This window comes from Coffea arabica, chromosome 7e (assembly GCF_036785885.1).
Source record: "Coffea arabica cultivar ET-39 chromosome 7e, Coffea Arabica ET-39 HiFi, whole genome shotgun sequence".
NCBI classification, from domain to species: Eukaryota; Viridiplantae; Streptophyta; class Magnoliopsida; order Gentianales; family Rubiaceae; genus Coffea; species Coffea arabica.
In genome coordinates this window covers 46,301,785-46,368,216 of record NC_092323.1, presented here as the reverse complement: position 1 = coordinate 46,368,216, position 66,432 = coordinate 46,301,785, and the positions used below count along the sequence as shown (strand labels likewise).

The 66,432-nt window shown below is 36.4% G+C and overlaps 3 protein-coding genes and 1 non-coding gene across 4 annotated transcripts; all 4 read right to left on the bottom strand.

Annotated features, from left to right (window-relative positions):
* Window positions 1–21,442: 21,442 nt before the first annotated feature.
* LOC140011405 (uncharacterized) lies at window positions 21,443–22,102 on the bottom strand. The gene has a single exon (XM_072060201.1). The coding sequence runs from the start codon at window positions 22,100–22,102 to the stop codon at window positions 21,443–21,445; it is 660 nt and encodes a 219-aa protein (XP_071916302.1).
* Window positions 22,103–26,685: 4,583 nt separating this feature from the next.
* Window positions 26,686–26,792, bottom strand: LOC113702582 (small nucleolar RNA R71). Its single transcript, XR_003451219.1, has one exon. It is a non-coding gene; the product is annotated as a small nucleolar RNA R71 (small nucleolar RNA).
* An 18,248-nt stretch (window positions 26,793–45,040) lies between these two features.
* Window positions 45,041–48,473, bottom strand: LOC113700916 (uncharacterized). The gene is made up of 5 exons (XM_027221344.2): window positions 46,375–48,473; window positions 45,966–46,232; window positions 45,783–45,882; window positions 45,308–45,682; window positions 45,041–45,259 (listed from the first exon to the last, which is right to left on the bottom strand). Exons 1-5 carry the CDS (start codon window positions 48,471–48,473, stop codon window positions 45,041–45,043), a joined length of 3,060 nt encoding a protein of 1,019 aa, XP_027077145.2.
* Window positions 48,474–52,400: 3,927 nt separating this feature from the next.
* On the bottom strand, window positions 52,401–57,933 carry LOC140010967 (putative late blight resistance protein homolog R1A-3). Its single transcript, XM_072058693.1, has 2 exons — window positions 53,910–57,933; window positions 52,401–52,896 (listed from the first exon to the last, which is right to left on the bottom strand). Exon 1 carries the CDS (start codon window positions 57,731–57,733, stop codon window positions 53,963–53,965), a length of 3,771 nt encoding a protein of 1,256 aa, XP_071914794.1. The 5' UTR covers window positions 57,734–57,933; the 3' UTR covers window positions 52,401–52,896; window positions 53,910–53,962.
* Between the last annotated feature and the right edge of the window lie 8,499 nt (window positions 57,934–66,432).

Genomic DNA, 66,432 nt, shown 5'->3' with positions numbered 1-66,432 from the left:
AGAATAAAAATTTTAAAAACCAGCAAATATAGAAAATGGTGTTGACAAATAATATCAATTAGCTGCCACAATGCAGCTCCAACAACTAGAAGTCGAGCACCATATATTTGTCACCAAAAATGCTGCAAAATCAGCCCAAGAAAGTAAAAAGCTGGAGTTGCAGCTCCAAATCTCCCTTCCTCTCTCCATCACCGTATATTAAACTTTAGTATGCCCATTAAAATAGTCATGAAATAAAAAAAAAAAAAACAGAGAAACATAGCAGCTGTCAGAAGTAAAAAATTAAAAGAAAGGAAAAAGTACACTTTCAGACAAACGTCACATAGGTGAATATAGCAATATGACCAGAAAAAATGCCCTGCAAGCTCAAGCTTACTGTATGACTAGTTCAGTGGTTGTCCACATGTACTTCATTCAGTAATTTTATTTTAAGCCCTTTTGTGGTCTAGGGTGACAATGGGCTTTTGCAGACCAATATATAATCTATTTGTAAGCTGCAGCAGTAGTTTCTCCTCAAGTTTAGATCTCTTGGATTCCTTGATTGAAGAAGCTAATAACCTAGTAAATTTCCACCCTATCAGATTTCGCTTGGTTCCTATTATTTTCAGCACCAAAAGCACTGAATATCAGTTACAGTAATCATTCGATCTTGATATATACACCTGGTATTACGTAATTCAAATAATCAGAGATGAGTATACAATTCCAAAACCGCCAGATAAATAGCTAAAAATTCCATGAAAATCCAAGCTTTATCAGATAAAGCAAATTATTGCTCAACATATTAGGTTACAATGAATAAAAAACTACAAGTTTATAAGAATTTCGTATGCCATTGAATAGACTCCAGCTATTGCCAAGCAATCCCCCTATATCAATGAGTTTAATATGACCATCACATTTCACACATAATCAGAACATGGCCTGAGATATGGATGCTGTAAATTCATTAAACATATCAAGAAGCCAAGAACTGAATAAGTCATGTCAACCACTAACTCCTGCGAATTGATACATTGGGTACTCTAACATAACGTAAATTAGGAATTAGTTTTCTGAAACACTAAGCATTGATTTGAGCCAAATATCAATTAGGAGTAGCTTTGCAAGCATATTCAAAACTGGAAACAACAGACATTTGAGTTTCATGCTGACTTACAGTCTGGTGGAGGTAATGCTCTGACAGCAATATGTAACTCCGAAATTGTGGCTTCAATAGCCATTGCACATGCGAACTACAGAGAAAGGAGCATGTCACATAATGAATAATACCAGAAATGGTGACTAGAAACTCAAAACAAAAACAATATGCAAAACCAAGTACCAGCAACAGGATCTGGATCATCAGTGTATACATCTTTATTCAACAGCTGGCCACCTCTTACCTGCACATATGCAATGCCAAGAAAATCAAACAAGGGAATAAGCAGATACAAAGAAGCCGTACTCACAGAATATCAGCCAGGAGGAGAAGGAGACCTCACAGAGCCAGAGGAGTTAGACTTATCCGTTGGATTTCAAAACAATAAATAATAGTAAAATCATTTACTTCACCTTGACTCGTATGGCATTTTATTTTGATACATTCCTTACTTCTTCTAAAGTTAATTTTGTTCTTAAAATTCACAATCTTACTACCATATTTCAGATTTGTTCTTTCTACACAATCTCCTGCAATATCAAGTTGACATGAAACTTACAACTTTCGGTTCCACAACATTTTTCATATAAGTAGCCTAAACCATCTACCTAAGGGCATCTTTTATAATCTTCTCTGTCGAACTTCATTATTATAGTCAGAATGCTGCCAACAAAGTGGTGCAAAGGAGCGCCAACAACCCTATTCAGTGCTTAGGATATTACAACTCACGCTATATAATGTATGCAAATTTCAGTTCAATTAAGAGCTTAGATTAAGTGAAAAGTTCTTGCAACTGAGCCAATTGTATTCAATTACTTATCCTTTTGTTAAATTTCTCAAATCAGCTTTCAGTATCACGAGCATAAAAAGAAGAACAACTTCCACAGATCTTGTGAAGATGCTTGAGTTCCTTATGATGCAAATTCCAGTGACAGAAGAGTGCCATACGCTGCAAAAAATGTGGCATACCTAGTTGAGAATGCCACCAGGATAAGTACCTTATGCCCTAGACTGATGCTGATAGGCGATCAATTTGAAATACCAAAATGTCTGGTAAAGTGGGAAAAAAAATAAACAAGCTATCTAGTTGAAAGAACAGACAAAAGCAACAGATACAGAGCACATTTGACGACTTTCAAACCAAGCAAATGAAATTAATGCTGACAAAGAAGATCACCGGAATTTGTAAGTAAAAGCACAACTCTAAGGTCTAACTGCAATTAAATTCACATGCATTTTACAATATAAACATCAACTGAAACCATTTTTGCTCCAATATGCCAGCTGTTCCTCAAGCTTTCAGTTAAGCAATGTAACTAACAGTCAACTTTGTTTCTTCAAAAGTTGGAACTTCTTAGCCTATCAGAAATTGAGTACCTTGCAATTGTTATCTAGTTGTTCACTTTTTTAACTATACCGAAAGTTTTGGCTGAAAGGAAAACACCTTGTAATTATCTATATATAGTTCCTCAAAAAGTGCCATCCATTCTGGACCATGCATCTCATACTCAGATTTTGAAGCCTTATTGACCCCAAAAGAGATGGAAAATAAGGACTCAAAGAATCACCTGGAGGTTCGTTGCAGAAACATGTTCAGGTGGTATCCACTTGTGTAGAGTAGGAACATCCGAAGAACTTTCAGACATCTTGTCTGCTTGAGATAATTCAAATTCTTCGCATTCATTACATACTGTATAGTTAGCTCTTGCATGCATTCACCAGCTCTATAAAGAACTGTAGACATATCAGGTTTACCTGCCATAAAAACAATGTTCAAGTAAAAAATTTTCATAAACAGAAGATGATAAAATATCTAAACCCAGTGAGAAGATAATGATACTGAAAATAGACATTCTCGACGTAATTAACTATGAACAAGGGTCCACTTAGAAACCAAAAAAGAGTATATTCACCTTAAAAATCTATAAAAGTGCTCTGCCAATACAAGCAAAAAGTAACCTTGGAACAATGTTCCAGAGATATTCTAAATAATGTGCCAGGTCCTGACTACGTTACTGACTGGAGATGAAGAAGCAGGATGCTTAAGCATGCCATGAACCAACTTGATATCACCAGCATATCAGAAACCCAATAACCAATTTAATTTATTTGAAACATGCAGCAAGATTGTCTTCAAGGAACCTATGGATTCCACCCTGTCTGCAGGCAATGGCATGTTAGGAATTATGGACTATGAGGTTCTTCACCTGCCCCTCTCTCCACATGATGCATCCTGTATATTCTCAAGACTTCAAGATACTCCATCCTGCCTAAATCAAGAGTCTTTTGACTTTAACATCCAGTTTTGGGAAGTAAAAACTCCTCCTTATCTTTTTCCCCCATCTGATTTCTGCAGTTTATATATTTTTTTTCCAGAAATGATAGATAATTCATTGATATGTTGTAAACTATAAAAATGTTGAGCAAAAGCCCAAATTGACTTTACAAGTGCATCTTGGAACTAAGAGTGTATCCACTCTTCATGAAAAGAAATGCTTAATGCATGCATATTAACTAAATCAACCCTTTCCTCCGTTAAGTTAGTGGACAAAATGAATGAGCATTCCGTAAACATTGAGCTCAAATTTCTGATTCCTCCAAATGAGAGTGCATTGCCATGTCTTTGGATTTACTGGATTGGATCATTTTCAGCACTGTTCCTGTTTAATCTTGATCTGAATCTTCTCCCATTCCTTCTCTCTTGCCTTACATAACGCTAATTTGACAGCCACTGCTTGGTTCCGGAGTTTTTTACCATCAGTAGCTTCTTTGAGTGCCCATTGGGCGAGAATTTGCTTGTTATCATCCTCTGCTACTATTCCAATCCCCATGTCTGAACCTCCTATCCTCTGCTGTACTGCAATAGTTAGATGGTTAGACAAGTTTTCACATTATAACATCAAAATTTATATTTCTGGACATTGTTTGACTTAAACTTTGTAACTTTTCCACTGACTTTTTAAGACTTAAAAAATTCAGACAGTCTCTACTCCAACAACCCACAAGTTTGAGCAGTGAAACTTCAAAGAGCACATTCTAGAGGAACTGCACTACAAAATTCCGGGCATATGTTTGAAAAGTAAAATTATCATGATGAATGTGATTTCTTGTATGTTGAGTTTATTTTCTTATACTTAAAGCATTCACTGAATGCTTCAAAACCAGGAGCCTTAGTAAAAATTGGGATGATTTCCATTCTTATACTTCCCTCACTTGGCTTATAATCTTCCACAACTATACAATCTGTCAAGGAAAACAAGTAAAATGTCAGAATGTGAACAAACTGGATTTATCATGAATTGCTGTTATGCATACAAGTAAAACTAATGCTGCTGAGGAAGTCAAACTGTGAGAATTGGCTGCTCAGCCAGGCTAAGTGCGCTGAGAATTTCTGAGACAGCTAGGTTAACAACCTGAGTTGTCCAATCCAATTATATATATATATAGAGAGTGAATGGGTGGGTTGATTAGCAGTGAACGTAGCAACTGGCTGTCATATCTGGTTTCGTCTAGACTAAACCATGATGCTGCAGCAACTTACAATTAGAAAACGTCCAGGATACCTTGTCAAAACTATAATATGTGATCGACCGCTACCACAAACAGATATATATCGATCGCATCAAACATGCCTCAAGCAACTTTTCATAGTCTGAAAAGATACATATGTTTTGCTCCTCATTACAGATTGAACAAACTCTTGCAAATTTGTTCATAGTCATTTAGTCTTGGGCCAACTACAAGGATACTCTACTTTTACACACGGCAACTTTTCAAGTACACACCACCTTTGAGGAACCCGTGCATCAGTCACCAAAATGATTATCCTTGCGCTGAGAACTTCATTATTATAGTCAGAATGCTGCCAACAACGTGGTGCAAAGGAGCATCAACAGCCCTATTCAGTGCTTAGGGATATTACAACTCATGATATTACAACAGCCCTATAAGAGCTTAGATTAAGTGAAAATTTCTTGCAACTGAGCCAATTGTATTCAATTACTTATCCTTTTGTTAAATTTCTCAGATCAGCTTTCAGTATCACGAGCATAAAAAGAAGAACTTCCACAGATCTTGTGAAGATGCTTGAGATCCTTATGATGCAAATTCCAGTGACAGAAGAGTGCCATACGCTGCAAAAAATGTGGCATACCTAGTTGAGAATGCCACCAGGTTAAACACTTTATGCCATAGACTGATGCTGATAGGCAATCAATTTGAAATACCAAAATCTCTGTAAAGTGGGAGAAAAGGATAAACAAGCTATCTAGTTGAAAGAACAGACAAAAACAACAGATACAGAGCACATTTGACGACTTTCAAACCAAGCAAATAAAATTAATGCTAACAGAGAAGATCACCAGAATTTGTAAGTAAAAGAACAACTCTAAGGTCTAACTGCAATTAAATTCACATGCATTTTACAATGTAAACGTCAACTGAAACCATTTTTGCTCCAATATGCCTGCTGTTCCTCAAGCTTTCAGTTAAGCAATGTAACTGGCAGTCAACCTTGTTTCTTCAAAAGTTGAACTTCTTAGCCTATCAGAAATTGAGTACCTTGCAATTGCTATCTAGTTGTTCAATTTTTAACCGTACCAAAACTTTTGGCCAAAAGGAAAACACCTTGTAATTATCTTTTTATAGTTCCTCAAACAGTGCCATCCATTCTGGACTACACATCTCATACTCAGAATTTGAGGCCTTATTGACCCCAAAAGAGATGGAACATAAGGACTCAAAGGATCACCTGGGGGTTCATTGCAGAAACATGTTCAGCTGGTATCCGCTTATCTAGAGTAGGAGCATTGGAAGAAGTTTCAGACATCTTATCTGCTTGAGATAATTCATATTCTTTGTATTCATTCCATATTGTGTAGTTATAGCTCTTACAAGCATTCACCAGCTCTATAAAGAACATTAGACATATCAGGTTTACCTGCCATCAAAACAAGGTTCAGCTAAAAATTTTTCACAAACAGAAGATGATAAAAAATCTAAACCCAGTGACGGAGTACTTTATGCAGAGAAGATAATAATACTGAAAATAGAATTTCTCAACGTAATTAACTATGAACAAGGGTCCACTTAGAAACCAAAAGAGAGTACATTCACCTTAAAAATCTATAAAAGTGCTCTGCCAATAGAAGCAAAAAGTAACCTTGGAACAATGTTCCAGAGATATTCTAAATAATAATATGCCAGGTCCTGGCTACGTTACTGACTGGAGATGAAGAAGCAGGATGCTTAAGCATGCCATGAACCAACTTGATATCACCAGCATATCAGAAACCCAATAACCAATTTAATTTATTTGAAACATGCTGCAAGATTGTCTTCAAGGAACCTATGGATTCCACCCTGTCTGCAGGCAATGGCTTCAACTGAACCAATTTATGGACTATGAGATTCTTCACCTGCCCCTCTCTCCACATGCTGCAGCCTATATATTCTTCAGACTTCAAGATACTCCATCCTACCTAAATCAAGTGTCTTTTGACTTTAACATCCAGTTTTGGGAAGTAAAAACTCCTCCTTATCTTTTTTCCCCCTTCTGATTTCTGGAGTTTACAATTAGTCAAGTTTTCACATTATAACATCAAAATTTATATTTCTGGACATTGTTTGACTCAACTTTTGTAACTTTTCCACTGACTTTTTAAGACTTAAAAAATTCAGACAGTCTCTACTCCAACAACCCACAAGTTTGAGCAGTGAAACTTCTAACAGCACATTCTAGAGGAACTGCACTACAAAATTCCGGGCATATGTTTGAAAAGTAAATTTATCATGCTGAATGTGATTTCTTGTATGTTGAGTTTATTTTCTTATACTTAAAGCATTCACTGAATGCTTCAAAACCAGGAGTCTTAGTAAAAAATTGGGATGATTTCCATTCTTATACTTCCCTCACATGGCTTATAATCTTCCAAAACTATACAATCTGTTAGTGAAAACAAGTAAAATGTCAGAATGTGAACAAACTGGATTTATCATGAATTGCTGTTATGCATACAAGTAAAACTAATGCTGCTGAGGAAGTCAAACTGTAAGAATTGGCTACTCAGCCCGGCTAAGTGCACTGAGAATTTCTGAGACAGCTAGGTTAACAACCTGAGTTGTCCAGTCCAATTATAGAGAGAGAGAGAGAGAGAGATGTGCTCACATGACAGGCTATAGCAGCAAAGAGAGAGGTGCTTTGCTGGTGCTTCCTTCAGAGGCTATAGCAGCACAACAAGCCATTTTTACTGACTAAATGATCAAAACAGAACAGGCAAAATCCAAAATTTAGGACATTTAGCCACTGAGCGGCTAGAGTCAAATGTACCCTGGTCTCCATTCCATAGGATACAAAAACAAGAAGGCCAAAATTCTACATATAGGCAAAGCAATGGGTTATGAACATTTCATATAACTAACTCAATAGCTTAAGATCAGCAACCATACATGTTAAAAACTTCCTAAATGGCATTCATAAATCAAAAGTTTCACCAATCAGGGTAAAACATGCATCATGTTCAAGTTGAAAACACATCCAAATACATGATGCACTTCTCTCCAGCATTCTCCTTCAATTCCCCTTCATATGATGAGCCGCATCACGTGTTCTATAAGTCATACAATCATCAAATGGAATGAAAGCATATGAAAGAGAGTAAAACAATAACAATTAAAAAAATGAAACTATGTTGAGATTTATGCACATTAGTAGTTACTTTATTACCATCAATCAACTTCTTAATTCCTGTTGAATGAATTAACAGGACAGCCGACCTTGAGACCTGCCAAAAAAAAAGGAGGGCTAAAAGGTAGTGAGTAACCAATATCTTCAATCCCATCTAGTAGTATATAACATATTACATGTAAACTCAACATCTGAAACTATGCTTGACCACTCAGGAAATTTGAACTCTGTCATCAGTAATAACGACAAAAACAAACCAATAGCTCCACCAACATCAAATCTTGGTCACAGATCAATTGCTTATATGTCTATCATTGGAACTGGACTAAATGAACCTTTGCTCATGAGATGATTTGTCAAGTGTTCCTAATCTTCCAGTAATTAGTTGAGAAAATAATGAAATGAAAGATTATTTCTCTATTCCTTGGTACAGTCTTAGTGTTGATGAAATGGACCCTTATTAAAGTGGCTCTAAGCTGCATTTCCACAAATGAACTAGTGTCATCCTCAACTTTTGAAGCAAGGATTCTCTTCTAGTTTCAGAACTCAACAAAAGGTACTGGGGATCTTCCGGAGGTTGGGGGAGGAGGGGGTGTTGGGGGCCATATAAACAGTCCCTCAAGCAGTTAACAGGGGTTATCATACTCCAAAGTTGTAATTATTAGGCAAAAAGTAGAAGATGTTATAAACAGTTATGAAATGCATGCAAAAACCAAAAATTTGCATATCTCATCTACTTGTACCATAAAACAGAAATCTAGAAATACCCACAAAAATTAATTCATACCCCCACTTAGCAAAATATTCACTCAACTCATCATGTATCAGCATTATTTTCATCAGCACCTTATTACTGGTGGCATCTCATATAATTGACATCCCTCAAGGAGATCAAAAGTTATCAAGTAGATCAAGTAGGCAATGTGAAAATCAGGCACCAGACTGAGTAGGAAACAAGATTAAAGAAACTAGCCGGCATAACTATAGCATCAAGTAAAAGGAAAACAGAGAATCAATGTAGCATTTTTCGAGAAGGCAATGAAACTACGGGGAATTGATAATTTTGGTCAAAATTGTCTATGCATGAAAGGACAACTGTTAAAGATGTCTTTTATTTTCCATTTTAAAGCACAATTAGCTTACATTTTGTAATGTCCATTTCGTAACACAACTTTGCCAGGATTTACTATTCAGACTAAATACCAGATCAGATACGATTGGAGGTTATGCATGAGTTCACATGAGAGATTTTCTGCTGGCACTCTTTAGCCATGTACTCTCTTACTCCTTGGAAATCTTTCTTCAAACATGTTTTTCTTTAAAAACTCTTTTTAATCTTTTTAACAACAAGGAGGCCTGACCTTAATAGGTCAAATTAAAGGCATTGTTCATACTTAATACCACATTAAAATACTGAATTCATTAACTAGGAGAAAAAAAAAGTACAGAATTGAGAGAGAGAGAGAGAGAGAGAGAGAGAGAGAGAGAGAGAGAGAGAGAGAGAGAGAGAGTGAAATACTCAAGCAAAGAAAAACATGAAGAAGAAGAACCAAATTCATAACAAGTTTCATTACCCAAAAAATACAGATCTCCCTCTCAAGAAGATTCAGTAACTACTGCAACTGCTGCTTCCTATGCTGAACAAAGATATGGTTCATAAGATCATGTAGACCTAACTCCAATATAGATGTCTTAACAGTTCAAAAGGACATTAAAATCAGAGATGCCAATTGTAATGAGCAAATAAATTAAAGAACCTTGACAGTTAGCATTTAGGTATAAAATTGTAATGAGCAAAAGGTGTCAGTGACAACCAAGAGGGGAGCAAATATTTTTATGAATCGCAAATTGAAATGTCAAAGTATCCTCTTAAGCTGCAAGATTCCATAATTAGATTTTTTTCTCTTTCCCTTTCTGCACCGCTTTTTTCAATCATGCTAATAGGCATATAATAAGAGTATCGTTTCAAAGATCATAGAACAATATGAAGTAAAGAAATTTTATTAACATTGGACAACTTAATTATTGTGAAGCCTCAAGACTAAAATTTGAAATTACTCCCTAGTACACACAAACACTTTGCCACATTTTCATTAATTAAAAAAACAACCCAGAGAAAAGTAATTTGAAGGTTCAAAAACGAGCAAAAAGTTCGCATCCATTCAATTTTTTTCCAGAGTACAAGCCATCTTCAACGGCCCAAATAAAAAGTTCCCAACTATAAATTGTGGAAACCCAAATTCAAAGTCAAAAGTCAGTTTTCAAAAGTACTTTCCTGTAAAATTAACTGTAACGTAAGCTAATAAAAGGAAACTGGAGGAATGAGGCAATATTCAACAGAGATTAGACATAATAAAACAACTAAGTTTTCCACACAACATGACCATTAAAAACTAGCATCCAATACAATAGTTTCTAGAATTAAAGTACAAAAGTTTGCTAATCATTCTCTGAATCATGCAAAGCTATCTCAGTGAACATGGAGTTCAACCTCGACTTCTTCCTAAGGAGCTTTTCCACCTTAAGATGTAACAGCTTCCATTTCATTTCCGCTTCCTTTCTCTTTGCACTGTCTATGAATCTTATTGCCTCCTCCACCGGAAAAGGAGACTCAAAAGATTCTAATGCCCCGCAGAGATACGGATACTTATCACACACATCTTCTTCCTCTGCGTCTTCATTTGTATCTTCATGACCATCCCCTTCATGGGCAGCATGCACTCCACCATCACCCCAAACTTGTTTGGAAAGCTCAAAAACTTTAGCCTCATGTTCAGAAATTAGTCTTCCATAAGAGCAAAGTATGCCATTGCCTTGAAGAATGTGCTGGAAAGTTAATGCTGAATTACTGTTGCGATTAACAATGGCTGCCTTCAATTTCTTTTTCTCTTTTTTATGAATCTTTACTGTTCTCCATTCTCTAGAGAATTCAAGAGACTCCGTCCATCTTCTACATGTTTTTTTTTTTGCTGCCTTTCTCTTCTTTGCTTCTTGCCTTCTTTCTTCTTGAGTCCAATAGCCGAAATATCAATTACAGGTCAACCATGTGATTGTAATTTGACAAAATATAACCATCAAGTTAAGGGCTAATTACATTTAGCTCCCTTGAGGTTTAGCCAAATTACGAATCAAACCTTAAAATTTGGCCAAATAACAAAACAACCCTTGAAAACCATGAAGTCATAACAAAAGAATCCCTCTCGTTAGTCAACAAACGTTGACTACCTCATTCCAACGCTGTCACCAAAAAATGAGAACCTAAATGCCCGATAAACCCTTTACCTCTAACCTTTCTACCAATCTCCTCCTCCCTTCTCCAAAGCAAAAAACTTGCAACTCCGCTGACTTTATTTTTGCTTCCATGCTCTTTCTTTTCACATGCAACCCCCAATTTATTACAATTCTATAAGAATTTTCTAGGCTCAATTGTATTTTACAACCCATCAATGAATTACTTCCAATTTGCATGGAAGCTCAAAGTCAACTTATAGCCTTAGATTCCAAAAAACAGGGAACAAAATAAAATTCAAATGAGCTAGATCTTGCTACTAACTTTGCTAAATCTAAATTGTGAGCATCAATGTGATTAACCCAGTCATGGCATGTCAAATCTGTAGAATTTCAATAACCAATGTGTGAATATGTGCCCGTTTGTCAATGGGTTTGATAAGGCATGGATTTGTTTCCAATTTCTCTCATGAGTTGGTTGGGCTTGCGACTCCATAGGAAGATTGAGTATTAGTTAAACAAAGAAAAAAAATTAGAGTGTGGATAAAAGATAGTGGATGTGGCGGTGCATCAAGTGGATTTACAAAAGTTGGAAAAAAGGTAAAAATCTAGAAATTGACAAAATATGGGTTTGAGAAATATTACAAAGAATGGAAGGTGGTCATTGCTCTTGGTTGATAGCAGGTGACAATCTGAAGACAGTGGTGCGGCCTCTTCTTGGAACATCTCTTTTTTTTTTTGAGGATATTCATTTTTTTTTAGTGTTCTTATTGTTATTTTCTTTTTGTATGGAACATTTTGGATCTTTTATTTCTGGTTTCTATGCACTTTGACAAAGAAAAATATTTTTATTTATCAATTAGAACCATTTTTATGTTATGCTTAAGCATTTTTGCCTAGAGTCTTGCTTTTATTTTATATTTCTAGTAGATGGTATTTTTGTCATTTTATTCCTTCCATCCACTGAGTTTGGTGATGGGGGCTAGATGTTATTTTACCAAACTTCAAGGTTTGTTTTGTATTTTGGTTAAGCCACAAGGGAAGTAAATGTAATTAACCCTAAAATTAATGGACCAACACTAAGGAGAGTGTTTTTTTTTTTTTTTTTTGTTCAAATTTCAAACGGCAACATATTAAATTTAAAACTTGATCATATAAGAATTCACATAGTAGCCCTCATATATGCCTCATTCAGCCGGGAGGGGAGTTACTACTTAGACTCCCAATTACTTAATATGATGTTATTTACCCTTCTATTATGTTATTTACACTATGAATATCTCATTTTCAATTTGATGAGACCATATTACCTTGCTCTAATTTCTTTTCCTATTCTAATTGGACGATGAAATCTAATAAAGTTAGCTTATAAGCAAGGAGAAGAAATCATGATATGAATAACGGTCTCATCAAAATGAAAATGGATAGTGGGAATACAAATAACATAACAAGGATGTAAATAACATCATCCTTACTAATTTATCTTTTACGAGTTTCACTGCAAAGTTTAATAGTCTATGATGACTATCTACATTTTGCCATTTATGAATGAAAGAAAATGTGCATTATTCAAATAGCCTCTCTCATCTTATCGATGTCCTCAATGAATGTTGCAATTTGCAAGCGTGAACATTTTAAGTGAAGCAAGGCAATATTCCAAAATTTTCCAATTTGAACATTTTTCTTTCTCTTGCCGAGCTATTAAACAAATGATAGTGCTGATATGTTAACCATCATCATCCTACTAACTGACAACCAAATTGATACTATAAAAATACATCTCAATTGTGCATAAACCGTTATACTTATTCATGGATCTAGCCAATGAATTAATCCAAGATTCTGTATCTATCTTGTATCTTTTATATAGGTTAAAATAACCAAATGAAGTTATAGTTTGAAACTTATAGTTTTGAGGTCAAGGAGCTACTCAAGAAAGTAAACTTGGATCAATTTTCAAGTCTCAATAAATGTCCAATTATACTACAGAAACAAATTTCTTGAATCAACATGCTTAACAATGAAAGCAAAATTAGGCGAAGAATAAATGTGGGTGCCGGATTACATAGCGCAAATATTTTTTATCCCTAAGGTGTCTTCTTTGTTTTCTTCAACTTTTCGTTTTCCATGTACATTTGACACTTTTCTCTATTCCATTTTCTCAAGAATTGAGAAGACAATCGGTCCAACTTCTTTCTTATTGGTTTCTTCTTCTTCAGTCCAAAAGTCTAAAGATATATAGAAGCAAAATATGCCATTGCCTTCTCTGTCTCTTTTCCCATATGTCAAACAGAGAGTTTTCTATTTAATTTAAAATTTTTTCCCTTATTCTTTTCCTTTTCTCCGATGCATGGATTTGGTTTTACCTCTTTTCCAGTATTTTTTTGTTTAGATATTCGTAGATGGTATTTTTAAGTTGGCCATTGTTTTCTTGGTTATGGACCACTGAAGTATAGCCGATGTGATCAAATTAGTTTTACAATTTTTCCATCTTTAGTTCTTTTTCTTTGTTAATGAGTTTCAAATCAATCAAAAAACAGCTCCCGGAGGCAAGTAAAACTCGGAGTTCAAGTGTTCGACGGATTACAGATTCATTTCTTTCACTTCATCTTTCAGCAGGTAGAGAATACAAATTCCAGTCTGTACTTATTATTATTTTTCTTGAAAAGGAATCAAGAAATCTCTGTTCTCACTCTTACTTTGTTTCATATATTTGTCCCTCAAAACTACTGTGTTGATGGATCGTCATCGGAAGCAGTTTTTGCACTGAAATTCACGTAAGTATCCCAATCCAGAGGAAATCAGGATTGTTCCAATGGACGGGGAAGACTCATTGTCTCCTCAGATTACATCAAAAAGGCGAAAAGGAACTGATTCTTCCAATTCAACTACTGTGGAGATGAAGGATGAGGGGAAATTATGTCTGACCAGCATAACTCCTCGGTCTAGTTACTCGACTAGGACCGATAGTAATTTGAGCAAGACACAGGGTTCATGGTCTCATTTGGCAAGAAAATGTTCACAGGTCACTGGAGGTGCTCAGAAGTCCAAGATTGCTGCTCTGTGTGAATGGCTACCAGTTTCTGGTACTGGTTCTCAGGTCCACCATTCTGAAATTAAGAAGGATTAATCAATTAGTAATCCTTCCTTTTATATTTTGACAAGTATTAATTGATTTACCTCTCCTGTATTTTCTTTTTTCAATGACAGGCTGTTGCCAACAATGATTGTTTAGCAGATGTTGTTGCATTACAAAACCAGAAACGCCTTCTTAAGGTAGTGCTTAAGTTCACTGTTTATAATATGACAATCAGTTTGAAATTTGAAATGCTAGTGTTTCATTAATCGGTTGGACAGGAGGAAGAGGACTATACAGACGAACAAGAGGAAGAGGACAGTAGTTGCTTTAGTGAAGCATTTGAGCCAGATCATCAGGTTCAGGCTGAAATTGCTAAAAACACCGTGGAACTGGAGGAAGAGCTCTCTCTTTTTCAGCAGGAAGACCAAACTTGTAACCTGAAAGAGATTGAGATCAGAACAACTTTGTCACTTTTGCAAACTCAGATTGAGGAATTGGTAGATAAATCATCTGCTAGCACCCATTATGGAACAACGTTGACAAAATTGCCAGATGAGAAAACAAATGAACTAAGAAGGTTATCTAAAGAAATGGAATTGTTAGTAAACAAGGTTGAGGTTGCTCTACAAGATGGGCAGGAGTCCCTTAAATATGTCTCAGATGGGATAATGAACTCCAAACCTCTAGAGCATTGTGTTGACATTGAAATGAAAGAACATTCATGTGATCAGAATTTATTGGTGTGTCAAAGTATAACGAATGATGGAAACAATACAGTTGCAACCAGTCTTCAGGATCAAGAAACAGAATCTTTACTTGAAAGGTTGAGCCGACTGCAAGCTGAGACGGCCAAATTTTGTATAGAGAAGGATAAGCTGCAGTTGTCAGAGAAAGAGAGCAAAAGGTTTTGTGAGTCAATCATGAGTCAGATGGTTGTTTTGCAGAATGCTATGGATTGTTTTGAAGATGAATTCAAATCCAGAATTGATGCTCTAGAACGGAAGCTACAGGTGTTGGTAGGAACTGTGCAGCACAATGGTACTTCATGGCTTGAGCAGAAAAGGGTATGTCACTCTTATTTTCGTTTTATCATTGTATAATTGGATTGCATAGTGCGCTCAGCTCTGAGATCTTAACTTTTTCCTGAGTAACATGATTTTCTAATGTCAATCTTTTGAAGTGTGAAGGATTCCCTAACCTACCAACAAAACTAAAGCCTCTTATGATGGTAACTCATGAATGGGCCTTGGTAGAAAAAGTTTTTCAACTTCATTGTCTGGCTGGGCATATCTTTACCAATATCCCATTACATCATTTTATTTAAGCTCTTAAAACTCAAAAATATGTTACCCTTTTCACTTGTCATTCTTGAAAGATGATCCCTGCATTTTGCAGTTACTTGAAGCTAAACTTGGCAGTGCTACGGCAATTCTCACTAAGGCTAGTGAGAACCTCGAACCTGATTTTGCTAAAGCTGTTGAACTTGTTCTTGATGAAATGTATGACAAGGTTGAGTCCATAAAGAGATGCTTGAAAGATGTTATTGTTGAAAGGAATGATCTGTGTAGAAAAATGCTTGATTATCAGAGACAGCTTGAGATGGCTCGAACGAATGCTGAAGAAAACAAGCAGTTTTAAACCAGAATATTGTAACAACTGTCATTTCAAGGATTATTGTTGTCTTAATAGCATGGAAGATGGAATAGTTAGCTGATCATTGACTTCTCCTTTGGTCTATCGGCACCATCCTGTCAAATTGATGAACTATCGCGCATGAGTCTTTGATTTCTGTTCCTTTTACCCTTTTGTTGTTAGGGATTCAGTGACTGCAGATGCGCTTAAGATGATAGCTTTCTGCTTTGCTGGTTTGAGCATTTGCATTATGTAAATAATCTTCATCATTTCTTACAACAATACCAATATCAGCTCTCTCATTCACCCATGCTGTCCGAATTGACTTTCAACAAGTCATGTCTTGAGTTCAAACACGAACAAAGAATTAAGATTCTTAATATAGCATTTGAATCAAAGCTCAAAAATTTAAGCTTTCAAAGGATTCGAATTCAAGCACAAGTGCTAACCATCTCTTATTTAGGAACTAGGAAGAAATCAACTAGCACATGTTTATTAAATATTTGGGAGTAGCGAAAGGGGAACAGGATTAAACCTACGTTCGAACAAACTGCACTAAGACACGGTGGTAATTCTATAAAATTTGAGAAAGATGATGAGATCAATTAACGGGAAACGGCGTGATTGGGGTTGGGAGTTTGGTACAATTGTGCGGCTACTGTGCATTTTACATGATTTGGTGTACATTTATATTTCTTTGTTGTACACCTAAACTTTATTCTTGTACACCAATTCAGCAAATTAATATAATCTTTTGAAAATGTATAACAATTCTACCAATTGTATAGCAAGCCCAACCGCATTGACTCCCAACCCCAAATTAACGGTTGTAAGACCTCATTGCCATCTTCATTGTAATAGATTATACATTTTCGATGATTAAGTTTATATATTTAGGCTTTGGAACAGGAAAATAAAATATCAATGTAGCAAGACAATGCATGCGTTTTTTTTTTTTTTTTGGTTGCTTTGGTGCTCAAGGGGCACAACCATAATTTATGGCTTCTATCTAGTACAAAAACCTACCTGCAAGACTCGCGGACATGGCTCCAAGGATCTGCCCATGCAGGAGACTGAATCCATGTAGTTAGCTATTAATTCAGTCATGGAATTTCAGATAATTTTATACATGAGATCTTTCATCCAATAAAAGATTAAATTGGAACAGCATGTTAATGAAAGGAAGACGGCACTTAGCACCAAGCTAATATTTCAATTTTGAGGGTTGGAAGGGTGTGGGAGGGGTGAGAGGGTAAAATAAAAATAAAATATATATAGATATATGTATGTATGTATGTATGTATGTGCATGTGTATATATGTGTGTGTAGAAATCTAACTAAACAATATACTAAAAAAAAGAATACAAACAAATTATATTTTCTACATTTTGGCATGTGGATAGAAATTCAATTATAATAACAAAGGTTTCGGATATTACGTACTCCAGAGGAACAACATGGAGTAGTTGCATTTCTTTCATTTTTCTATCCCTGTTAGGGATAGGGATGTCAACGGGTTGGGTTTAGATCCGAAATTTTCAATTTCGACCCGAACCGGTTTTTATGTAGTGGATCTGGACCTGACCCATATACCCAATGGGTCTTGACCTTAGAGTCCTGGAATCAGATCCGATGAGTCTTGCGTCGGGTCCAGGTTTACTCGAAAAGAAAAGGTCCAAATTTAAACATTCCAAAATTAAATAATCACAAATCCAAATTCCAAACTTAAACAAATCAAGTTACAGAACTAAATCACAAATAACTCGCAATAATCATTTCAAAACTAATCACAAACCAATCTACAAAGTCATGAATAAATTGTTAATTTGATAAAAGAATGTATTTAGAAATATTTATTTTATAATTATTAATATATTGTTCAGATTCGGGTTGGATATGCGTTGAAATCTTATATTCCATATCCGACCCATTTTTTCGTTAGAGTTAACGAATTCGGGTCTAGTTATCAGAATTATTTTTCAACCCAAATCTGGAAAATTTTATCGGATTCGGGTCCAAATCCGACCTGTTGACACCCCTAGTTGGGGATAATCAAAGATGACACCATTTATCCTTATAAAATAAATAAATAAATATTTTCCTTCCCTTAGAAAAAAAGAATATAGAATATGATTTCCTCATGCTAATTCCATGCGATAAATTGGCCACATGCTAAACAAATTCAATTGAAATACTTTAGATGAGAATATGTAAATGACTTGATGAATATTTCAATTGTGCATTCAAGGTCTTCCTCTCATACGAATTTGCTTGAAGCATAATCTCATAATCTTTTTTTTTTTCCGAAACGATATTTGATTATATTACTTTCAAAAAATATACAAGTGCGAGCAAAGGCTCGAATTGACTCTACAGCCAGTGTACTTAACACTGAGGAAACACCAAGTCCTCATCAATTGTGATGCCTAAGGCATACATGCTAATACTAGAGCTTAGATAATTTTTATCACTACGAGCTAGACAAAAGGAGCACATATGAAACAACCTTTTCAACTGTACAATGTCCTCCACCAGCGTGGCTATTCTGCTGTCACTTGCCTTCTGAGTTCGAATATGATTGAGGAGTTGCCTGTTCTTCACTTGGAACTGTACTTTCCTCTGGTGCAAAGTATTTGCTTTGCACATAGCCAGCTTTAATGCTACTGCATCGTCCACTAGCTGTACCCCTGAGCTTCTTTCCCTTAGCGCCCATCCTATCATTGGTTCTTGGTTCCTTTCAGCTGCAGTTATTCCAATGCCTAAGATAGGTTTGTCTGTTTGTCTTGTTGCCGCAACTATCATCTTCACAGTTCCCTCTTCCGGCTCTAAATGCAGGTCTTCATTGTTGTGAGTTGATGTTTCTCCTGTGCTCATCCTAGCTTCCTTCTTTGCAACTTCATCAAATTGTAGCCATTCCTCCTGTGCTTTCTTTATAATCTTCCAGGGCTGATGAACTTTCCCCGTAAATTCCATGTCATTTCTAGCCTTCCAAATGTGCCAAAGAATGTTGACAGTTAAGGCCAAATGTTGCGATCCTGCTACCCTATGCCTTGCCTCAGTGACAGAGATCCACCATCTTTTGAAACAACCATGATGTTCTTGCATCCCATCCCATTGGATTGGGGCAATGTGCCAGATATGTCTTGTTTCTCTGCAATTCAGTAGCAAATGCTCCACCGTCTCTACTTCTTCCCCACACCTTCTGCAGATGCGGTCACCTGCTTTGGTTCTGCCGTTGATTAGCTCCCGTACAGGCAGTGCGTTATTCAAACATTTCCATAGAAAAATCTTCAGCTTGTGTTTGAGCTTGAGTCTCCACATTACTTTCCACATCTTATGAGTTTGTTTCCCCCAGCTTGTAGATACCTCCCTCTGACTCACTTCTTGTGACCTTTCTTTGTTGGATACCAGCATCTTGTACCCAGAACTGACTGAGTATCTTCCATCTTCACCGTGCATCCAGAAGTAACTATCCTCTCTTCCAGCAAGACTGATTGGAATGCTCAGGATTCGTTCTGCGTCCTCTTTATTAAAATTCTGGAACACCAAATTTCTGTTCCATCTCTTCTGAATTATCAGGTCTTCCACCTTATGCAGTCTGCTATCCCTTTGTTTCATAGTTGTCACTCTTCCAGTGGTAGTATCTGGGATCCATCTGTCTTCCCATATTTGTGTACTCCTCCCATTGCCTATTCTCTTTCTAACCCCTTGCTCCACTACTTTCCTTGCTGCCATTAGGCCCCTCCATATCCAAGATGCATTCTTTGGAATTTTGCACTCAAATATGGAGCTCCTAGGGAAATATTTAGCCTTCATAACTTTACTGACCAGGAGGTTTGGATTTGTAAGAATCCTCCACACCTGTTTACCCAGCAAAGCCATGTTGAAAGCTTCCAGCTCCTTGAAACCCAACCCCCCCTTTTCCTTATCCTGAGTTAGTTTTTTCCAGGAGCACCAGTGGACCTTGTTCTTACCATTTGTTTCCCCCCACCAGTAGTTAGACATGAGAGAGCTGATGTCTTTGCATATTCTTTTTGGTATTTTGAAGCACGACATTGTGTACGTGGGCATAGCCATTGATACCGACTTGAGCATTGTCTCTTTTCCAGCTGCACTTAAAAGTCTATTCTTCCACTTGAAGATCCTATGTTGTATGTTTGTTCGCACAAAACCAAAAATCTGTTCCTTTGTTCTAGTCACCACCATTGGTAGTCCCAAGTACTTGCCTTGATTTACCTGTTGCATGTTTCCCATAATATGACAGATCTGATGCTTCTTATGTGGACACATATTTTTGCTGAAGAGTATAGAAGACTTATCCAGGTTTATCAGTTGACCTGAGGCAGCTGCGTACACTTGTAACACTCTCATCAGTTCTATTGCTTGCTGCTCGTTTGCTTTGCAGAAGATTAAGGAATCATCTGCAAAGAACAAATGAGTAAGACTTGGTCCCTGTCTGCAAATTCTCATTCCTGATATCCTCTTGTTCCCTGCTGCCTGTCTGAGAAGGCTTGAGAACCCTTCTGAGCAAAGGAGAAATAGATAGGGGGATAGGGGATCCCCTTGTCTGATGCCTCTTCCTGGGATAACATATTCTTTAACATCCCCATTTATAGAAAAAGAGTAGGTTACTGTCCTTAAACATTCCATAATCCAGTTTCTCCATTTGTTGTGGAATCCCATTTTGGCCATCATTGCATCCAAGAAGCTCCATTCTACTCTGTCATAAGCTTTGGACATGTCCAGCTTCACAGCCATGAACCCATCCTTACCTTGCCTTTTATTTTTTAGATAGTGCAAATATTCATGAGAAAGCATAATGTTGTCCAAAATTTGCCTACCAGGGATGAAGGTAGATTGGTTTTTGCAGATGCAACAATGCAAGACATTTTTAAGCCTATTTGCTAAAATTTTAGCAATGATTTTATACACGGTATTACAAAGACTTATGGGTCTAAACTGATTCAGAGAAGTGGGATTCAGTACTTTAGGTATGAGAGTGATCACCGTATGATTGACACTTTTGAAGAGATGACCATTGTGAAAAAAAGTTTGGACTGCATTTATTACATCCTTTTTGATGATGTCCCAGAATTTTTGGAAAAATATTGGCGACATACCATCAGCCCCAGGGGCCTTTTCAGGACTCATAGAGAAAAGAGCAAATTTAATCTCCTCTTCTTCCACGGGTTTAATGAGGTTTTCATTCATTTCCACTGTTATAGTGTGTGGTATACCCTCAAGTACCTCAGTTAAGTCCCCCTCTCCCCTACTGGTCAAGAGTTTCCTATAATAGTCGGCAACCTCATAGCTGAGCTCGTGCTCACTCTCAGTCCATGATCCATCTTCCCTTTGCAGCTTGTTCATCCTATTTCTCCTCCTCCTTCCTTTCACAGTTGCATGAAAGAATTTTGTGTTCTTGTCACCCTCCCTGAGCCACTGAATTCTTGATTTCTTTGACCAATACACTTCCTCTTCTCTATAAGCTTCCTTTAGCTTCCCCTTGAGCATGGCTATGCTGCCTTTGCTGGCCCTGATATCCCTGTCCTTTAGCTCGCTCATTTGCCTCTTAATCTGATCTATGTTTCTTCTTGAGTTTGCTTGGAAGGAATTTTTCCATTTCAGTAGAGCCACTCTGCAGTTCCTAATTTTTTTTGTCACTTGGAACATTCTTGATCATTCAGTTTGCAGTTCCCATGCAGTCTTAATAACCTCACCAATGTCCTCTCTTTTCAGCCATCTCTTTTCAAAATAGAATCTCTTCTTCCTCTTACTTGGCATTGGACGTGTGTCTATCATGATCATGCTGTGATCTGAAGCATAGGTCTCCATATGTCTACACTTGACTTGATCGAAAGTCTGATACCATGAATAACTGCAAAGCCCCCTATCCAACCTTTGTTTAATTTCACCTTCAGCATCCCAATTGTTACACCATGTCCATGGGTGACCTTCAAATCCAATATCAATCATCTGGTTTCCATTGATGAACTCTTTAAAGTCCCTAAAGCTTCTTTCCTCCCTCCAATTTCCACCCCATTTTTCATCATTTGAGACAATATCATTAAAGTCACCAGCTATTATCCACCTTTCTCCCCATAGTCGTTTTCTGTTCTGAATCACTTTCCATTGCTGACCTCTCACCTGATTATCACAGCTCGCATAAAGACCAATGAACCACCAGTCAATGTTAGCTTCATGGTCCTCCACATGTGCCTCAATGGTAAAGGCAGACATCAGAACCTCTTTTACTGTCACCTCCTCTTTCCATAAAAGAGCCATTCCACCTGCTTTGTTCATGGCTTCAGCTACTGCACACTCATCGAATCTTAACATATTTTTTACTTTTTCCAAATATTTTTTCCTGTTTTTGGTCTCACACAAAAAAATCATGTTTGGAGAGGAGAGGTTATTCACCTCCCTCAGTTGGGGAATTGTCAAGGGGCTCCCCACTCCTTGACAATTCCACACCAACACCTTCATTGTCTCTCTGGGGTCCAATTTGGGTTGGACCCCTCCCCCTCAGCTTCTTCCCTTCGAATACCAGCTCCAATATCATTCTTACTTTTCTTACAGCCCCCAGTTCCTCCCCCAGCAAATTCCATCTCCACCTCCATCTCGTTGATTTTCCTTTTTCCTTGATTTTTCTGATCATCATGTTTATTGTTACTATCCCTTATAGATAATCTTCTGTTCCGTGGTGGCCTCAAGGGATTCAGGATTCTTCTGATTTGTTTCAGCCCTGTCACTTTCTTCCTTTTATCTCTATCAGTATCCACCTGCATTATTTCAGTTTCTATTAGTCCTTCATCATTATGGATATGGTCCCTGTTCTGATGTTCACCATCCATTTGTTTATCCTCTTGCCTTCTTTCATCTGTGATCATTGCCTCTACAGTCTCATCAACCCCAACTTCTAGATTAGTAATGCTACTGACTCCCTCACAAGGTGTAACGTCCTCCTCCTCTGTGTCACTTCGCCTTCCCATGCATGTAGCTTGGCCTAATCCAGGTTGCGTTGTAATAATCTCCCTACCTGTAGGAGAAGGCTGAGCATGTCTCTGTTCCACAATCCCATCTCTGTTTCTTCCTGTGGGTATTCCTGGTTCCCCTCCACCCACTCCATTATTGTCTTTCCTTATCACTGGAGCTTCCTGGTTCTCTTTCTCCACCCAGTCTCCGTTTTTAAAGCTCCAATGCTGTCTTTGGGGATTATAGTTAACACTTGTTTGGTTTTTCTGAGGTGACATTTTTCTATTTCCATGCCCAGCCCGCATCCATGTACCATACTGATTGTCTCTTTTCCCTCCTACAACAAGCATAGGTTTATCACATGTTTTTTCACTGTGGCCTATTCTACCACATTTATAGCAAAAATCTGGACACCTCTCATACTTAAAGCTTGCCCATTTTGTACTCCCTGCTACCTTAACAGTTGTCCCTCTCAGCAGAGGTTGTGCAATGTCCATTAGTACTGATAGTTTGAGATGTCTTCCCTCCTTCCCACCCGTTTGTGGGATTATGACATCTCTCACTTGATGGAACACAGCACCAATCCTTCTCCCAGCTTCTTTAGACATCCAATGTACTGGTAAATTCCAAACTTGTACCCAAATTGGTGCCAGATTAAAAGCTGTTTCGTCATCCTCTATACCTTCATACCATCTATTCATCACTAATACCTGGTTATCCAGTATCCAAGGACCTCCATTCATGACTCGGTCCCTGTCATTCTCTCCTGGGAGTATGAACTGAAAAAGGTTAGGCCCTAATTCTGCTACTTTCAGGTCTCTTGGGTAGCTCCAAGCTGTGCTAACAAAGTTCTTAACTCCTGTGTAATTTGCAATCTTTTCGCCCATAATCTTTCCTAAGAGGCTGCATTGACACTCCTTAATGCCTATGGCCAGCTCCTCCCTGCCCACATCAGTAACCTGAAGTTCCTTACTCGAAAGCTCAAAGCTTTGCAGTATTTCTGCCAGCTCCTCAGCCATGGGACTTGAAAAGAGGTATAACTGGTACACCACACACTATCACAGCAGAAAAAAGAAAACACCAAGAAAGCTACACGGAAAAAACAGACAATATGCTTTTTATCTATGTAAATGCAGATCTGGTAGGCAAGTAGAAAATGTAGAAAAGCCCCTATCACTAATGCATAAAAACAAAGCAAGGTAAGATCAGGTACCAGCCATGAGAAAGCCTTTATGTTTCATCACACCACAGTAAATATCTCTTAATTGTCGCTTTAAATGCTTCCTTCGTGGTAGATCCGGACAAAAGACTTGGTTTAAGGTTGTCTGAGATTGTGGAGACCGCCAGCAATTTGGATCTTGTTGACCTTGAAAGCTTTTTTGTCACTTTCTGGTCTCCCACTACGGAAAGAAAAAGCTCCCTTTCTAAGAGAGAGAGAGAGCCCCTACTGATTTTCAGACAAATTTCTAAGCTGTAGGAATGGGATGGAAAACTTTCACCATTAAAGTATTATTTTTCTATTGAACAATGAAGGTCTTCTTCTAACCTTCTTTTTACTATTCTTTCCTCTTTTACCATATCCATGTTGGTTTCATTTTTGCGTACCCGATTAATAATCACATTTCACACGAACATGCATGTGCTCATAAGGTATGTTTTATCTCTCACTATATTTTTCATACAAGTTTAATGATCAATATTATGTCGTGATTAATATTTAAGTTAATTTAGACTGTATATTTCTAATTTTAATGATCATTACAAAAGAAAAAGAAAAAGTCTTACCTACAATTTAATTTGTGAGGCAATGGTTGAAGCAATGATAGGGTGTTAATTGTTAGTAATTTTATTGTTAATTCTCCTCTTTATCCTTGCCAAATATTGCTTTAATTGTCAATATATATTTATATTTGGTATTTGGATATACTTTCAGAAAGTGGAGCAGAAACCTTCTTGAGAAGATTATTGTGAAACTCTATACAATTGGCCCATATGCATGGTGTAAACCAACGTCCTTTTCTTTCTATGATGAAAAGGAATTGAATTGCATTTGGCTGGCCAACATCTCAATTAGGCGGGGACCGCGAAGACTTGACCATTGTGTAAAGACACATTTTTTGGTTTGCTTTCTTATTTGTGAACGTGTGCACTTGGTCAAAGGAAACCGACAAACCATAGTTGGCTTTGCTTTTGTTTTCGGTGGAGTTGATTAGGTAGGGAAGGAATGTTTTCTTTTGTAAGCGTGGAGTGAAGTTTTGAATTGGCTTGTTTTTATATGGGGGAGAGCCGCACATTTCCAGAGCTCAGTTTTCTTCTTCTCTTCCGTCTGGAAAGAGGAGTTTTTAGTTTTGGGGTGAAGATTTCTTGCGTGTCTAGTTTTCTTCTTCTCTTCCATGAGACTATTTTTATTGTATTAGACTACAGAGAATATAATTCTTATTTTTAATTATTAGTAAGAGATAAATGTCTTTGAGTTCAATTAAATTGCGTGAGAATTTTCTTATGAGGCGTGGCTAATTTTCTCCTCTAGTCAAGGATCAACGCGAAGACACAGTCCCAAATATCTGTGAGATCTAATTAATTTTACGTGTTCCTTAATTTGTTAATATTTGCATGTTTTCTATTTTAATTTCCATAGGATTATTTTGTTAATTGGATATCAAGGGCCCGATGTGCAATTTGACTTATTAATCTCCTATCAAATTAATCAATTAAATCCGTAATTGTTTAGTTGGTTAATATTAGTGACAACTAGTATTTTCACATACTAGGAGAACATGCAATCTGATTTAAATAACCCTCGTAGCGTGTTATTAATTTGGGTTAGGCTTTTCTAGTTTTTAATGCAATTAGGAAATTAATTCCTACGGTCGTACCTAGGAGTATTTCATGGTTAGGAGTAATCAACGGTCGTACCTTGGTTATCAATAAATTAAGGAAAAGCTGGTCGTTAGAGTTTATCGGCGACTATAACTAGCCTATTAATAAAATTAAGTGAACCTTCTTTGCATCAATGATCGGATGAATGGACTGTGTCTGCGTAGTTGTATCCTTGGCTAGAATTTATTTATCATTTATTTAATTGCTATTTATAATTGTATTAATTAATTAATTATTTTTGGTTAAATTATTTAATTATTTTTAGTTTATTTCTGATAAAAATCCCCCGTGTCCCGAACTTGAAAAGAATCGAATTTTTCCCAGTCCCTGTGGATTCGACCCTACTCACTACTATACACAGAAAATTCATTTTTCTCGAGTAGGTATTTATTATTGCACAGGCTCGACACCTGTCAATTTTTGGCGCCGTTGCCGGGGACTGGCGTTAATCATTTGTTTCTTTTTAAGTTCATATTTTTTTTCTGGTATTTTTCTTGTTTATGCCTCGCTCTTCTCGTACAGGCGAATTAATTTTCGACCCTGAAGTAGAGAAGACCGCGCGTAGAACGAGAAAAGAAACCAGGCGGCTTAGGGAGGAGCAATACGATATTGCACCTCAGGAACTTGATCCAAAGGTTGAGCCGACAAATTTGTCTGGTGACAATTCAAGTGATTCAGACCAAGAGGAAGTCACTATGGCAAATGCACGAACACTAAGGGAGTTGGCTGCTCCTGATTTAAATCAGCAGCCCTTGTGCATTACTTTTCCACATTTAAATGATGACACTCCCTTTGAACTAAAATCTGGTCTAATTCATCTCTTGCCATCTTTTCATGGTCTACCAGGTGAGGAGCCCTACAAGCACTTGCAAGAGTTTGACGTCGTTTGCAACAGTATGAAGCCTCCGGGAATTACAGAAGAGCAAATAAAGATGAGGGCTTTCCCCTTCTCTTTGAAGGACTCCGCAAAAGACTGGCTCTACTACCTACCGCCTGGTAGTATCACCACGTGGGACCAACTGAAGAAAAAATTCTTGGACAAGTACTTTCCGGCATCTCGAGCTGCAAGCCTAAGGAAGGAGATATGTGGTATCAAACAACACCCAAGTGAATCTCTCTATGAGTACTGGGAGAGATTTAAGAAACTGTGCACCAAATGCCCTCAGCATCAGATAAGTGAGCAACTGCTCATTCAATATTTCTATGAGGGGTTGCTTTTCAGGGACAGAAGCATAATCGATGCTGCAAGTGGAGGGGCGTTGGTGAACAAAACCCCTCGAGGAGCATGGGAGTTGATTGAAGGGATGGCTGAGAACTCACAGTAGTTTGGTTCAAGAGAGGACATCCCGACGCGTAGGGTGAATGAGGTGGAAACGTCCTCTATCCAATAGCAGATCTCCGAATTAACATCTTTCGTAAGACAATTAGTTGTGGGGAGTGCTTCACAAGTCAAAGTGTGTGGGGTGTGCACTGCCGTAGGTCATCCTACGGAAATGTGTCCACTGGTTCAAGAAGAAACTGCAGAACAGGTGAACATGGCTGGCCACGCGCCTGCGCCAAGAAAGCAGTACGACCCGTACTCAAACACCTACAATCCTGGTTGGAGGGATCACCCCAACCTTAACTATGGAGGAAATAGGCAGTCTAACTTTGTGCCAAATAGACAGCAAGGGCACCAACAGCAGTATCATCCTCGCCTACCACCACCACCACTCCCTTCAAACTCAAGTCCGTCCATGGAAGAGATGATGAAGCAATTACTTGCTAATCAACAAAATACGGATTCAGACCTGCAAAGCATGAGAAATCAACTGGGACAGGTGCAATCATTGCAAAATCAAATGAATCAAATGGCTATAACAATCAACCGTTTGGAGTCCCAAGTTCAAGAAAAGTTGCCATCTCAACCTGAGGCGAATCCAAAGAATGTAAGCGCAATGACCTTAAGGAGTGGCAAGAAAGTTCAAGGACCCGAACCGGTGATTCCTAAAAACAAGGACGAGGAACGGATTGAGAAAGAATTGGAAGAGGAGGGCAGAGACAACAAAAATGCAAAGGTACCCTCGAACCCAATTCTTACAGCTAAAACTAATCCACCTCCCTTTCCTAGCAGGTTAGAGAAACCAAAGAAGCAAGACAAGGAAAAAGAGGTCCTGGAGATCTTTCGCAAGGTGGAGATCAACATACCCCTACTGGATGCGATTAAACAAGTACCCAGGTACGTAAAATTTTTGAGGGACCTGTGTGCCAACCGCAAGCGGTTGAAGGGGGATGAACGAGTTATAGTTGGGGAGAATGTTTCAGCAATTCTACAAAGAAAGCTTCCACCGAAATGCGGAGATCCAGGTATGTTTACTATTCCTTGTAGGATAGGTAATACTTTGATTGGAAAGACCATGTTAGACCTGGGAGCCTCAATTAATGTCATGCCAAAGTCCATTTATGCTTCCTTAAACTTAGGCCCTTTGAAAGAGACTGGGATAATAATTCAATTAGCTGACAGGACCAATGCATACCCTGACGGGTTGATTGAAGATGTTTTGGTAAAAATTAATGAATTGGTTTTTCCAGCTGATTTTTATGTGCTCGACATGGAGGATGAACACTCCCGTGATCCGTCACCTTTGTTGTTAGGTAGACCCTTTTTGAGCACAGCCCGAACCAAAATTGATGTTAATAAGGGTACTTTGTCTATGGAATTTGATGGTGAGATTGTTCACTTTAACATCTTTGAAACCATGAAATATCCATCCGATTCAAATATTGGCTCTGTTTTCTCGATAAATGTTATTGACCCTGCTATACAGGAGGTTTTTGAAATTGAAGGCAGGGATGAACTAGAGGTCGTCCTGACCAGGCACTTTGAGTCCGAAACAACCTCTAGGGTAGAGTTGAGTGAAGAGCTTAAATGCGTGATTGGATCGTTGCAAACGTTACCAACCACGAAGACAAGGTATGATCTTGCACCGATTTTCATACCCGAACCTCATCAAAGGTTACTTCCATCTATGGTGCAGGCACCTGTCTTGGAACTAAAACCACTGCCGAAACACCTAAAGTATGTATACTTAGGTGAAGGGGAGACACTTCCAGTGATCATCTCCGCGGGTTTATCAAAGGTTCAAGAAGAGAAACTACTTCGAGTTCTTAGGGAACACAAGCAGGCGATAGGATGGACCATCGCCGACATCAAGGGAATTAGCCCTGCGGTGTGTATGCACCGAATTCGACTCGAGGAGAATGCTAAACCCGTACGGCAAGCTCAACGGAGATTAAATCCTCTCATGATGGAGGTCGTAAAGAAAGAGATTTTAAAACTGCTGGACGTTGGAATTATATTTGCAATATCAGATAGCCCGTGGGTAAGTCCAGTACAGGTGGTCCTGAAGAAGGCAGGGGTGACAGTGGAATCAAACCAAGAGGGTGAGCTCGTACCAATTCGAAAGCCCACCGGATGGCGACAGTGTATCGATTACCGAAAGCTAAATGCCGTCACGAAAAAAGACCATTTCCCCCTCCCTTTCATTGACCAGATGGTGGAGCGATTAGCATGTCGAGCTTACTATTGTTTCTTGGATGGATTTTCAGGTTATTTTCAAATTGCCATCGCACCCGACGACCAAGAGAAGACTACTTTCACCTGCCCATTTGGAACATTTGCATACCGAAGGATGCCATTTGGATTGTGTAATGCACCTGCTACCTTTCAAAGATGCATGATAAGTATCTTTTCAGAATATGTTGAGAAGATTATTGAGGTTTTCATGGACGATTTTAGTGTATATGGTGAAAGTTTTGAAAACTGTCTAGATAACCTGAAATTGATCTTAGTAAGGTGTATAGAAACTAATCTCGTGCTTAATTGGAAAAAATGTCATTTTATGGTTGAACACGGGATAGTTTTGGGTCATGTTGTTTCATCTACAGGTATTGAGGTTGATAAGGCAAAAATAGATGTTATATCTACTTTACCTTACCCCGCGAGTGTGCGGGAAGTTCGTTCCTTCTTGGGTCACGCAGGTTTCTATAGAAGGTTCATCAAGGACTTCTCAAAAATTGGAGCACCCTTGTTCCAACTTTTGCAAAAAGATGTATCCTTCGAATTTGATGAAACATGTAAGGGGGCATTCAATAAGTTAAAGGAGTTATTGACCACCTCACCTATTATCCAACCCCCTGACTGGAACCTCCCATTCGAGATCATGTGCGACGCCAGTGACTATGCAGTTGGTGCGGTATTGGGTCAAAGAGTAGGAAAAGCAGCTCATGCTATTTACTACGCATCTCGAGCCTTGAATGGAGCTCAATTGAACTATTCAACCACCGAAAAGGAGCTTTTAGCAGTTGTTTTTGCCTTAGAGAAATTTCGGTCTTATTTACTTGGTGCTAAAGTTATTATTTTTTCTGATCATGCAGCTTTGCGGTATCTGCTGACCAAAAAAGAGGCAAAACCGCGATTGATACGGTGGATATTGTTGCTACAGGAGTTCAACCTGGAGATCCGAGATAAGAAAGGGGCGGAGAATCTGGTAGCAGATCACTTGAGTCGAGTACAAGTCATCGAAGATGACATCCCATTGAGAGACGCATTCCCCGAGGAGCATTTATTTTCTATTAACTCATCTTTACCTTGGTATGCAGATATTGTTAATTTTCTAGTCACTGACAAATTTCCTACAGGATGGCCTAAGGCAAAGAGAGACAAGTTGAGGAGCGATGCAAAGTTCTACATTTGGGATGATCCTTACCTCTGGAAGCGGGGTGCTGATCAAATCATCCGTAGATGTGTAAGTGAAGTTGAATTTCAATCTATTCTAGCCTATTGTCACTCTTTTGCATGTGGAGGTCACTTTGGACCGAAGAGAACGGCTCGTAAGGTGCTAGAGAGTGGATTCTATTGGCCAACTCTATTCAAGGATGCCTACTCATTTTGTAAGTCATGTGATAAGTGTCAAAGAGTGGGTAATATCTCTCGTAGGGATCAAATGACTCAAACCCCAATGATTTTTGTTGAAATTTTTGACGTTTGGGGCATTGATTTTATGGGTCCTTTTCCTTCTTCCTTTGGTTTTTTGTATATATTGCTTGCTGTAGATTATGTTTCGAAATGGGTAGAAGCAAAGGCCACCCGCACTAATGATTCCAAAGTGGTTACAGAATTCGTTAAGTCTAATATTTTTGTTCGCTTTGGGATGCCGCGAGCAATTGTAAGTGATCGGGGTACTCATTTCTGCAACAAAAAGATCGCTGCAATTTTTAGGAGATATGGTGTCTTGCACAAAGTCTCTACATCATACCATCCTCAGACAAATGGTCAGGCGGAAGCATCGAACCGAGAGATCAAATCAATTCTAGAAAAGATGGTCCGACCCGATAGGAAGGATTGGAGTGTGAGACTAGATGATGCACTATGGGCATATAGGACGGCATATAAGACACCCATTGGCATGTCCCCTTACCGATTGGTATTTGGAAAGCCATGTCATCTCCCGGTCGAGTTTGAGCATAGAGCATTTTGGGCGGTCAAACAATGCAACATGGATATCGAGGAAGGCGGAATTCAAAGAAAGTTACAATTACTAGAGTTGGAAGAAATTCGAAATGAAGCATACGAGAATGCAGTGATCTATAAGGAGAAGAATCGGATCTTTCATGACCAACAGATCTCTAGGAAGACATTCGTCTGCGGGCAAAAAGTTTTACTATACCACTCCAAATTGAAACTATTTCCAGGTAAATTACGTTCTCGTTGGATTGACCCTTTTGTTGTGACTAATGTCTTTCATTATGGTGCAGTAGAGATCCAAAGTTTGAAAACGGAGAAGAAATTTGTGGTGAATGGTCATCGTCTCAAGCCGTATTATGAAAGATTTCCAATTGAACGGGTGGAGATGATACAACTGGAAGACCCGATTTGCTTAGTTTAAGCAAATTCTGGACTCCGTCTAGCCAAAGACGTTAAAAAAAGGCGCTTTTGGGAGGCAACCCAATTTTTGATTTTGTTGGTTTTTGTTGTGCGATTCGTTAAATATGTCGTTTCTCATCTGGGTATTGCTTAAATTTGATATTTTTCTCTACTATGATCAGGACAGGTGATCATGGCGTGCCCATGCGAAGAAGGCACGCATTAAAGTTCCAACTTCAAGGTTTTGGAAAAGTGACCAAATGAGGCAAAAAAGGCGAAATTTGATCAAAGATCTCAATACCTCAAATTCAGTAATTGTGGTTTTTGATGCATTAAAGAGGTTTAGAATGCATGTTTAGATCATTTTACATGTGCGTGAATGGTTTATTTTGACATAGAAATGATCTATGATGCATTTTGGGAAATTGGGGTATCATTTGTAATTATTCCAAAGTTGAATTTCTGCTAAATTTTGCAGCAGAAAACGCGTTTTTTAATGAAACGCGCCACTGAATCGCGTTTTCATAGAATCGCGTTTTCAAATCTGCGCCTATAATTAAGAAAACGCGCCTTAAAAACGCGACAGGAAGTCGCGTTTTCTACCCAGTCGCGTTTTCCAGCCTGTTCAGAAACCAAAAACGCGTCTTCAAATACGCGACTTAAAGTCGCGTTTTTTCACGTAGTCGCGTTTTCAATGCTGCAAATTTGGTGAAGAAACGCGACTTCATAAAACGCACCTTGAGGCGCGTTTTCTTGAGGCGCGTTTTCTGAGCACAATGATCTGACCTCGGATCCTTTCAAAAACGACCTCGGATCCTTTTAAAAACGAAGGTTTGGATCACTTTTCAACTTTACTTTTCTTCATGTTGGCTTGTTTTTAGTAAGTTTTAGTTCTTCGATTAATGTTTGTGTGTTTTGTAGGTGGCAATGGCAAGAGTTCATGCAAATGATCTCAATTGCAAGGGTGTTTATATTAAGGCAAAAAGGGAGTTTTCATGTTCAATTGCTGCATTTCATGCATTTAAAGTGTTTCATGTTTAAGTTATATTCATGCATGATCATATTAAATTTGAATTTTATTCAAAGAACATGAAGTAGGTTGAATGTGGAAGGTTGGCCAAGCAAATTTGGAGGAAAAACTGCAGAAAACAGCTTTTTCTGCAGCAAATCCGGCCATAAATCCGGATTTTGTCCAGAATGCTCAAAAAAAAAAAAATTTGTATTCTTTCTTTCCTTCTTTTCTTCTTTCTTTCTTCTTTTCTTCCCCGCTGCTTGCCCTTTTTCCCCCTTTTCTTTTCTTCTTCATTCGCCGCCGCCAGAAGCTCCGCTGACCCACGACAGCCGCGGCAACTGGCTCGCGCGCCGCTCCTCCCTGCCGCTCGTCGACGCTGCCCACGCCGGACGCCGCTGCCGCAACCGCCGCCCACCCCAGCTTTTCTCGCCGCTGCCTCGGCTCTCCTCGCCAAGGGTGACCACCAGCTCATCTCACCTCCTTCACCCTTGTCATAGCCACCGCCTCCAAGATCCGCCTGAAGCCCCGAAAGCCGCGCACCACCAGATCCAGCTGCCGCAAACTCTTCTCTCTCACAGCCACCACCTTCATCGCACCACTGGCTTCGTATGCACGCGCCTGCCTCAATCTCTTTCTATTATTTTTTTCATTTTCTTATTTTATTATTGCAGTATGTTTTTATTATTTTTATTACAGTACGTTTTTGAAAATTTTGCGTGTTTGGACTACCTGACATTTCTATTCCTCCTTAGTTGGGTACTTCTGTGTTACTTTGCTTGTTTCTTTTCACTTTGCTTGATTTTTATTTATTTAGTAGATTGACTTGTGGTTAGTCGTGGATTTACTTATTCTGCTGTACTTTGTGTCTAACTGTGGGTAATTTGCTACAGTTGTTTGTTCAATTGGGAGGTGCCTTTAACACTTAAATTTACTTATTGAAGTAGATTGCCTTCAATTGCCTTATATGAGAGCCTTTTGTCTGTTTGCATTTCAATTACTACATTGATTGGGGTGATTTTGAGGTGCATTATTATTACATTTGGCTAAGTTTGGAACCACGAGTGTTTATTGATTGCATTTGTTATAAGTGTTGAGATATCTGTATAACTTGCGAGTGAATGCAGTGTGCATTTTGTTCATTGAATTGATTTTTCATTTGTTAGTGCTTTGAATTTCTTGTTTCCATTATTCGTTAGCAACTGTTGTCTATTGTGGTTTGGAGTGCAATTTGGAAAGAATGGTGAAACCACGATCCCGACCTTTTGACCTCCGCTTCGCCTCCTCCAACTACAGGTGCTAATAGCTGGCACCAGCTTCAGGGGAGTTTCGTTGTCCTTCTTCTTATTTTTACTGTTTCATTATCACATTGAGGGCAATGTGTGATTTAAGTGTGGGGGGGATTTGGGTTTAGTTTTGATTGGTGTTTCTTTAATTTGCTGCCTTTCTTACTAGTGTTTTGATGAATAAATGTGGCATCTCACTCGTCTATTGCTGGTTATGATTTATTCTATGAATTTAGTTTAAGTGGCAAGTAAAAGCATGTTATCTTGGTGAATATCATGAGTTTAATGACTTGGTGCAAATTGTGGTTAAATTGTTTAGGCAATATAAATATTTTACTAGCAATTGTTGTGTGGATTAGGCAATTGTTGATCTTAGTTCTCCATATTAGGAGATGACGTGGGCCATGATCTTTAATTATCTGGTTTTCTGGTGCTTTAATTGTGATTAATAAATGACCCTACTCCGCTAGTGTCGTCACCCAGTAACCGGGAGTCTTCACCACAAGTGTCGACTTTCGCGTCAAAAAGTGACTATATATATGAGTAGTTAGTCCTGAAGCTGTGAAGAGTTGAGTAACTGGGCTCTTTCATCTAAAAATGTCAGAGTTCACGTCAAAAGACTTGAATAGCTTGGGACTGAGCATTTATTGAAAAAAAAAAAAAGAGAAAAGAAAATAATAAGTAAGTTTATGATCATGTTGGCCTGCCGATCCTTGTTCTTCAATGTTGAGATTTTGATTTTCAATTGACCCAATTGCTAACTTTTGCTAGTTTAATATTTTGATTTCTTAGACGACTTAGCCATGAATTGGACGAGTCTATGATTTCAGGAGCTAACCGGGAGAAATATGTCTTGACACTTAACCACTAAAACTTGATTTTGGGATAAGCGTAGCTTGGCAGTAAATGAAATGAGAGTTAGCCATTGTTGAGTTTAGTGTTCCCATGCTTGAGGACAAGCATGATTTAAGTGTGGGGGGAATTGATAGGGTGTTAATTGTTAGTAATTTTATTGTTAATTCTCCTCTTTATCCTTGCCAAATATTGCTTTAATTGTCAATATATATTTATATTTGGTATTTGGATATACTTTCAGAAAGTGGAGCAGAAACCTTCTTGAGAAGATTATTGTGAAACTCTATACAATTGGCCCATATGCATGGTGTAAACCAACGTCCTTTTCTTTCTATGATGAAAAGGAATTGAATTGCATTTGGCTGGCCAACATCTCAATTAGGCGGGGACCGCGAAGACTTGACCATTGTGTAAAGACACATTTTTGGTTTGCTTTCTTATTTGTGAACGTGTGCACTTGGTCAAAGGAAACCGACAAACCATAGTTGGCTTTGCTTTTGTTTTCGGTGGAGTTGATTAGGTAGGGAAGGAATGTTTTCTTTTGTAAGCGTGGAGTGAAGTTTCGAATTGGCTTGTTTTTATATGGGGGAGAGCCGCACATTTCCAGAGCTCAGTTTTCTTCTTCTCTTCCGTCTGGAAAGAGGAGTTTTTAGTTTTGGGGTGAAGATTTCTTGCGTGTCTAGTTTTCTTCTTCTCTTCCATGAGACTATTTTTATTGTATTAGACTACAGAGAATATAATTCTTATTTTTAATTATTAGTAAGAGATAAATGTCTTTGAGTTCAATTAAATTGCGTGAGAATTTTCTTATGAGGCGTGGCTAATTTTCTCCTCTAGTCAAGGATCAACGCGAAGACGCAGTCCCAAATATCTGTGAGATCTAATTAATTTTACGTGTTCCTTAATTTGTTAATATTTGCATGTTTTCTATTTTAATTTCCATAGGATTATTTTGTTAATTGGATATCAAGGGCCCGATGTGCAATTTGACTTATTAATCTCCTATCAAATTAATCAATTAAATCCGTAATTGTTTAGTTGGTTAATATTAGTGACAACTAGTATTTTCACATACTAGGAGAACATGCAATCTGATTTAAATAACCCTCGTAGCGTGTTATTAATTTGGGTTAGGCTTTTCTAGTTTTTAATGCAATTAGGAAATTAATTCCTACGGTCGTACCTAGGAGTATTTCATGGTTAGGAGTAATCAACGGTCGTACCTTGGTTATCAATAAATTAAGGAAAATCTGGTCGTTAGAGTTTATCGGCGACTATAACTAGCCTATTAATAAAATTAAGTGAACCTTCTTTGCATCAATGATCGGATGAATGGACTGTGTCTGCGTAGTTGTATCCTTGGCTAGAATTTATTTATCATTTATTTAATTGCTATTTATAATTGTATTAATTAATTAATTATTTTTGGTTAAATTATTTAATTATTTTTAGTTTATTTCTGATAAAAATCCCCCGTACCCGAACTTGAAAAGAATCGAATTTTTCCCAGTCCCTGTGGATTCGACCCTACTCACTACTATACACAGAAAATTCATTTTTCTCGAGTAGGTATTTATTATTGCACAGGCTCGACACCTGTCAAGCAAGATAAGTTAAGCTATTTATAGATTAAACAGCATAAAAAGATCCTTATTTTGATGCACACCCAATTAACGAATACAGCATGCATGTTGATTTACTTTAACAACTAATGCTCATATTCCAGCAGCAGTGAATCAAGCAACATTGGCCGCAAGAATAAAGGCAAAACTAAAGTTATGTATTTCTCTGCGAACCAAGGACAGTCTTATAGCTTTGTCTGAGTGCAAAGGCTATTTGGTGCACCAAGGGTCAAATCCTCTAAATGAAATGAAATTAAACCCAATTAGATATGGATTCTTATTTTATATTTTCTTTTCTTTTTTGACAATGTTATTTGTCCAAAAATTTTTCTATTGTATAGGTGATCTATAAAAAATCATATAACATTCACGTACTATTTGTTAAGAATTCTTTTTTAAAAAATTTTAACAAGTACGTACTCATTAGATACCATTGTAATAATATATCCTTTTAGATGATGCATTCAAGATTTGATCTTTTACCACTAAATTCAAAGTGGAGAAATGCTCACTGCACTGTATCTTATCCAGTCCCGCCACTCTTAAAAGATGCATTCAACTTTTACTCTATGTAAATAAATTTAAAATAGAAAAATTCTCACCAAGAACTATTTGCAGCAATTGAACTGAGTTAAAGAATGTCACTATCATACATTATAGATCTATCTATATTTAAATTTGCTTGATCCATAATCTTAGGATCATTTGCAAAATTTTCAAACAAAATTCAGGAGTTGAAGGTATGAGATGGCCCACTTCCACCATTAAACTCTTCTTTTCCTATTAAACAATTAGGCATGTCAATGTGCAAGGTTTGGGTTGGATCCCTTTGATCCAGATCCAAATCCATTTAATTTAGTTAAACCCATACCTAAATCCAGATCTTTTTGGGTTTGAAAAAGTAAGTCCATACCCAAATCCTTATGGATCTGAGTATCTAATGGGTATCCATGGGTATTTTCTGAACATACTTAAGTAAAAATGTATTTAAAATATATAAAGTTCATAAATAATATAAATACCATCCAATTTTTGTTTTCAAATAATAAAATTAACATTCAACAAGTTGAATGCAATATTGTGAACTCAAAGAAAGAATTATTGTTGACTACTTCTATATATTTTCAAAGATTCACCTGCATTCACATCCAATATTTCATTTTATTTGCCTTTACCTTTTCTCATTTTCTTGAAAAAGTTTGTACCAATTATATTGACAATTAGGATTAGTTTTTAAAAAAGAAAAAGAAAACGACCATAACATATATAAATATTTAGTCTTATTAAAAAAATGTAATTTTGTACCACTTTTTCTTTTTTAAATCTCAATGTTGGTAGATATCTCACAATCCAGCACTAAAATAGTGAATAAGATAAAAGTCATTTGATTAAGGACTGGTGGCAAATAAATAATAGAATAAAAAAATTTATAAACATTTGTTCATTTTTTTGATTCAGTCCAATCATCAGTAATCACTAATGTTTCAACCATATCTAGAAGCAATTTAGCATGAGTCTTATTAATCACCCAACCACCAATACTAAATGCAGATTCTGATGCCATAAAATCTTATTGTGTTCGATCCAATAACTATAAAATATTATATTATTTTATGAATTTACTAATATAGATATTATTTAATTAAACATATATGAGTTGGGGTAAGATCTGGCATGGATCTGGATTTGAATATAGATTCTAGAAAACTAGACCCTATCCAGACCCACGACTCTCTCACAGGATCTGGATTTGAGAAATTAAATCCAAACCCTACCCAAATATAATGGGTCTGGATTGGATCTGAGTAAGATCCGACCCATTGACATGCCTAAAAACAATGAAGAGATCTTCTTCTAACCTTCTTTGGTCTATTTTTTTTCCTCTTCCTACCATTTTTTGGAGATGATTTCTACCTTAAAGCTGCGGCCCATTATGGCGAGACTGTAATTGTTGCCCGGTTGAATGGCGACCTCCAAGGTACGAATCTAAAAATTAAAGTACATTAGACTCTTTACAGACACTACAACAAAAATGGCCTTTAGCGGCATTTAAAGGTGTCAGTATAGAGAATCTAACCTGACACTTTATCTATCCTGACACCCAGGGCGAGTGTTGTCCCTTCCAATGTGGGGATAGCCTCAAATCTTTAGCAGCATTCAAATGTGTCAGGCAAACCATGGTGCTATATCTTTACCTCTGCCAACAAAATCCTTTTTTTGTGATAACCGAAAGTGTCTGTATAGCGTTAGGACATCAGTAGGGAATCAGTAGGATATCAAATTTATGAAGGCATCTTGAGTTGTCTTAATATATGGCTTTAAGGACACATAGCCATGTGAATCTACAATGTGTTGGACGACATGCCCATTTGTTAATAGTGTTTTTCGAAGCTTAAGCTATGCTGACACTTTTAATTGCCAGGAGAATTTTCTCTGGTTTTTTTTTTTATATGGAAGCAACCTGCAATTAGTCCTCCCTGCTGTACATTCCATCAACCAGAATCCCAAGGGACTTGTAAATTTATCCCAAAGAGCAGAATGCATATAGCAATGTAAAAGAAGAAGTCGATACTGAAATATAATTCATTGAATTAAAAGTCGATAACAAGTACAAACATAGCAAATACTAAAATCGCAAACAAGTGCTAAAAGCAAGTACTAAAATATCAAACCAGTACCGAAAGATTCTCATTTACAATAACTTGAAAGCTCTATCGGAAGCACAAAATAAAAGACTCTCATCCCTAATAAGTTGAAAGAAGTAGAAGTAGCTTCCAAACTTTCCATTTTGTTGAGAGTCCTCAGGCATAACCACGAAGTCCCCATCATTCTTCAGCTGGTTCCACCTGTGCACAAAGACCAAGGGGATCATTAGATCATCATAACTAGAACTAAAATTCCAGAAAATCCGCAATGTATTTAAGTGCATATCTCACCAAATGACAAGGCCAAGCAACTGGTGCACCAAGTGCATCTTGAATCGTTTGTTGTAAACCATATGGTCTAATCAATTGCTCACGTGGAGTCATTGCAACTTGTATCTGTATTTCACACCAGTTTGGCCCAAGAGCTTGTCCCCCGACCTCATCCAATGGATTCAGACTCCGTAAATATCCCTTTGCCACGATTTTTGTTGGGTCAAACAAACTTTTTAGTGAAACCATATTCCCTACCTAGCAAACATCCAACAAGTACAAGAATCAAACTCATGCCAAATTCCAGATTACAAATGCAAAAGTTTAGAAGTTGTAAATACTTACTCGAATAGGTCGCGTGGCTCACGATGGAGCATGGCTTGACACATTGTTAGATGATGATGAAGGATGTCTCGGGCTGTCAATTGGAGAGCCCCTTCCATGTTGAACTAAAACCATTTTCTTCAAGCTGGCTATTTCATCATCTTGTCGCTGAAGCCTTTCCTCCAAACGGACCAATGTTGACTGTTGTTGAACACTTATACGGTAGCATGTGTTACGACTAGGAATGTCTTCCCATAAGTCCGTTGGATTCACACCGTCACTAAACAAGCGAACATGACCATGTTTGTCTTGCCCAACCACCTGGGCAAATATATCATCGCGACCAACTGGATCTTGCGAATCCGATGGAAGCTGATTTTTCAACTCAGTCATTTTTTCCTACATAATAAAGGAAAACACTTGTTATTGCAAAAGACTGTCTGAAAACATCCATGGTAGAATTGATAGGCTTGTGTTCTGGGATCCTTACCAAATTCTCAGCAACTATGGTACTTGATAGAGTTCCATCGGCATGGGTATAAAACTTATTGAACATTTCTACTCTAGTAGGAGGTCTTCCCAACTATTTGGACTATAAGAAATTGAATCGTTTTAATTATAGTTTTAGCATTTAGCATATAATTAAAAAACAAGCTAACATAATGAAACATGTACGAGCAAAAAAAATTAGCAACTAAAAAGTTGATGAGGTATCACCAAGTGGTTCTGAAGATAAGCAAATGATTTTTTTCCGGTTGTGTGGTTCATCTTCTTCTCCCCTCTAGCTTTCTTGTTCCTCTCACTTAGTTTCTAAATTTCAAAATCAAAAGCAAGATTACAGCATTGAATAAACACAACTTTATGAAGAATGTTGTAGCTGATTTGTACCTTTGCTTCTTCACTTTTCCAATAAGCCCAAAGTTTGATCCATTGCTCTTCCCGTACCCTTATGTCCTTTTGAAACCGAACTTCAGCATTTGGCACGGCAGGATCAAAATAGTTAGCCTTTAAATCTGCCTTCCATCTTCTCCATTTTTTGCCAATAGATCTTAAGGTCCAAGCTTCCAGTCCCATAGGCAAAGCAAACCTTTCCTGAAACGTAGTTAGCAACAAGAAAATCAACACAACTTCACAGTAATTTTTGTACAAAGCATACATAATACAAAAGCTACCATTACCTTTATCACTTCTAACATGTCCATTTTAAGTTTCCTTCGCATCTTAAGCCATGTTTCAACATCTACTGGACAATACATACCATTCCTAGCCAAACTGCCGAAGAATTCAGAGAAAGAGGTTTTCTCACTTATTGGGATCCCATTGTCATCGAGTTTAATCTCAATCCGTGGAAGTTCCTTAGGCCGACCCCAAATTTCTTTCATAAATGTAGGGCCTCGGGTTTTCTGATGTACTTCACTTGAATCATTTGTAGTTTCTTTTCCTGTATAAAATAAGAAAAAGGTGCAAGTTATGAACATAACAAAATGTACTTCTGGAATTGGTTCAAAATAGTTAGTAATACCTGTATTGTCCGAGTTGCATGACATGAAGGTGGTGTCACTGGAATGTGGACCTCGAGAGTCCTGATTTGGACTTTCTTCAGTTGCTTCATGCCTTGTTCCAAGTGGAGATTGTTAAATTGGAGAGTTCTGGCACTGCTCATGCGACTTGGAACCTCCATCAGCTTGTTGAGTAATTTGGTCACCTGATTCATGTATTATTCCCAATGTAGAATTCTGAATTGCAGATTGAGGTACCCGAGCAGCTTCTCCTTGCACTTGTTCAATTACATTTTCATGGCTTGTTCCAAGTGGAGGCTGCTGCCTTGTTTCATGACATGAGGGAGGTTGCTCAATTGGTTCATCTCTCAATCCATTTGCAGCGCGCTTACATTTTCGACCTCTACGGGCCATACCTGCATAATATTTGAGTGAAGAAAGGGACAAATGTAAATGTTTAAAATTTATTGAAGCAAACACTCTACCTATAGTTTCTTTAACTTACAAATGCTATTATAAAGAAGTACTACTTAAACAATAAACTGGCATGACAAGTAACAAATGGCATTCTTCAAGAATAAACCAGGGGAAGACTATGGAGCTGTCAACAGAACAGAGAAACAAATGGGGAATATACGATTCAGTGCAGCAACTAATTGGAAATGAAATGAAAGCTACATGCTTAAGTGACTGCAAGAATATACATGGGAAATGCTTTGATCTACATCCTTTCAGCATGAAAGATATGCAGAATTTACTACCGCTAGACACGAAACTTTTTCCATATTGTTCTGAGAATGATGCCTATGATCAAAAGTTGGTATGCTTATGCTCAATGAGGGCGCAAGTAGAAGAGTCCACGTAATTTTAACTTCAGTAATGGAGCAAACTAATAAATGATTGTCTTGAATTAACGAAATATACTTGGCCATGTGATAACCAAAACTTGCAGAGGATAATGTATTCTACCAACAAATACAACTCTTGGTTTTGTATGTTTAGGGGTGGCAATCGGGTCGGTTATGAAGCTCTACTGAATACTTTTATTTCCAGATTCTGACATGGTTCTGCATTTATCAAGAACACTAATTCTATTGTTCTAAGATAGTGTCTCATCTAAACAAGAGCTCAAGCTTTACGTAGCATTGACGCTTCCAAACCAAATTACTTCTTTTTTTGTTTCCATAGCCACATCCACAGTTAAGGGTTGACACTTAACAGTAAATGCACAAACACTTTATCCAATACAATTGTAACAGTACAAACAATACAAAGGCGTAGAACAGGAAGGAGACGAAGAGCATCACGGTGAAAGACTGAAAACGAGAACCCATCACCAAAAACAGATGGTTGAAATTGTACATTCAGTTCACAGTAGCAGTCTCCATTCGACCAGGCTCACCTAGAAATGTGCTTCTCAGAAACGTGCTTTTCACACCGCCACCACCCCCCAAAGCTTTTCACACCACCACCACCCCCCAAAGCAAACACTCTACCTAGAAATGTGCTTCTCAGAAACGGAGAAGATGCTTGTCAGAGATGGGAATCGAATAGCCTAAAAACTAAATCTACCATGCAATGCAAGAACATGTCTACCATGCAATGCAAAATTAGACACAAAATACTGAAATTACCTCAAACTATGGCTTGAATCCCTAACTTCTCGGTTTCCCCAAGCTTCAAGATCTGAACTCCACCCACCACCCAAGCTTTGAAGCCCTAATTTTTTATTTCTTGCCACCAAGCCAACACAATAGCCGAATTAGGGATTTGCCTGGTGCGAGCTCAACCAAGTTACCCAAATGGGTGTGAGTTCATGGAAGGCAATTGACTCAAATTGGTGGTGCGAGCTTGAAACAGAGAGAGGACAAAGGCAGAGGACAACAAGAGAGGGAGAAGATGTCTGAAATAAAGGCGGTACTAATGACGCCAAAGTAAATTAGTCAAGCCTCTTGAATTTTTCAATTTGCCGCGCTACTAATAGCAATTTTTGTGTGTTTGGGCAAAATTTTGTTAAAGCTATATAACAACTAAAAATTTGGTTAAAGCTATATACAATATAATATAACAACTAAAAATATAAAGGCTAAAAATCTTGTTAAAGCTATATACAATATAATATAACAACTAAAAATTTTGTTAAAGCTATGTAACAACTAAAAATGTAACAAATAAAAATTTTGCAAGAGCTATATACAATATAATATAACAATCAAAAAATTTGTTACAGCTATATAACAACTAAAAATATAACAAATAAAAATTTTGTTAAAGCTATATACAATGTAATATAACAACTAAAAATAATTAAAAATTTTGAGAAGCTAACAAAAAACATTCTTTTAATCAAAATGTTTTCGCTTACTCAATTTATTTTATGCTGCTAGCAATTATGTATGGCTTGTAGTCTAACAAGCCATTGGAAGGATCGAATTAGTTTATGAAACAAGAAAATTAACTTGTAAATACATGAAGTTTCCATTGACAAACATTGGGATTAGAATTGATTGAACATAAACATTGAATATATATATATATTCAATGTTTTCAATTCCAAAGCAATTGCCATTGAACTTTGTGTTAATTAGAAACTTCCTATCACTTACAAGATCTTACTATTGAACTTTTCAATGACTAACCTTAGGCTTACACTTACAACGCATTGATTGAAATATATTCAATGTTTTCAATTCCAAAGCAATTGCCATTGAACTTTGTGTTAATTAGAAGCTTACTATCACTTACAAGATCTTACTATTGAACTTTTCAATGATTAACCTTATGCTTACACTTACAACGCATTGATTGAACATAAACATATATATATATATATATATATTCAATGTTTTCAATTCCAAAGCAATTGCCATTGAACCTTGTGTTAATTAGAAGCTTACTATCACTTACAAGATCTTACTATTGAACTTTTCAATGATTAACCTTATGCTTACACTTACAACGCATTGATTGAACATAAACACATATGTATATATATTGAATGTTTTCAATTCCAAAGCAATTGCCATTGAACTTTGTGTTAATTAGAGCTTACTATCACTTACAAGATCTTAATATTGAACTTTTCAATGATTAACCTTAGGCTTACACTTACAACGCATTGATTGAACATAAACATATAGTACGATCGGTTTGATCGATTCGATCGTGCTTGATCGGTTCGATCGTGTCTCCTTTTCACTTTGAAGGATAATCTAAAATTGTGACTAAACCGATTAAATTCGATCAAAGATCAGTTGGACTAGAAAGCTCTATCGGAATTAACTTTTGTATTGTTATTGGTTTAAAAAATAATTTTTTCATGGTATTAAAAATTTATTTAAGAAATTTATAGATTAAAGTTTCAAAATATTTCTATTGATCAAAAATTAGACCTCGGGTTATTGGGAAAAAGAATTGGCCATAATATAATGATTCACAAATGTAATATTACAGCTTACAATTAATGGAATTGCTTATAAAATAATGACCAGTATTTATCCAGCCCATTGGGCTCTTAAAATGAGTAATGGGTTCCTTGGAAAGTTGGATTGTTTTATGTTTGGTCTGAAATGATTTGCACATTCCGTACGTTGCCAATTGTTCTCCCCAAATCATAGCCTCGATTGCCAATTGTTGTCATGCCATTAAAAGAAAAATCATTCCAATACCATTTTTATGAATAAGACTGACGATTACTAACCAAGACTAGAAATCCAAAAACTGGACCAGGGGAGTATCAATGAAGAAAGGCCTTAAAGAGGCAAATTAATACACTAGTTTTAACTAATAGCACCAAGTCTTTTATCACATCTGTCAGAAGGCTTAACATGACACCGAGAGCACTAAACTCAAAGCTTTGTAAATGCCTTCAAAACTAAGAATGTCGGTCATATTAGTAAAATACAAAAAAAAAATGCAAAACCCATCGACAAAAGGAAATAAAGCCTAGGCCTAGCAATTGAAACAGAGAAGAATAGGGCCAGTAAGCTTCAAAGCTATAAAAGATTCTAAATCAGATTATATTGGGACAAATCAACTTCAATCCCAAGTCCATTCTCACGAACCCAACTAATTTCCTCATTTTCATTCTCAACAACAGGATTGCCAACATCACTTTGCAAATATGTCTCAACATCCATGGTTGTGCCCATGTTATATCCAGCTCTTGCAGTGGTAGAGATAATCACTTGCCAATCCTTATCAGTTGGATCTTCCACATAAAAAACCTGTGATGCTTATGAAGCGAGTATAAATGGCTCAACATGAGGCCTCACGTTTGCAAAATTGGCTAAAGTAAACCCATCAGCATCTTGTTTCATTCTCGAACCATTTGATATCCAATCACATTCGAATAACACCACCCAACGACCTCCGTAAATTAATTCAATCATATTTTTCAAGACGCCGAAGTAAACTAGTTCACTCAAAACTGGATTTTGATCCCTTATACTTGCAAAACTGGATGTTGTTGCATTGACTGTAACACCACTATTCTGCGTTTTTCTTTTCTTCTCAACTTCTTTGGTGTGAAACCGAAATCCATTAACAACATACCTGTCATGTTGGATTCCAACAACATCTGGACCTTTAGCAAGGAACCTCAACTCTCTCAACACCGAAACATTTTGAGGAAGTTCTAACTTGTCAATCTGTAAAAAATAAATAAATAAATAAATAAATAAAAGAAGATGAAACTATATTTGAAGTCCTACAATTCAAATTGTACTTAATATTCAGAATTTTACTTACATGTTCAGCAAACCAACACGCAAAATTTTCGCAGTGCAAGCGCTCTTTTAGATGCTGTGGAATTTGAGGATGTCCTTCTTCTATCAATCTACGATGCTGCCTAGAAGTACATGAGTCAAAATTGTAATCATACATTGAATTCTACAATAAAATTTTAATGCATCAAGTTGTAGTTGAACTTACTCTATGTAAGGTGTGACAGCATCACAATTAAATAAAATATACTGATGTGCTTTACTCAAGATATGAGCATCAAAGACTGTTGGCTTGCCCCTCCCCAAAGGATGTCCTGATTCAGAGAATATATCTAAACCATCTTCAATTTCCTTATGTACTTCTTCATTTCTGCTTGGACGATTGAATTTTGTCTCAACATAGTCCGCAAGATACAATGAGCAAAAGTTAATGCATTCTTCTGCCAAGTAGCCTTGAGCAATCGAACCTTCAGGCCTACTTTTATTTCGAACATAAGATTTTAATGTTCCTAAGTACCTAAAGTATCATCATTCCAACCTCTCTAATTACTTCCACAAATCAAAGAAAGCAAAAAAGGAATAAACATTTAAGGCATAATGAGAATTACAAGCAGTACCTCTGTATAGGATACATCCAACGATAATACACCGGCCCACCTAATTTCACTTCAGTTGCCAAATGAACAACTAAATGCACCATGACATCGAAGAAGGTTGGTGGGAAGCATTTCTCAAGATCGCAGAGTATGACGGCAATTTCACTTTCCAAACGAACCACATCTTGAGGACAAATAACTTTAGAACAAAGCTGCCTGAAGTATCTACTCAATCGAATCAAAGGATAGCGCACTGATTTTGGCAAAGTCTTTCTCAAAGCTATAGGCATCAATTGCTGCATTAGGATATGATTATCATGACTTTTAAGCCCTGAAATTCTTGGTGGTTTTACTCGAACGCATCTTGAGACATTAGCTGCATAACCATCTGGAACTTTCACCTTTTTTAGCACATTGCAAAACATAGTTTTCTGTTTTTTATCCATTGCAAAGGAAGATGGAGGTAAGTACACCTTTCCAGGTTCTGTCTCAATGGGATGCAGCTCTTTTCTTTTTCCCATTTCTCTCAAATCACGGCGGGAATTATAATGATCCTTTGTTTTATCCTCGGTGTCCAACAATGTCCCCCAAATGTTTTCACAAACATTCTTCTCAATGTGCATGAAGTCAAGATTGTGTCTTAAGACATTATCTTTCCAATATGGCAAGTCAAAGAAAATACTCCTCTTTTTCCAATTGAAAGGCAGCTTCGGATTACCTTTCACAAGTTTTCCAAATTTAATTTGCAAGTCTCCCAATTCACTCACAATCATATCCCCGGTTTGCAAAGGTGGTCGTTTTCCATGTTCTTCGGTGCCATCAAAGAATTGGGCTTGCTTTCTAAATTTATGCTTACTATCTAAGAATCTCCGATGACCCATGTAGCAATATTTGAAACTATGAGTCAACCGTCGTGCATGAGTGAACTTGTGACAAACAGGACAAGCATATTCACCTTTAGTGCTCCAGCCAGATAACATTGCATATCCAGGGAAATCACTAATGGTCCACAACAGAGCCACATGCAGTTGAAAATTTTCTTTTTGGGATGCATCATAAGTTTGAATGCCAAAATCCCATAATTCGGTCAGATCTTTAACTAGAGACTGTAAATAAACATCAATATTATTCCCAGGAGAGGATGGTCCGGGTATTAACAAAGACAACATGAAGTACGGTTGCTTCATACACATCCACGGAGGTAAGTTATATGGTATTAAAACTACAGGCCAAGTACTGTGTGTAGAACTCATGTTGTTGAATGGATTAAACCCGTCAGATGCCAACCCCAATCTAACATTTCGACAATCCTTAGTAAATTCTGGATGTAGATGGTCAAAAGTTTGCCAAGCTGGAGAATCAGCTGGATGTCTCATACAACCATCTTTTGTACGTTTTTCCTCATGCCATCTCATTTGAGATGCAATTTTAGAAGACATAAATAGTCTTTGTAATCTAGGTTTTAAGGGAAAATGCCCCAACACTTTTGGAGGAATTTTCCTTTTTTCCCCAATTGGATCATTTTCTGAAGCAACCCACCTAAGCTCGTTACATGTTTCGCATGAAGTTCTTTTTTCAGCACTACCCCAATAAAGAGAACAATCATTAGGACATGCATCGATCTTTTCATAACCCAGCCCCAATGTATTCATCAATTTCTCAGCCTCATAGTAAGAAGACGGCAAATTAGTCATGGCCTCTGGAAATGCTTCTCTCAACAGCTCAACAAGCATATTAAAAATCTTGTTACTCATCTTACCCAGGAATTTTAGGTGAAGCAAACGAATAATGAAAGACAATTTCGAGAAATTTTTGCAACCACTGTACAAATCCTGTTGAGAATCATCAATCAATTTGTAAAATTTTTCAGCCTCTGAAACAGGAATGTCCCCTTCTCTATTCAATTCATTTGTTCCATGTGGTATCCCAAATACATCATGGACCAAGTCTTGCATGTCATTAGTCCCATTTGAAACCCCAATTGATGTATTTTCAGAATTAGATGTGGCTTCATTGTAGTTTGAAAGTTCTCCATGTGCTATCCAATTATTATAACCCTTGATAAATCCTACCACTTTCAAATGATCATATGCTTCCATTTTTGTCACACAAACACCCATGCCGTAATCTTTGCAAGGACACAAAATCTTTCCGTCACAACTTGATCTAGAAAATGCAAAGTTTAGAAACATTTGAAGTCCTGTCTCGTACTTTTCACTTGTTCTTGGAAAATCCATCCATCTTTTATCCATACTTTTAATATAAATAAATGTCCTCCAACGAGCTTCCAACCTACTTTTTAAACTCAAGTCGTGGCTTACAAGTCCCTAATTTCAAGTTCAAGAATTTACAGTCTACTAAATCAAGCAGCCAGCAAATAAAGGAAATCAACAAAATGCAAAATTTCTCAAAATCTATAAAAACAGAATTTGCAAGTAAGCGGATAGAAATTTTATTTACCTAATAACAGAAAAAAACCCTTCGTACCAACTCCTGCGCTCACGTCTTCGCAAAATTCCTAAGTTCAATCTGAAATGTCAATGGTTAAACAAACACATGAGCGTGAAAACTGAAGGTGAAATTCAAGAATTTTACTAAATTTCCATCAAAGTATACATACATCTTTGGTGTGTAGTGATTAATTTTATAAGTCATCTCTTTAGAAAGGCATGCAATTGACGGCATAGGTAATTGGAAAAAAGAATGACAGAAAAGTCCCCTAGCTTCTAATCATGCCTATGAAGATCCTTATGAACATGTCAAAAAACTTTGACCCAACTGCATCAATGTCTCTGTCTTATTAATCTAAAAGTCCCCTTTTTTGGGCTCAAAATTTGCACTATAATAGACTGATCAAGTGCAGAAGACACTTAGTACAAGCGTTATACTATATATTTCAAGCAACTCACGTACTGATTAGACATACAATTTAAAACAGAAAAAAGCTGTAAAGATGCAAGTACTACATAGAATTTAACATAGAAAAAAGCAATAGTGATATAAGTGATACCATTGGCCGGAGGACCACCTTTGTGGCAAAAGCCAAAAGGCAGCAAAGGTCACCTCTATAACACTAATATCTTTTTTGTCACTTCTGTATCTATTGACTGATCATTACTGGCAAATTAGCAAATGTATAATGATCAAGATTTTGTACATGTTATTAACCTACCTTGGATTCATTGTGCTAATAATTCCAGATTAGTTCATAGTTTTCTGTTAAACTTCTTAAAATGCTAAAGGCACGAGTCAGATTTTGCTTTGAAATTACTCTTCGCATGAGGAAATGCCAAGTTATCTAATCATCTAACCAAAAACCTAAGCCAGTAATCTTCTGAAATGAAAGTGCAGTGCAGTCATAAAGGTACCATCATTTTTTAATAGAATGCCAAGCCACCCTTAAAAAGATGAAAACTTCGGGGACCAGGGCAAGTGGAAGCAATGGGAGGGCATGCATTCAGCAGTTGATGAGGATATGTTAATAGATTTTATACGACAATGATTACTTTCTGATAAACCAACAAATGCAGCGCACACCCTTTTTTTCTTCTTCAGAATCCACCAATGCACTCTCCACATATCCTCACCGGAAATACCATTCTCTAAATGGAATTGGTCGGTTTTGCTAAGATTAAAAAAATGAGAGGTGCATAGCTGCATATACCGACCCTGAAAAAAGGTAGCTTCCACTAACAGTTTGTTACAGTTGCAATGTAGTATAAATCTGATTTCATTCAACTGATGGATTCTGCAACATTCTTAGCTAACATTAAAGGAGATTCACAGAAAAAAAAAAAAACAGGGGGGAATTGACATTTTATCGAACAGGATTTGAGCAACAGAGCTTCAATGTGTTTACCACTTCGATTTTGGAACAACATATGTGCGCCTGAGGTATCTTCCAGCTTTCCCAATGTACATCTCCGATCTTCTAATTTTACTCCCTGCCTGCCCTTCCAGATGTCTTAGCCGAGGGATTTAAAGTTGAGGCCCGTAAAGATGAAGATGGTTATTTGCGGAGATAGCTTGGATTCCTACCAGCATTTTGGATTGGCCGAGATAGATTGTATGCAGAGAGGTGAGAGAGATGAGAGGAAGAAAAATTTCACCAAGTCCTTTTGCCGGCAAAATGAAACTTCAGAGTACTTCACCAAGTGTTTTGGAGCCAAAATAAAACGATGTCGTTTTCTGTGTTTTTTCGAATTTTTTTTTTGGTTCATCTCACATTTTGTCATGATAGGTAGCGTAAAGGCACATTATTATTTGTATATCATGATAAAATAAAAAAATTATAGTACATGTTATTGAGTTTATTAATAAATGTCATGATATGTTCACTATAATGACACAAACCAGAAAGTGTCCTTATAGGCATGTCAGGAAAGGTCATTTTTGTTGTAGTGAGAAATATATTTCCTTGTCTTCGAGCAACCTCGTGCATCTGCTTTATAGATTCTTTCCCAGTGCGAAGGACATTCTTCTAATGGAGGAATTCGAAATTGGATGAATCAAAGCTTGTTTAATTGATGTCAATCTCATTGAACGTGGTAGGCATTTGTCTTGAATTTTATAACATGCCGGACTGTCCTATGATATCAATCCCATCGCAAATCTAGTTTTCTTTAATGCGCATGTTGCCTGGTGCTTTCTATAATTCTGTTTAGTAATGCAGCAGTTTACTATTGTCCTTTTTCATTTCTTTTTTGGTGGGTAGAATTTTCCAATTTTCCTTGTAAGTTTAAGCAATGCATTAGCTTTGTGCATTGGCTTTCAAAAATTTGATTTGGTAGCTTGTTTCACGTTGTTTGCTTTTTGAAAAGCAAAGGAGAGACTTTTTTTTTTTTTTTTTACAGGACTGACTATCCAAATTAATGCACATAAAATGTTTGTTTTTTGTACATCATCATTTTGATGGGTTTCTATTATGTAATACTTCAAAAATTTGGATTTGGGCAGAAACGGATTTAATTACTAAATAAGATATGGATTTCATCTTGTATATCATTTTTTACACTGTGTGGGACCCATAAAATTTTATTTTATAATTACACGGTGTGCAAAATGGATTACATTGTGTGCAAAATATACAAAATCGGTCCGGACGGTTTCTCTGTTGACTATTTCTGCCCCAACTCCAGTAGAAACTGAGTAGGATTTATGAAGTAAGGAGAGAGAGGGAGATTTGAACCCAAAACTTCTAAACCTTGAGATTTCAAACTTGGTTACTAAACTAAGGTCTTCTTAGTCCCAATTTAATAATTTCACTAAAATTAATCATGTTGTTCACACATGTACGTTCTGTTTGACATTACATAATCTTGTGGTGTTTCTTTTAACAAGTTTAGTAATTGGTCAAAAGTGGGATGCATGACATTAATACGAGTATCGTCTCAAGCCCCAATTCAGCTTGCGGAGGATTTAGTTGGGTAATTATGAGATTTTTAATTCAACTCTTAAGAACTTCTCTTTACCTTTTGCCTTGTAACATTAAGATTTCTCCTAGAAAGAGAAAAGCAAAGAAAACAAAAGGGATTGTAAAGTTTTGTAATTAAAACATTGAGGAGCAAAGTGAAAATAAAAAGATACTTCGAGGGTGCAAAGTGGAATAAAACCTTTACAGTAATGGAAGATGAACTTCAAAATTCTAAGAACTTGTTTGGATTGGAATTTTTCAAGAGTTTTTGGGAAAGGCACATATAAAGATAACATACTCCTACATGTTTTCAGATTTTCCTGTTTTGGCTTGATGTACAAAGCTCTATCTAGACCTCATTGCCAATGAAACATGGGTTCCATATATAAGAGAGGAATTGAAGCAAAATTTTCAATTTTGTTCCTATGCCATTTCTCTATTGAAAAGTAACACAATCTGTGTATGATTTCTTTTTTCGGCATCTCCACTTGATATAGTTTTGTACCTTTTAACGTATCAATAAATTAAGTGTATGGCTCTTTATTGAGGAAAAATAAAGCAAGTTACAATTATACGTATTACTCTGCTGGTTTGAACATTCAAGCATCACATCGATTTCAGCTGCATCAAAGAATATTCAACAAATTGGGATGGTGAAATACAAACATATTGAACCTCGAACGAGAAAAGAACCTGAAGAACATCATAGAAACAGATTACAGATAGATAATATTATTGGATTGTTTAATCCAGGACTGTTCTTGCCACTGCAATCACAAATCACAAATTTATATAGCTGCAGCAGGTTCAAACAAAAGAGTTGAAAAGGTCCTGATACTGCTTCAAGAAACATATGCAGGTCAAGAAGAGACATGAATGCTTCACCATCATAAGAAGTTTGGAGAAACATGAATAATTATACACATAACTGAATCAACATGTACATGGAACTGAGGCATAGGAACCTGCTTCTGAGTGAACTGGCTCTTCTTCTGAGAAATTCAATTCTGTTCCCATTCAACTTAAAACAGGCTCACGATATTCCCCTAAACAAGAAGGGACCTCGCTCAGTCTTCACCATTTTCTAATGTGATGAAAAGAAATAGACTCTCCTTCCAAGGAAATCTGCTCTGAAATAAGGAATAATTACAGTACAACGTCAGTTGAATGAAGAGGAAAACAGATCACCCAACAAAAAATTCATCTAGTTTCTCTAATTTGTCATTTTGATGAGTTCGAGCAATTCACCACTTAAAATGGAAAATCAAACTTGAGATGACATTAAAAAAAATTTAAGAAAAATTGCTTCCTTTAGAATATTGCTTAGTGACGACTAAAAATGTTTGTACTTCTACAAAATATAGTGAAGAAAGACGCGCGTTTTTGGATATTTAAAACTATTTCTAGATCTCAATGTCAATGAAACATTATGCAAATTATAAAGGTCAAGTGTTGACACAAAATTTTGCAATTAAGTCCTATGCCCTTTCTCTATTGAGAACAAAACACAGCTCTTTTTTTTTGGTTTGTGCCTCCTCTTAATATTTGTTGCAAAACTGTTATTGTATGTTTCAACATATCAATCAATTGAGGAAAAATAGAAGCAAATTAACATTTTTCTGTGTTACTCTTACTTAGATACACAAATTGAGAGCACAATCATACATATGTATTGTGTGTGTACATATATATATATGTGTGTGTGTGCGCGCGCGTGCGCGTGCGTGCGCTCTTGTTCTCTCCTTGTTTTGCGTATCATATCAATATCTAGAAGCATGGAAGAAGATTTTCACAAATTGGGACTAAAAATCCTTATATAAACATTATTTGATACTGAACCAGAAAAGAACCAAGGACAAGATTTTAGAAACAGATTATGGTAGCTAATGTTGGTTTGGTTACTGCATGAAATAAGAAAGTTATATAGCAGCATAAGGGCCCAAAAAAAAAAGAAAGAAAAGAATTTGGAAGCGACCAGAAATTGCGCCAATAAACATGAATTAATATATCATTTAACTGATTCAACATATAATCAGATGAAAAAAAAGGGACATGAATGGTTCGTCATTGTCAATTGTCAAGAGAAACAGAAGCATTATATAATTGAACTGATTCAACATATGCAAATATGCTTTTATCTGACCTGATGAGTCAAAATGGGACACGGTTCACCATTGTCAAGTGTGGAAATGGGTACTATTTCTGAGGAAGATGCATACTAATTACGATCTCTAGAATCTCATTTCCCATATCCTTCTGTTCTTGCCGAATTTGCTCTACAGAATTTACAACAGACTCACGACGAGTTATCACCTCAATCATTTCAAGAGCCGGACATTCCCCTAAACAAGAAGGGACCTCCTCCAGATTCCAACAGCCGTGCACAACCAATTTCTCAAGACGAGAAAAATTACCAGAAGATGCAGTCCAGTTGCGAATGTCCAAGTTTGACAATTTCAAGACTCGGAGGCTAGGGAACTCCCCTTCTTTCGTTACCCATTCTTCCCCAATAAAGGAGTCATTGAGTAATTTAAGCACTTCAAGATGAGGCAACTTTCCAATTGTTGAAATTTCACTCCATGGCTGTCTATTCCCTTTGAGAACCAACTTCTTCAAATTCAGCGGAAATTCAAAGCTTCGAAACTCCACCAAATGAAGTGATTCTAGTTTCAAACAGTTACACACAAGAATAGCTGTTTGTGAATTGTATGCTCCGAGACTTATACATTTTAGCCAGCGGATGCTTGGTAACTTTTTCAGTATCTTTTCCAAGCATTGAGAGGAGGGATGAATTGCAAGGTGTAAAGTGTCTAAATGATCTAAATCTGGGGACATTTCAAGATTTCCATCTGGAAAAATGAAACCACGACTGCTATGTGGAGTACGTAGATAACTCAATGTCTTAATGTTCCAAATAGTATCCGGCAGCTGAACAAAAGAAAGCGGCATTGGTACGATAAGAGTTTTCAACCTTGAGAGGTTGTCTATTGCAGATGGGATGGATCGTATTCCACTGAGCACCAGGTATCTCAAGTGAACAAGCAATACTACTTCCATCGGAAACGATTTCCTAAAATTCAAAACCCCCAAATCCAACACTCTAAGAAGTTTAGGTAACAAAATCCCCCAATCCTCCTCTTGATTTTCAAGCAAGAGCAAACAACGTAAATTGGGAAAATTTAGCATTATCTCCCAAATCTTCAATTCCCTGGTATTATGAACACAAATTCGGTGGGGATTGCTTAGTCCACTGAGACCAAAAGGGTCTTTCCAACTATGAATAATATGTAGGAAATTTTCTTCTTTGGCCTTTTTCACACAAAACTCGTGTACCAAATCATGAAGTCTGCAGATTTGGGCACCATTCATAGCTCCTTTTTTGGTAACGATAACTAAACTTCTATTAATTAGACTCATCAAGTAGTCGTAAGCCGCTTCCTCCAAGCTCTTTTCTTCAGTCTGTTGCACAAATCCTTCAGAGATCCAAAGCCATAGCAACCTTTGGACATTAATAACCTGATCTTCTTGAAATGCAGCAAAGTATAGAAGGCAGGGCTTCAAATCATCTGGTAAATGACTATAGCTCAGGTCAAGTGTCTTCATGCAGTATTCATCCTGAAGGACAATAGAACTTAGACTTTTTGCAACTTCTTCCCAGCTATCTTGTGCAATAGTAGCAAGAATTCCAGCAACAAGGACAACTGTGAGGGGTAAACCCCTACAAAATTTTGCTATTTGATATCCAATTTCACTTAGTTCTGGAGGACAACTTTCTTTGTCAAATAGCTTTTTCTGTAGCAACGTCCAACTCTCATCATCAGTAAGTTGGCGGAGATGGTAAGGCTTGCTACCAGGTTTGAATTGCAAAGACAAATCCTGGAATCTACTGGTGAAAAGAATCCTGCTTCCATTGACATCATTCGGCAATGAATTTTCCAACAAATTCCATGCCTCAACGTCCCACAAGTCGTCCAAAACGAGCAGATACCTAGTTCTCAGCAAAACTTGCTTTAGTATCTGAACCAAATCATTTTCATCCATCTCAAGATACTCGCTAGGACTCTCAGAATGGATACTACACAAAAGCTGAGCAAACAAACTGTGCTTGCTATATGTTTGAGAAACACAACACCAGCCACGAACATGGAAATGTGACCTAACTGAAGAAGCATTATAAACTTTATCGGCTAATGTGGTCTTACCAAGCCCAGGCATACCCACAATGGGAACAACGTCCAAGTGCTTTAATCCTCTTGTAAGTCGATCAGTGATAGTTTTCACCTTTTCATCCAGACCCACGAGATCTTCATTGTGTATGGCTGCAGTAAATTTTGACGGTATGTGAATGAAGGTCCTATTAACTCTCTGGGTTTGACCATTGTGGATCTCTAGGGCTTCAATTTTCAGAAGATTGATATCTCTAGTTATAGCATCCAAAGAATCTTCACATTCATCACCAACAAGTGTCGAGTTAATCAATACCTCTGCCTTGTAAGCAACCTCCATAACATAACTCCAGAAAGCTTGGAGTTTTTCATTCTGAAAGCGCTGCTCCTTGATATTCTCAAGGACAGATCTCAAGAATACGAGACTTTTGTGGACCATTTGGATTCTATCCAATAGGAAAACATTTGAATCATCAGCCTTATCACACCTTGCTAGCTCCTGGAGATCTTCTAGGAAAAAATCCATATAGCCCAACTCATTGGATCTACAATAATTAAATGATGAATATGGTGATGTTACTGGATAATTGTGTGCAAGCTCTGCCATCATATACTTGAGAACTTTGTGCAAATGAAACAGCCTAAGATATGTTTCCCTGGGCAAGCCTTCTCTGATTTCATGGACAGAAAGGGAGAAGATCAGAATTCCTGCATCACAGACCGCAAATCCAAGAAGATCCTTTATTTCATCATCTAGTTTCTCCGCCTGTTTGAGAAGGGTACTCAAGTACCTTATTCCCTGATGGAGTTTTAGAATATGATCCTTAACTGGAACCTGAAAACTGGCATGATATCCTGGTAGATCCATAAGATAATCGTGGAGAGACTCCATAAATTGAACTGCAACTGGACACTCATTCTCCTCAAGGGCTAAAGCACATGATGATCTTGATTGTTTCTTTGAAGCTGTCAAGACATCTATGTAAGTTTCTCGGACTTGAGGATCAGAAGGATTTATCTTCTCATGTATCAGCTGAGAAATTTCTGATTCCATTTGATTGACCACTCGGTTATCATATCTGTCAAACTGACATACAGAAAATAGGCGTGCAGCCACAGCTGCAACTTGACTGAAGAGATCTGTCAGTTGCATAGACTCAACACCTCGCATTGTCGCAAAGCCAATGAGATTCCTTAAGAGCATTAGATTCTGTCTAATGGTATCCATGACAGGTAAATGGTAAAAGTAGTGTTCCAGAGCCTGTAAAAGGGACACAATAAGATCCATGACTACTCGTGGACACAATAAGTAATAGTCGAAGAAGATGATGCTGCATGATTTCTTGACATCAGTCTCACGAAAAACTATGATATTTTCCAGGGATCTGGTCACCGCACTTGCTAAGATGTCATGATCTGACTTGCCAGAATGTTTGTATAGAAGATAAGCAGACTGAAGATCATGAACCATCCTGATAACCACATCTTGAATTCTGAAGCAAATAATACTACGTCTAAAACTTTCAGACATAGTATTGTCCTTGTGCTCCTGATCATGCTCCAAAAGCGCTTCTTGGTTCCTCCTCGTCCTACACATTTTGACATACAGAAAAAAGGTTTTTAATAATCTTACCTGAGCCTTCAGGTCCCTGAGATACCAGGGCGTTGGAAACTGGTCTAGAAAAGCTAAAGCAAGATCAAAGCAACCAGCACTAGTGCTGGAGGAGGTGTGAAGCGCTGGCAGAAAGTCATATAAAGCAAAATCAGAGCAACTAGTGTTACTGCTGGAGGGGATGTCCATTATTCCGGTAACTTCTTTTCACTCTGATATCAGATTTCTATCTGGTTTAATCACAGAATAAAATTAGTTCAGGATCTACAACTTTCTCTTCTACCAATAGCCAACAAACAATAGGCTGGACTTTTTTTATTGTGTGAATATTGTAAGACTTTATCTTGTTCAGAGAAGATATGGTGCAGCAGAACTGCAGAAGCAATGAAATTATCTTGTTCACATTCCCAGTAGTGTCAAAGTAATCATTTTCATCCCTTGAAACTAAGGTATTGACCAATCTGGCCCTTTATTAGTGGTACCAATTTGGTCGCTTATTATTATTTTTTTTTTAATGACCAAATTGGAGATAGATTCCTCCCATTTCCGGCTCAAAATTGCAGTCACGTGAGCATTATGATTACAACATTCATGTAAAGGTTTCTGCGTTAATTTCCATATTGTTCGTAAACAATTGCTAGATTATGGTTTTCAAATTTCAAGTTCTCAAACTAGTTGTCTAATTTGAATCACAATGTAAATCAATCAGAGAAGCAGCCAGAGCCTTCTCTCTATAATATTGCCGCAAGCATGAAGCTCTAATTAAATGTTTACGGAGGTACAGCTTAGTTTTAAAAATGTAGAATGCAATTCAAGAAAATGATTTTGTGCTCCAAAAAGAAATTTATGTTCAACTATTGACTCAAATTTAGTTGCTCCTTTATGTATAAATTGTATTTTTTTTTAAAAAAAAAAGAGTTTTTCTAACGAGTACTCTAAGAGCACCCCCTTTAACACACTTAAAATTCACCTAACCTATGATATATAATTATATATACACATATTAACTCAAATTTAGTTGCTCCTTTTTGTATAAATTGTTTTTTTAAAGGTTTTTCTAATAGATGCTCTAAGAGCACCCGTTGACACATTTAAAATTCATCTAACATATCATATATATATATATATATATACTAACAATTATTACCTTCTCTTGCATTTATATACTTTCCCCATTTTATCTTAACTACCCTACCTTTGTATTTGTTTACTTTCCTTAATTAAATTTATATTTCTAAAAATATAACACTTGAAATGCATCTTAACTGGTGCCCACCAGTTAGACAGACCATTTTAAAAACACTTAAAAATATAGAGGCAAATTTCAAATTCTACGTGTACAATGCAAACAGATGGATTGTCCAATACTAAAAACTAATGAAAGGATTGTTTAGCTGAGAATTAAGGAGGTCATGCTTATTTGTTACATAGGTTTTTTATTTTTTATTTTTTTACCTTCTGTCTTTTTTCAGGTAATAGGGCTGGTATTTTAATTGAGGACTATCATTCTTTCGGGCTGTAGCAAAGAGGAACACGGAGCAACATCCACAAATGGGACCCGCGAAAATTGATGTCTTTAACTTTTAATGGGTCCTAGACTCCCAAATTGGCAAATTCCAGTTTAGCCGGAAGGAAAGAAAGACGATGAAGTAGAAAAAAGAAAAAAAAAAATTGAAATTATCTAGCAAAGGGATCCATGTGGCAAAGGAGATTCCAGCATTCATCCAATTCAGAAAATTTTATGTCAGTCCGAAGTAACTATTAAACGTGTTTAGTAGTTATTCCATTTGATGTTATTTAACATACCAAATGGACTCTATTTAATAGGTAAATTAGTAAGTGGAATTCTTAAATATCCATACTATATATATATATATATATATATATATATATATATATATATATATATATATATATATATATCCATATCCATATTAGGTAGAGGTGTCAAAATGGGTGACTTGGCCGGGTTTGGATTGGGTGAAATGGGTAATGGGTATAAGTGAGTCAACCTATTTATACCCATTTAATTAGATGGGTATAAATGGGTAAGTCAAAAAATGAATTGGGTAACTCAATTACCCATTTATAACCCATTTATTTTAACTTCTTGTAAACTTATTTAAATTCATTTTTTGCAAACTAAGTTATCAATTTATACCACTCTTTGCACCCATTATTAGTTTTAAATATTTACTTATAATCTTCAATAAGCCTAATTATCAATTTTTTTCGTATCCGTACTCTATGTCGCAAAATTACATACTATTTAATAATTGAATAATAAGAATATAAAATTTTAAATTAAGTACTATAAAAATTAACATAAAAACTTAATCCAAAATTTTTGAACCCCTAATAATTTTTTCATATGTAAATTTAAAATTTCATTTTGGAAATGTAGAAAAAGAGGTTAAAAGTTATCATAAATTGGTAATGCTAAAAAATGAGTAAGTTAACAAATTAAGAGAAAATAAAATGATAAATAAAACCAACAAATAATAATAATAATGAAACAAAAGTAGTTAACATCATAACAAAATGAAAAATCTGAAAAAAAAATGGGCGGGGAAAGAGAGGAGATTTGGGGAAAAACAATTCTAAATGGGTTAATTGGGTTTGATGGGTTATCCAATAATACCCATTTATTGAACGGGTATTATTGTGTAACCCATTTATACCCATATGCAAAAACTTAAGATACCCATACCCATTTATTCATGGACGTGCATGGATAAATTTAATTAAATGGGTTGATTTGCCACCTAATATTATTAGGTACGAATAGTAGTTGTTCGACATAAAATTTCTCATCCAATCATATGATTGGTTCATTCTGTTTCCGCGAGTCCCAATTGATACTTCATGGCTAAGTACATAAAAATTATTTTTCTGTCAAATTTTGTAGGTGCACTCAACTTAATGACTAAGTACGTAAAATTTACTTTTCAGTTGCTTTTTGTTTCCTGATTGTTTTCACGTTGACCATGATTAGTGTCATATCGTATGTAGAAGCAAAACATTATGCTTGTTATAACAAGGTGATTTGTATTATAACGTCTCTCAACAAGTACATAATAGTATTTGCCTCTTAAATGTGGTTATGAGAATGGAAAAATATGCATTCTTGGAATATTCTTTCTTTTGTTTACGCTTGAATTAGCGTATTTTTTTTCACATTGATGTCATGATTTTCTAACACAAATTCATTTTGATTTGTACTGCTTAAGCAGTAAAAAGTATTTTTGGAGATATTCTTTATCTTTATTCACTTATGAATGTAATCTAGACTACCTCAAGTAAACTACTATCAGTCCTTGAAACACAACTGTAGTTTAAATTGTTATATTAAGGATAAAAGTGTGCCTAAGAAAAGGGAAAAAACTGAAAAGTGTTTGAATTATAATTTTTCTCCAAAAATATTTACGTTTTCTGTGAGCACATTTTTCAATTATCTTTTATTACAGTACATTTTTCTATAAAAAAAATTTAAAAATAGCAATCCAAACGTGTATAGAAAATTAAAGTGTGGAATTGAAGTGAAAAACCTATAAATACCCTTATTTGTTGCCTGGTGGACAAAGCGAGGAAACCGCGAGAAATTGAAATGACCAAAAAGAGGAAAGCTTGAGGTATGAGCATAAGAGAATTTGTCTCGTTTACTACAGCATTAAGGACCCATTTAACATTGCGGTAGCTTATTAAAAAGTGCTTCCCTAATAGGCCTTTTAATAAAAGTACTTATTGAGTGTTAAAGTGTTTTAGATATTTGTTTGGAGACATAGTTCAATAAGTACTTATTGTATTGGATAATGAGTACTTTGAAATTTTTGAAATGTATTTATTTTTTTATTTAGTTCATAATATAGGATAAAATGATTAACTTTATTATTTTATTTTTTAAGTCATAAAAACTACTCTAAAAGCACCAAATTTGAACTTTTGCTAAAAGTACTTTTAACACCAAAATCTCCCCTCCTAATTTTATGGAATGATATTCACTAAACAACTTAAAAGTACTTTTAAAAGTACTTTTTTACCAACAGTACTGCAACCCCAAATGGGGCCTAAGTGGTGAAGATCAACTGAACAACCGCAAGCTGCAATAACTTTTTTGAAGCATATATCTGGCTATATATATATATATATATATATATATATATATATATATATATATGGTTTGATTAATTAGTACTCAATGGGTTGTAGTTAAGAGAGGTCTCATTTATTAGTTTCTTACAAAAGTATAGTTAATTTAGAAAAGTTTCAAGATGCAGATGATACAATAATTGTTATTGTGTATATATGCATGGTAAGTTAAATATAATTTAGAAGCGTAATTAGTTCTCATGCTTGTTAGAATATTTCTAGCCCAAATTTCAAATTTCTACAACTTTCTTAATATGATCTAACAACAGTAACTTGTCAAGACTCTTTTTTGCATATACATTGCTGGTAAGACACATTTTCTTTTTGGCGTGTGTGATGGAGTTTGGTAGTGATAAATATCGTAAGACTTTTTCTTCATCCACTTGAAACTTAATCAAAGAAAGATGCTGTTGGTAAAAAGAGTTTCATTATTGGAGGGACTAACGTCACTTTGCTGCATTATTGGAATAGTGATTTGTTTAAGTAGTTGTTGGGTTGAGACCATTAGAATACTAATCTGTGTTATTGGCTGCATTATTGGAGGGATAAACTTCATGTTACAATTTAGAACTTGTACCACTTTTCTATTTTGTACTGTAAACTTCAAATTTGGGCACTTTGTGCCTGAACTCTCAATTTTAGACTCTTTGTACCATAAACTCTCAAGTTTATCCTATTTAAATCCCATTTTGGTACAATTTTGGACTCTTTCCTAATCAAAACTCTTTTACCTACTCATGGTTGGTCAAAAATATTAATACAATTGAAATAGATTTATAATTACAAAAACAAGAAAATACACACCAAAATAAAAGAATAAAAGCTACAAACAAGAATAAAAAGGATAAACTTATCACCTATGCTAATAAAATTTTAATTACTCTATAAAAAATAACAACAAACTAGGAATAATTATGGCGGAATATATCCTCCCATGATTAACAAACATAACAATTAAATGAACAGAGAAAGTTCATATTCCAAAAATTCATATCTACTTAATCAAAGAATAGGGTATCTCATTTCATTTTGAACAATTTTGAATAACAATTTCAACTCATATTGCATGCAAAATTGGCATAGTAACGCATGTGAACAACATCAATATAAAGACTTAAGTTTTACTTGGTATGAAAATTTAGGTTACTCAAATTTTTGATATAAAAAGAGCTAGTCCTGTATTCGAGTTATAAATAATCAACTTATTATAATTGTACTAATAATTTTTTAAGAAAAAGTACAAGTAATCAAAATTTATTGAAATCATGCCAAAACATTCAATATTTTGGTCAGATCTCATCTTTTCAATTGTTAAAATTAAATGATTTCATTAGAACTTCCTCCATTGATGTTAATTCAATCAAGACATATGTAAACTCTGACTAGTAAATGATTTTGTCAAGAGATTGAAGGTAAGAGTTGAACACACGGCACAAAAGGTAACCTAGAATAATAGAAATAAAACCAGTCAATTTATTTGCTTTAATGCCAACTGAAGCTATTGTTTAAATATTTATTTTACGAATGTTTATAAGCTCTATTGGCTGCTCTAACATTTAATATATAGAGGTATGATCTTTCTTAACAATATTTTTTGATTTAGAATAGATTGTAATATTATGATATTATGGGTATCAATATTATCGAAAAAGCTCAAAAACTATTTTGACAAATATCGAATTCATGATTTTAATGTAAATGATATTTTCAAAAAACCACTTTCAAAGAACAAAAAATTTTTTTTTATGATGTTAACAATTAGCATTTGTCAAAATATTTTAACCAAAAAAATATAATTTTTTTTGGGAAAAATATAATCACGTGCAAACTTTGTGAGTTATTACTCGTACATATAAGTACGGTTTGGTTAGTTAAAAGGGGTCTCATGTGTTAGTCTTTTAGAAAAGTATAGCTAATCTGAAAAAGTATCAAAATGTAGATAATACAATAGTTATGATTGTGTATATTTACATGATAAGTTAAATACAATTTAGAAGTATAAATTTTTCTAATGAGTCCATTAGAAAAATTTATAATCCAAATTTTAAATTTCTACAACTTTTTGATGATCTAACAATAGTAACACATTGCCGACAAGACTCTCTTCATTTTTTGTGTGTGGTGCAGAGGGATGGTCGGGCATGGTACTGATAAATATTGCAATACTTTTTTCTCCTTCCACATGAAACTTTATCAAGATAAATGCTGTTGGTGATCCATACAAATTAGCTTCTGCCATGTAAATTTGGCGGGCCTAAGTATCAGAAATGGGTAGATTTGTTTTTCTCAAAATGAATCTTAAAGCATAATCAAATGTTGCAGAGATTTGGTGTGAACAGTTGACTGACTTTTTTTTTTGGCCAAAAAAATCCCAAACTCGGGGAGGGACGCCATCCTTAATTTATTTCATCGTACCAAAATACAAAAAGCTTAAGCTTTTGACCAAACGTCCTTGACAAAAAAGCTCTTGACATATCCACATCGAATCGAGGGACATTCCCTAGGATCTAGTGCCAACAAACCCCTAACAACCCTCGGCCAAAAATGATGAGCTTCAAAAACATGGCTGCCCTGAACAGTTGACTGACTATAAGTATACATTCATACACATTCTTCTACTTTGACATGAATTGACAGGCTCTGGTGTGAAAGGTTTTAAGTACTCACCCTAAGATATATTTTTCTATAAATTTGTTGAGGAACTAAATGATGTTCTGTGATTAATGCGTAGTATGAATCATAAATATTAAATACAATCATGAAGTAAAGTGAATAAGTATTTTTTTTAATAACTTTTTTTAAAACTTATTCTTAGAGAATTAGAAACATGGTTAGGAAATTGTTCAAAAATACAAGCAAATAAGTTTGAGTTAAAGTTTGGACACCACAGGAAAAAAATTATCGTGTGAAAAAAATAATAAAAAAAATTATCGGAAGGTGTGCTTATTCCTTTATCACTCTCTAAATCTCGGCTAAATGAAAATTAGGGATAAAGTTAAAGGTTAGCCAAATTAGCCTAAAAATACAAATAAATAAATAAATAAAATAAAACAAAAAGTAAAATGCATCTACCATGCATAGTGACTATGGTTGTACGTTCCTGTTCCTATTCGCCACTGGCCATTTGGTCCGGTGGTCATCACCATAATGGTGATGCTGGAGGTCAGGGGATCTACCCCTGCCTCCCACAATTTGGTCACAATATGTGGCTGGTCTTAGTTGATCATCCCCTTGCCCCTTCCCCTAGACTAGATTAGAGTAGGTTATACAACATCTAACGTACGTTCCTATTCAATCCCGCCCAGAGTGCATTATTGATCTGGCCCAGTAAGTTGATTATTGCTTCAGACTTTTGAGGGTAGACTCAGGTCAATCCAATGAAGAGGTTAGGCGTCGATGTTGTTGTGATTTGTGTAATTCGATATGATAGTCATAAATATTTATATTTATGATGTACAATTAAATTATAATATTGTATTAAATATATGTTAAGTATTTTATTCATATTTTTACTTTTTCCATGAATATGACAATGTGATGTAATTTGTGTCACGTAATGCAAAAAAATATGTAACGCCCCGAGACAGAAGAAAAGGGAGAAATTTTTGGTGAATAGTGTTTTGTGGGGAATTCGGCTAGAAGCCGTGCAAATTCCTTATATTTTTCTTAAAAATTCCCTTTTCTTTGATAAATACCACTTTATAATGGCCCTACTACTCAATCACCCCACAATAAGTGCCAATGAACCAAGAAAATAGGGTTTCACACTTCGGTTTCAAGATTTGATCAAATTAGGGTTTTCGCGATTTTTCCGCCGGATGAATTTTCGGTACGGAGCAAGGATTAAGTTTGGGGATTAAAAATGACTTTTAAGTGAGAAATAATATGTGACTAGTGGCAATGATATAAGGTTAGTGAATGGGAAGTAAAAACACTAGTACGTGAGTTTTTAAGAAAAACGGCGCGAACCGGCGGGTCCCGCGCACTACCGTTTGAACGCACCACTTGACCACCACTTTCTTGCCATACAAGTTTATTACTAATGGAGCAAAATATCTCCTCTCTCATGATGACCTCTTGACCGAAATTTGTGGACTAAAATAGCAAGGAAGAAAGAGAAAAGAAAGAGAGGTGGTGGTGGTGACACTTGTCACCACCTCATGGCTTCTTAACCAAGACCATTATTAACCATTTAAATCCAACACTTAGCAATTTCTTCTTCATTTCTGCTGGGCTGGCCGAGAACAACAAGGAGAGAAACTCCAAGGGAAAATCTTTCATTTCATCTCCAAATCCAACAAATAAGTGAGGAATCGAGCGAAGTAAACCGATTAAACTTGTTTTCTAGTGACTAGCTAGTGAGTGGTGGTGTGATTCTTGAAGGGGAGAGCTTGTGCTACACTTGGTGACTTTTATTCAAGCTAAGAGAGTTTATCTCTCCAAGTTTTGCTTTTAAATTTGTTAAATTAAGCTTAGTAGTTTGATATTGTGGTAGAATCATGAATGATGAGTATGTTTTAGTAGTTTTCCCCAATTTATTTGATGAACTAGGGCTTATGGAAATTCTGCCCAAATGATTGTATGATGTTTAGATGTTGCAATTGAGGTGTTATATGGTGTTTTGGTAGTGATTGGACCAAGAAATTGAGGAAAGATTCACTAGAAACTCAAAATTTCCAAAATCTGGAAAATGGTCCTAACATTCTGTCCGAATTTTTATCTATATGTTAGATGCTGTT

Excerpts from the sequence above, each read along its gene's own strand:
- LOC140010967 (XM_072058693.1), bottom strand. The coding sequence starts at position 57,733 with ATGGACATCCCCTCCAGCAGTAACACTAGTTGCTCTGATTTTGCTTTA.
- LOC113700916 (XM_027221344.2), bottom strand. The coding sequence starts at position 48,473 with ATGGGTGTTTGTGTGACAAAAATGGAAGCATATGATCATTTGAAAGTG. Across the intron at positions 46,233-46,374 it reads TGGATGTATCCTATACAGAG|GCCTGAAGGTTCGATTGCTC; the intron begins GTACTGCTTGTA and ends AAATAAAAGTAG. Across the intron at positions 45,260-45,307 it reads CTTTAGCCAATTTTGCAAAC|GTTTTTTATGTGGAAGATCC; the intron begins GTGAGGCCTCAT and ends TAAGCATCACAG.
- LOC140011405 (XM_072060201.1), bottom strand. The coding sequence starts at position 22,102 with ATGTTAAGATTCGATGAGTGTGCAGTAGCTGAAGCCATGAACAAAGCA.